Genomic DNA, 72,089 nt, shown 5'->3' with positions numbered 1-72,089 from the left:
CATATAAGCTTGGGCTTGATCCAATGATGACATCGGGCCATTACATGCCCCATCCTTCCATAATGGTTACATTTGACATTAAACATGTTAATAAAGAAAGCAGTCTCCCTGGTGCTTGTTATTGAACTTTGTTGTGCATTTTTCAGCTTCTTATTCTCTTCAAATAAAGAGGATTCAACACTTTGAAGTGTAAGATTTGGAAGATTAGTCCATCGAAGACTTAAGGCATGCTTTTGATTAAGAGAGGATTAAGACTGCTATTACATCCTTCTCGTTTTCATAGAAGGTGGCTTGATACCTACAAGCATAACTACATTCTTTTCTAAATATGGCTTCATAGGGTTGTAGAGCATGCCTCAAAGCCTCGAGGCCCAAAAGGAATTAGCGAATCTTGATTTGTTAACAATGTATTTTCCCCCAAAAAAAGAGAAAATTACATCGTCCCTTACATCATCAAGATTTTCCCATTCTTCACCTTTTACATTTCACACATCTTCCTAACCTTTGCTCCATCATTCTCCTAAGGTACATACACTCCCCATACATGAAAACATGGTTGGCACCACATTTTCAACAAAAAATGAGGCCATATAGACTTTTTATAGGCACTTAACTTATAGGAAAATTTTAAAAAAGTAGGTTTTAATAGTGAAACCAAAAAAGTATAGTGTCTATTATAAATTAATGTTCTTTCACCCAACATGCCAAATAGCATGGTATGTTCGCCCACTACTTTGGTGGTTCATATCTCTTTAATTTTTATGTTTTTTTGCATTTATCTTTTTTTAGCAAGGGTTACCTATTAAAATAGTAATTTTCTAAAAATATTTATTTTAGGCTAAGTCATCACTAACCCAGGTACTATTAGGAGCAAGAGGGAGTGGTATGCGACCCTCAAACATTTATATACATTGTATAAGTCATAGACGACGGTTAAAAGGTCCAAAGGGAGCCCAAATATGTGGAATGTCTATCCCACGTGGAGGCCAAAAGTAGGCACCTAAAAGGTGGTGGAAAAAAGACAAGTGGGTGGGGAGATAGTTCTCAAATCTAGGAAAGATTAGGGAAAACTTAATCAAGATTATGGGCCATGATTAATGGCTGATGGGAGATGTACTCAAGCTTATATAAAAATACACTCTATCTAATGGATTATCATATTGAGCTTTTTGCTAAACCCCTTGCCTTATGATTATGCTCCATTTTTGTCATTAATGTTAATCTCTTTCTTGCATTTCTAACATGTCAAGATATTGATCCTAATTCATTTATACACACCCTCATCCTTTCTAGACATAAATCTCAATTCTACTTCTCCGTCTACCTACTAAAGCAAACCACATAAACATGATTACTGTGCATGAGCACCCACCGCAAGGATAAGCTTTAGTGTTCATTAAGTTATGGGTAGAACCATGTTACTCCTCAATCCATGCTACGCTAATAAATGTCGTTTGCTACATGTGCTAAGCCGATCTCCTAAGCACCACTTTCATTTGGTTTATCCACTCTCTCCATTTGCTTTATTGGTGTGTCACACCATAGTAGCTACAATGTAGACATGCACTCATTAATGGTTCATTCTCAGGGTGTTTACACACTTGGGTGGAAGCCTACAAAAAAGTTTTACCCAACCAATCAGATCACCATAATCACCCGCCCGTCTGACATTTCTTTACAGACTGTGACCACACCCATGCACCCTCCGTGAATGTGTTTGCTGACTGGAGCCAACAACCACTGTTCTAGTTCCGAGCAGAATAGCCTGCCCACAGCTCTCAGTTATTACAGGACAGCTCATAGTGTGCAAGAGTCGGAAGAAGATAAGTCGATGAAGATGCAACCATGGACCCTCCAGCACCGCGATGCTTGGTGAAATTGCATGTTTTCCATGCCAAAAGGCACAAGAAAGACCCCTCTTTTGCCATCACTTTTGGGAAAGAGGCAATGTCTAATGTGGAAGATGAGCACACAAATGACACATCATTGAACAATACACAAGGAGACAATTACAATTTTAAGGCTCAAAGTGAGGCGACGCATATGGAATAAGAAAATGAATTCTTATGTCAATGAGGGTGTTACAAATGTGCCTAAATGTTTAATTGAGCCATGAGATGCATATGTTGCAATGATGGGTCAATGATGGACAGATTTTCTAACTCTCAAAAGAATATGATGGAGAGATTCCAAGTCAATCAAAGAGATCTTTGTTTTCTTCACTTGGGGACAAGATTGAATCACTCTCATGGGAAGATTAAGGCTAGTGCAAAATCAAGGTATTTGGTGAGATTTCTTGCATAAGAGGGCTTGTGGGGTATAAACGATGATGATGATTTGAAGGTGAAAAGGATGAGGGTTTACAAAAAAATAGAGAAGTGATGAGGCAAGTGTTCTTATGTGGAGATGTTATATAGAGTTTGATCTTGACAGTGCTCGTAGTGGTGAAACACATGGACACTTCCTTATATGCCTGGGGTCATCTATATCTCAAGCTTTGAAAAGTTGTGTTCCCAGGCTTTCTAACAAGCCATCAGCAACCCGATTTTTATATTTTTTTGGTGGTCAAATTGCCAAAATTTAGTCGTACGAGGGTGACAAGTAAAAAGTAAAAGGTATGGACAGATTCTGAATTGATTATACCATTGTGCTCCCCATTCCATTTCCTCTCCAACAAGCTAAAGACTTCTCAAATTAGAGTTTTGGCTACGGGTTTACGACCAATTTTGTTTCACGAGAGGGTGGGTAGAAAAAAATAAAGAGTAATCTATGGATCTTTTTGAAACTTTTCTCAAGAGCTTCATGAGGAGCTATTGGACACTACAATCAAAGGCCATTTTCTTGGTGAAATTGCATGTTTTCCATGCCAAAAGGCACAAGAAAACCCCTTCTTTTGCCATCACTTGGGAAGATGGCAATGAAAAATGTGGAACATGAGCACACAAATGATACAGCATTTGACAATACACAAGGAGACAATGACAATTTTAAGGCTCGAAGTCAGGCGACACATATGAAATAAGCAAATGAATGCTCCTGTCGATGAGGGTGTTACAAATGTGCCTAAATGTTTAATTGAGCAATGAGATGCACATGTTGCAATGTTACGGTCAATGATGGTCAAATTTTCTAACTCTCAAAAGAATCATCATCATCATTTATACCCCACAAGCCCTCTTATGCATGAAATCTCACCAAATACCTTGATTTCTCACTAGCCTTAATCAGTCCCTAATAAACTAGAGAAAGGGAAAATTTGTTTATTAACACTTCGCAAATCAAAGTGTGTATGTGCAAGCGATCAATACTCCTAAATTTGTAACCATTTTTCTATAATTAGATCACTCTTATCACACTTAATATCTATTTAATCTAAGGTTATTAATTATAAATCATAGATTAGTAATGCATAGGTTCTAGCCAATTATTGTACATGTAAAATCACCAACGATTAATCATTGATTAGTAGTGCATAGATTTTAGCTAGATATTATGATCACAAACACATGTTAAATCCATCTTTTATTACATAACTCATCACATCTACGTGCCATTCTAACCCACTCTTGTTAATGACTTAGCACAAAAATTTTCAACAACACATGTTTCTACACAACCACTCCCAAGATGTGGGAAAATTCCAACACTAACTAAGTCTAAATATAAGAAGGAGAGATAAGTAGATAGTGACGAGATTGGGGTAGCAAGTCCCATCATTGCATCCAAGGAGTAAAAGAATGGAGAGTTTGAATCCTTCCTCGGGAATTGAAAGGCTCACACCTCAAGTCCACTAAAGGTAGATCATTCCTTAGTGGCCATCACTCTATAGATCATTTTGAAGTTTTATCAAGAGACTGGGATGAGATCATGGCCAAGTTCTCAAGTGGTTAGGATAGTATGGCTAAGATTAGCATGAGACCAATTAGCAAAGCTTGTCATGGGTCATGGACATTTAAAGAGTATTCTAGTATGTGTCTACATACATTCCAAAGGAAAAAACAAAGTCATAGTAAAGGATGATCAAGGGAAGGGCATGGAGATCAAGTTAAATCTGGAAATAATGAGTGCATATTATGTGGTCAGTGTGATAAATTTAAAGAAGTGGAGATTAAGTGGGAAAATAAAAATGAGTGCATTTACATGGTCAGTGACAAATTATAGGAAGTGGAAGCTAGCCAACAAAGATAGAATGGTCTTGTGTCATGCCAAAGGTACCAACAAAAAATTATTTTGAGTGTAATAATCTGAAGATCGACTACCAAGTGTTGGCCTAAATGACCACAATGAAGTTAGTTAACATATACACAATAGGTGCAATTTGAACAAGGTGCACAAGATCAACTAGTACTTCTATAAAGATTTAAAAGGGCTTGCGAGACCCATTAAAAAAAGATCTAGAACCCCCAAGTATTAACAAAGGTGATCTACCATGCCCTCAAGAATGAGATGCTTCCACTAAAGAGGGCATTAACCCACACTAAAGTGCCTTCAAATTGGCAAACCCATAAAGCAAAGATCTAGAACCCCCAAGTAACTCAACCCACACTAAAGCCATCAAATTGGTACACAAGACAATAGACCAAGATCTAGAACCCCCAAGTAACCAGTAGAGAGAGACTCAACCCACACTAAAGCCATCAAATTAGTACCCAAGACAATAGACCAAGCAAACCAAAGCTATAACAGAAAGCTACATAAGAAATTGGTTGTAAGGGACATTTTTATACTAAAGTCTCTAAAGACATAGAAGTGGAGAAAGCAATGGAAACACAAGGAGAAACCCCAAGTGCCAAACACTACTTGTTATGAAGAGTCTCCAAACATTTTTAAAATGCATGTACAACAACTAGAGTAACCACTACAACAACATCAATGCATCCACAACCATATGTTTTTGAAAACGTATGTACGATAGAAACTAGAGTAACCACTACAACAACACCAATGCATCCAACCACAACCATAAGTTTTTGATGTTTACTAGTATAGCCTCTTTACCAAAGATTTATTACATTAAACCTTAATACATAGCTTCTACATGAGAGCAAGGAGAATCTAGTTCTATAAGGACCACAACCACATAGCTTATGGAGGTAGCATATATGAAGGAGAAAAGGACATGTAGATGTGATGGGATATCATGCTAGAATATGTCTATGCTAGGATGATGAAGGAGAAAAGGAAATGTAGATGTTATGGGGACATGCGGATGCCGCTATGGGATATCATGCTCAAAAGTTAGAAGATCACCACAAGGGCAATGAAAAAGGTCTAATTGTAGACAATCAAAAGAAAGCTAAGACACATGAAGAATCACTCCAAGAGAAACACATGCATCATATCAAAAGCGAGACATAGCTTGTTGATCTATGGGGACAAAGGTTCAGAAAGAGGCAGAAGTAGAAGGAGACATAGAAAGCTAAAAAAGACCTGGCATTGAAGGATGAAGGCAATCAGTGGGCTCTTATAGAGTCCTACAACAAAGGGGATCTTGTAAATTCCTTATAAAGGAGGATATAGAGTCTCTTTTGTAGATTCATACAACAAAACCAACATGTCAGCACACATACATGCATAAGGTAGTGGTGCACTCACTATGCACCACTATGAAGAGCTTATCTAGTATAAAGGGATGAAACTCCATCAAGAACTAGCAAGAATTAAGGTTTCTCCAAACCACCAAAATAACTTCAATAAGGATAAAAGAGTTAACATCACGATTTAATAATACCCCACATAGGAGAGATAGGTGAGTACTCATACTCTCGAAGGTCTCGATCTCAGTTTTAGAAATTTTTAAGTTCAACACTAACCCTTTCTTTTCTTCAACAATACAATAACTCGACTAAACCACCTCCACCACATCACTTTAATTGTTGATGAGCACATAGCTTAACACACATATCCATTGGTATCCATGGCATTCTTCAAAGGCACACCATCATAGAAGACACCCCAAGGGACATATTTAAGCTACCCCTTCATTTAGTGGCACTCAACTTTAGCTTCTGATGCTAAATATTGTAAGATGCCACAATTTTAGATGACGATGAAGAAACCATATTTAGAGCTTGATTGCAACAACAAACCAAATAATCCTCGACCTTAACAGGGCCATGCTTCCAAGAAATTCCCACACATAATACTAACACATAAGCTCCTGCACAACAATACACAACTTTCTTCTCTTCTCTTTTTGTTTCCCCATTAACCCTTGTATATAAACCTTGGAAACTTATTGAACTTGCCCAAAAAAAAGTGAGATTGAAGAAGGTAAATGTATAGATATGTTTAGGGCGACAACTATTTTATAAATCAAGACCAAGGGTAACTGACAACAACTACAAAGCCCACCACATAGGCTTTTCAAGGGCAATACCTGCATTGAAAAGGGGGGCATATATTAACATCATTTTAATCCCATTCCACTGTAATCTCTTTGGTGATACATTTTGATGTATATCAGGCTTTAGCAAAGTGTGAGTTCATGTAAAAATACGAATGTTATAAAGCCTTAGTCTTTAATTTGATGCTCAACCAAGTGTGAGTGGCCATGAATATAAGTGACTTTCACTATTGTAATGAATAATATTCTTTTGCATAATAGAGTGGCCTTGGTTAACTCATGTGTGTGTGTGTGTGTGCGCGCGCGCGCGCACGGGCATGTCCACGCATGCGTCTATAGTGCTTAAAAAAAGCAGTGAATGCTAGTGCAAATGTAAACATGTTGCCATACTACTAAAAATCATCAATGTGTTGTAGTGCTATAAAAATGTAGTCTACAAGCACTTACTCTTTTAATGTAGTCTGCAAGCACTTACTCTTAAAAGTAGTCTACAAGCACTAAGTAGTTTGTACAAGCACTTACTCTTAAAAGTAGATAAAATTCACTTACTCTTAAAAGGCATTGTACTAAGCTATTTGAAAATATATGGAGAATAAAAATATAAATTACATCCTAAAATAAATAAATGTAAATGTAAGTATTATGTCAACACATTAATGCAAATGTAAGTATTATACAAACATATTGATGCAAATGTAAGTATTATGCAAACACATTAACATAAATATTATGCAAACACATTAATGTAAATGTAAGTATTATGCAAACACATTAATGCAAATACTATGAAAACACATTAATGCGCAAATGTAAGTACTATGAAAACACATGCAAATGTAAGTATTATGCAAACACATTAATGTAAATGTAAGCACTATACAAACACATTAATGCAAATGTAAGTACTATGAAAACACATTAATGTACGTATTAATTCAAAAGTAAATACTATGCGAACACATTAATGTAAGTATTATGCAAACACACTAATGCAAATGTAAGTACTATGCAAACACATTAGTGCAAATGTAAATACATGCAAATTAAAATATAATTTTTAACTATATGCAAATATGTGCAATTTGAATACTTGTAAGTATATGCAATTTAAATATATGTAAATATGTGCAATTTGAATACTTGTAAGTATATGCAATTTAAATATATGTAAATATGTGCAATATCCTATAAGCACATGCAATTTAAATATACTATACAAACTCTCTCTCGCGCGCGCACACGTGCGGGGTGGATTACTCTTTACAGCTCTCTAATCATGCTCCTATATGGTTAAGTTTATACTTTAACATGTCAGTTGCATGATCTATAATTATCAGGTAAGAGATTTCTATATAAGAATATAGCACAACGAAAAGATATTTAAGCAAAACAAAGTACGATAGCCAATGGAAAGAATTTTAAAATTTTTAGATAGGTAGAATGTGATGGTGTTGTCCACCCATGCGCTTTTAAGTAGAGCTTAGATGACAATCTAGATTGACTCTAGATGGAGGATGTACTAAGTGTAGAGAGTGTGAATACTCACAAGCATTAGATACCTTAGGTTGTGATAACTATGTCCATATATAGTGTTGTAAGTGGTGTGGTAGGTGTATATACACCACCTTCGAGCACTTAAGAAACATAGACACATCGCCCTCAAAACAAGACCAACCGACCACCAACCACCATCCACTAATAATGAACCCATACCATCAGGCCGGGGTCTCCCACCCCCGGTCATGCTCTTATATGGCTAAGTTTGGACTTTGACATGTCACTAGATGATTTACACTTATCAGCTAAGAGATTGCTATAAAAGAATATAGTACACTAGAAAGATAAATAGCAAAACAAAGTATAACAGACAATGTAATAGATAGACAATGGAAGAATTTAAAATTCTTAGATAGGTGCAATGTGATGGTGGTGTCCACGCGTGCAATTAGATGGCAATCTAAACATACTCTAGATGGAGAATGTACTAAGTGTAGAGAGTGTGAATACTCACAAGAATTGGATATACGCTTATCTTTTGATAACTATGTCCATATATAGTACTGTAGGTGGTGTGGTAGACTTGCATATACACTGCCCCCATGGGCAGTCACGCGATATAGACACAATTACACCGTCCTCACAATGCGGTGAACCGACCACTTCCCACTATTAATGAGCCCATATTGTTCGGCCAGGGCTCCCACCCCCCGGAACCCCCAAATCATGCTCCTATATGGCTGAGATTGTACTTTGACGTGTCACTAGATGATTTACATTTATATATCAGCTAAGAGATTACTCTATAAGAATATAGCATAGCAAAAAGATAAATAGTAAAACAAAGTAGAATAAACAATGCAATAGATAGACAATGGAGAGAATTTAAAATTCTGAGATAGGTATAATGTGATGGATGTGATGGTACTGTCCTCCCGTGCACTCTCGAAATAAAGTTTAGATGGCAATCTAGACAGACTCTAAATGGAGGATGTTGTACATCCACATCGCCTTCAAAACGTGGCCAACCGACCACCAGTAGCCCTCTGGGATGCCCCCCAATTGGGGCATTGCCTTGGGCCCTAGCCTAATGTCTCTTGAACCCATGACCATCTCCGAACCATCAATGGTCACAATAGCAACCCCATCGGTTGTGTCTAAGCTGGGGTTCCCAGCAAAGATATGTGCGTCAGTGGCTTCTCCTCATAATGGGGGTCGTTACAAATGTGCACTAAACATAGATTTGAACATGCTGAGAGGCGGGCATTGAGAGTATACTAACACCCCTCTCAAAGCTTGCCCGCAATGTTTGCTCGAAGATAGGTTATATTATTGGCCCAACGCCAAGTCAATGAAGATGCCAAGTGAGCTGATCCTTACCAAGAGAACGATATTCACAGAGCTCTAGTCTATAGAATAGTACTCCAGCTCCACTATCTCATCCTCAATCAGCTCTCGCACATAATGATATTGAATCTCAATGTGATTTATTCAAGCATGAAACACATGGTTCTTAGTAATAGCCATGCAACTCTGGTTGTCACATTGCAAGGTTGTAGCCCCACTAACTTGAATTCCCATGTCCACTAAAATCCCCCTTAGTCATACTACTTCACAAGCAGCAAAATAAGTTGCCTTGTACTTAGCTTCTATAGAAGAAATGCTTCTTGCTAGTCCAAGAAAAAGCACCAAAACCAAGCAAAAAATAATATCCAGAAATTAATTTCCTAGAATCACAATCCCCTGGCCAATCTGAATCACAGTAACCCATAAGAGTATCACTTGCATTGTAACTGATGATGTACTCAAGAGAACCTCTGATGTACCTAAGTACTCGCATCCCTTACTTTCAATGACTCTCTCGTGTCTTGTTGGAAAACTTGCTTGAAACACCAACTACAAAGCTGATATAAGGTCTAGTGTTAGTGAGAAAAATTCAACTCCCCACCAACTTCCTATACTTCCTCATGTCTACTAATGGTGAAGAATCTTCTGTAGAAAGCTTCACATTCACCTCCATAGGGGTCAACATAGGTTTGCAATTGGTCATTCCAAATGCTATGACAATCTGATTTGCAACCCTTGCAGGTCTCCAATTGGGGAAGCTGCAAGATTGTTCATTGATTTCTGCAAATCCAAATTACTACCACTTACAACATTGGATTGGTACAATTTATTATGGCGTGGACATATTTTTCCACCAACACATTGTTAGACATTTGGGTTACCGTGGAATGTATCTATTTGTGATGCCATCATAGACTAGGTCTTTCAAAAGATGGAAGCCAAATTGGATTGTTAGCAATTGCCTACCTGGCCTTCACTATGCGACTAAGGATAGTACAATCCATGTTGATAGTATATCCCTATCATATATCGTATTGAATGCTCCTAACACGCAATTTTTCTTGCCTCTATTGGCATTGACAAAGAAACATATTACTACTTTCATGTCTCACACCGTGGAAGTACTATGGAAAACCAAACATCAGAAGAAAGCTATTCGACTCTCGAGATATAAATGCATTTTTTCACCAAAGATGCATGGAGGGCTGAATATTGTGAATATTGATTATATTTTGGCAAGAAAAGCAACTCTATTGTTTACCTTTTTGCCCAAGAGAAATCGTGGACAACCATGATTGCAACTACTTTCATGTCTCACACCGTGGAAGTACTATGGAAAACCAAACATCAGAAGAAAGCTATTCGACTCTCGAGATATAAATGCATTTTTTCACCAAAGATGCATGGAGGGCTGAATATTGTGAATATTGATTATATTTTGGCAAGAAAAGCAACTCTATTGTTTACCTTTTTGCCCAAGAGAAACCGTGGACAACCATGATTGCAACTATGTGTACTGCACTTAAAACATATTCTTTTGCTAGATGGCAATGTAAGCATTGGGATTTGCTTATTGGTAAGTTGCAAGGGAAGATATCGGGTTGTCCTTTCACTACTAGGTTGATTACTGATTGGAAAAAAGTCCTCTAGTATTTGCATTGGTCTAGAAGACCTTCCGAGGCAAGTGACTCGCTAAGATGGAACAAAGGTTTTCTGGAACCTCTAGCAATTCAAGAGCCAAGGAAAGCCTGTTTTCTTTTTGTAATGCTTGGTTGGGTGCTACCTCTTGGTGAAACTCTAGCCAAAAGAAGGATAACTTGTACTTCTTGTGTTAGATGCTCAAATCACAATGAAATTGTCTCATTTACTTTGGTCTTGCTTGGATACCAAAGATTTCTTGCTCAAATTATCTGTTGAGGGATGATAATTATTTCTCCAAGCATTATGGATCCTTGGAAGACATCACCAAAGACTGGCTCATTATGCAAGTTTCCTTGCTTGGACACATTCTTGGACACTCTAAACACTCTGGATTAACCGCAATCATCTAATTTTTCACTCTACACGATTTGATAAGTACTCATACTTTTGCCAATCTTTGCTCCAATCTTTATATGATTGCCATAGACTACAAGAGCTAGACTTGTTTGCTCAATGTTTGAAGTTTCCCTCGCTATGGAGAGCTTCTTTCTTTGTACTAGTGAAGTAATAGACCAAAGCCTATACAAAAAAAATGTGTGTGCACGCGTGGGGGGGGGGGGGGGGGGGGTTAAGTGCTTGGTGTGAACACCAAAAAAAGACTTGCTATTATAACAACAGTTCTCAATTTGATAAAGTGTAACCACTAGTTTAGCTCTTAATTTTTCAAACCTTTAGTCAACAAAACAAGGCAGTCCTCGAAAATTTTCTGATTGATTTATGCTAACACTCAGTCCCTACCACCACTCTTAAATGTGTCATGCAAGGACATAGCTAGGCTCGGGCTTAGCAATAAGTCTACAAAATTTTATGATAAAGCTATGAACACATGCTGCTAGATATGCTAAATCAATAGGAATAGAAGGCAGACAAGCGCGCGAGTATTTGTACATACATACATACGCGTGTGTGCGCGCGCGCGTTTGGTGTGAACATAAAAAATAGACTTCCTAGGTTAGCTCTTAATTTTTCAACGTTAAATCAACAAACCAACGCATGACCACCCTTGACAGTTTTCTGATTGATTTGTACTAACACCGCATCCATCAGTCCCTACCACCACTCTGAAATGTGTCATGCGAAGGACATAGCTAGGCTCGGGGTGATCAGGCATCTAACTCTTATCTCACCTGTAGACATAGCTACAGGCTGTCAGGACATTACCACCACACAATTACTAGTAATTTATAGTGAAGGCAAGAGAGGGGAGGTTGATGGCTAGTGAATTCTCTTCATGCCCAAGTTACCTCAATAATGGTGTGTCTCCTCCACGCACCTACATAGTGGCGGGAGCCAGCTATGACCAGGCCAATGCTGCATCTGTTTGCTTACCATTGTTTGCTGTTGTGATAAAAAAAGAGCTGGTGAACGTGCTTGCATTTCCAAACTTGGAGCCAAACCCTTCCACCATATTCTGTGAGAACTCGTTAGCAAAACCTCTACTCACTGGAAATGCAAAAGAAGACCTTTTTTTCGCTTCACAAGGTAAGACAGTGTGACCTCGGGCAAATTCACTAAATGTTTGGTAACTACTCGCTGGGCATCATTTTGAAATGCTCTAGTATACATGCACAAATTGGTACATCTATAGGTGGTTTGGAAGAGGCTGCCTGTAAACGATTTGGTAGCTACCTACAAGTGATTTTACGAAGGAAGGAGGAAACTTCGCTGTTAATCAAGTCGACCCACATCATCTTCATCTTGTGTGTGTCCACCAGGGTGGCCATTGGGACAACCCATTTTTGTGAGGCTTGTTGACCAACTACCACTGTCACTGTGAGACCATTCTACGAGCCAGGGCCAGCCTATCCCTGGAGGAAAGGGGCAAGCAATCGCACTCCTTTCCTCCAGGGATAGGCCTCTCCTTTCTCCAAGAGCCTCCCCACAGCCTTTCCCTACACTATCAGATGCATTCTCTATTTTACTTCTCCCATTCTCTGGTCTTGGAGTGAAATTGACACTCAAGCACTCAGCCTCTCCGTAACCTCTTGTTACCAAGCCCTCTGTTGCAAATGCTTACAGTAGTGAATTCTTACACACAAGCATTCTGTTGCAGACAAGTGGAAAAGATCAGCCATGGCAGAATTTGAATTAGACAATGACAAGGAAATTCAAGAGATGCCCATTCATGAAAACAAGCAGGTCGATTGTACAGCCCTCCATTGACCCACAACTATGACAGTAGGATGAGAACATCAGCTTTTACCTACATATGTTTTAAAATCCCCTTTTGGCAAAAAGAGTCCAGTAACATTACCAGTTTTTTTAAATTAATTGTGGAATGATTGCCCCTAAAATCAAAATTAAACAACACTCTTCCGGTCAACTTAATTGACCACAGGGGTTCTCACAATGGTGATTTTTTACAATATCGGTTTGTGTACAGAACTTGACCAAAAAATCACTTCCACCAAAAAGAATCTCTTTACACTCTGATTGTTGTGATGGTCTGATAACCCGTGCAACTTTCTTTAAACAAAAGCTTGTGTCAGACCAATATCACCGGCAGCTTTGTTTTGGCACCAGTATAAATAATGGAGGATTTAGTCAAACTAAATTCCTTGCATCCCTGACTTAAGATCCCCCTCCCTCCTCTTTGTCATGTAAAGAAGATATATATGATCCATCAAAGCTGGTTTGAGGACTCACTGACTTAGGCGACCAGCCATAATGATGCTCCGAAGCTTCAGTTTGAGCATCCACAGCACCAGCCTTACCCTGTTTGATGAATTATTCCATTAGCCAATTCTTTCACTAAATACATGGTGGAATCGATGCACTTAAATGATTAATAGGCTCATGAGCATGTGCAGAGAAGGAGCTGCAGCCATCATTTGAACCCTTAAATCACCTTAACCAATGGTATGTATAAAATGAGAGATGGCACCTTCTTCACCATTTCCCACCAGGCAAGTGAGAAACTTCGTGACAACAAACCCTGGCTTTGTGGAGGATCAGTATGCTGTGGCTCACTTCTTATGTCCAACCTTTCATTAGTAAGATCTTTAGCATCTAATTTTGATGATGATGAGTATGATCCAGAGACTCCAGCTACTGAACAATCAGAATCGATGGACCTGGTATAATGGATGGTTAAAATCATACTTGCAACCCATTACTAACACAAAAAATGTAGGGCTGCAGGATTGGATTGCAAAGAAAAAGGCACACTTCAGAGAGAAAAATACTTTGATGTATTCCACGACCATGACCATCGAGATGGTTCTTCTCTCTGTGTTGAAACAGAAGGCCGCTTAGAGGGAGCAATCTGGCCATTGTTAAGAGCCTGATATTGCAAAGTAGCTTCCAGTGTGCTTTCAGCCATTGCAGTCCGTTTCTCCAGCTCCTTGAGTGACGTGACTACACCCTCATACTTCGCCTGAAAGGAAAATTTCCACAACCCTTTCAGTTACTTCTGTGAATCACAGCATGAAGTCTACTTGATTGTCGGACAAGATTTTTAAAATATAATTGTTTGTTGAGGGCCAGCAAGCATGTATATATTTATGTATGTGAGCACACCCACACTTCATAGCCTCAAAAGACTTTATTTTGCGAGGAAAAGGGGAAAATGGGGGGCGGGGGGGGGGAGGGAACGTTTAAATGATGCTTCTGTACTGATATTACCTGTAATGCATTCACAGCACCTCGCTGTGTTGCAGCATCCTCTTCTGCAAATCGCAGGGCATCCTCTGTTAGTCTTTGCTCATGCTCCATTCGCACCATCACCTAAATCACATTAAAGACAAAATCATGTTGCTGATATCATGACAACATAAACATAAACATAAATATAAACATGCACAAAACCCATTCCAACAGATTGAAAAGAGGATGACAATGTGATAACGACACCTTTTAAAGTGAACACTCACAATGAAATGGATAGATAACAGGCAATACGCATGGCTTTGCCATTATAAGCTGGACCCTTGGACAAGGAAAAGTTCACACGCGGATAGTAGGCCAAAGGCTGATTTGAGGGAGATCCTTGGAAGTCTAAGCTGGCAAAAGGGGCTAAAAAATCTGACAAACTTTCATACATGAGGTGTTATCAAATGGGAAGTATGATGACATTTCGTGAAGCTACTAAACAGCCCATTGCAAGTAAATGTTACATGAGCAAAAATGAATCCAGAATTATAAACCCTAGAAACACACCAGACACAAACTTTACTTAGATATAAAGGCTTTTCAGTTACCCAGCTAAAATAGAGCAGACTACTGTGCAAGATGAGAAAGAGAGGTCTGAGGAGAACGATTGCTGGAAGAGCCTGAACACCCACTTCAGCAACACCCAAATCCCCCCCCCCCCCTGTCAGAATACGCAGTGGAGATGATGACCAAATCTAGAAACACGAGCAAAAACGCAGGCAGAAAAACAACACAAGAGAGAGAGAGATGTAGGCGTGTAACTCTGCTCTATATACACAAGAAGATCCCGAGAAATGATACAAGTGTAGTATGGGGGCTGGGGGCCTATTTATATGCCCCCACATGTGCAGTCGGCTGCCTACAGCAGGCCGACTGGCCCTGAGAACTCCACGACCAGACACATCTCCAGTCGGCCAGATCAACGGCAGTCGGCCACCTCCCAGATGCAGTCGTGGACCAGTTCAGCAGTCGGCCAGCACATGGGCTGCCTCCCAAGCCACAGAAAAATGGGAAAAAATAGGGGAAAAATGCGGGGAGTGAGGAAAAATGATAAAACACCTGATAAGGGCGGGCACACCCACAACAAAGGCCCTGGTGTATAAATCTAGACAGGAGATGACTTCTAACACCCCCTCTCAGCTCCTGGCTGTGAAACCAACCACAGGGAGCTGGGGTGCCGTCTGAGCAAATCCTGAGAGAGCGACTTCGTGAAGAGGTCCACCGTACTGTCCTCGAACAGAACTCCAGCAAGATGTCATCAGCAACGATCTGTTCACGAACAAAGTGCCTCTGGATGATCATGGGTTCCTCCAGTGGAAGCCCAAACCTGCAATGTAACCTCCTGCTGCTCCGTGAAACTGCTCATGGGCCATAAGTAGATCTCCTCGTGTCCGGATCTCCTCCCCAAACTGAGTCACTCCAACCGTGGAGTCGGACTCCATCCAACAATCCCCCTCCTGTGTAGTACAAGAGTCCCTGATCCTTCGCATGCCGCAGAAACCACAAGAAACGCAATCCTGCCTCCCAAAGAGACATCCGCAACCATGAGCTCAACTGCCTCATCAGGAAGCTCCCGTCCAATCTGGTATCCATCAACCAGATCAATGAACCATTCTGCATCTGAGTCAAAGAGACATCACACTGCTCACAGGGATCAACACCTGTTACGGTGCAAAAACAAGTCCTGGAAACCTGATGAAACCTATCAACCACCCCCTCTGAATCCAAAACCACTAAGCCTGGAGAAACCACCTCCTTCTGCAAGTAAGCACCTACCACCTGCCTGGCTTTCCGAAAGGTCCCCGTGGAAAGAACATCCTCATCTACTGGAGGTTCTTTGTCCCGAACACGACGAGACATCAGAGCATAAGTGACCTGTTCAGTTTCCTCTGACTCACGAACACAAGAACTACCAACATCACTACTAGAAAGTTCCTGCCAACTGTTGCCATCTACTGGTAAGCTATCCACCATCTGGTCCCGGAAAGCCTGTACCTGCAGCGTATCCACACTTGAGTGGCCATTACCAGACTGCCACTCATCACAAACCTGAGGACCTGGGAGAGAGAGTGCTGAAAGCTTGTAAACTCCATTCTCCACTCCGCCTTCCCAAACCACTTGGCATGTTGCTTTGTCCCGGAGAGCAACAAAATGCTCATCAAACTCCACCCGTACGCCAGTCTTGCAAACCTGATACACTGACAACATATGAAAACCAAGTGCCGGAACATACAACACCTGGGAGAAATGCTTCCTCCCTCTGCCATCGGGAACTATCTCCATCCTGCCCTCACTGTGAACTGGGATAGTGGACGTATCCCCAGTAAGAATATGACCAGAAAGCCTGCAGAGATCCTGTAAACCGGAACGGGAAGGAGTCATGTGCCTGGAAGCACCACTATCGAGAATCCACTCCCGAGTATCCGCTGCGGAGAGTCCTCCAATCTCCTCCCTGCCTGAAGAAAATGAAACATCGTTGTCCATCACCTCCAGGTGCACAAAAGCCGGAGTCTTCATGATTGCTACTGAGGAATCTTCACCCTTCTCGGTCTTCCGCTTGGGACACTGCCTCCAATAGTGGCCTTTCTCGCCACAATCATTACAGGTCCTCTCTGCCTTCAAATTCTCGCGGTCTGCATCGGACTTCTTCTCAGAAGACTTCTCCGATGAAGCCTTCCCTTTGCCCGAGTTACGGCCTTTCGACCGTTGGCCAGTTAAGGCCTCCGAACCTCCACTCTCAGGAGGGTTCGTGAATCGTTCCTCCTGGTCCAGGACCATGGACACAAGCTCCTCCCACGTGATGGTGCTGAGCCTGCCACCACTGGTAATCAAAGAGGAGTAAAATGCTCAATACGAAGAGGGCAAATGTGACAGCAACGTGATGGCCATGTCCTCTGACGATATCTCCTTCCCAGCCTGAAGAACTTCCTGCTGAAGAGCCTGCAGCTTGTTAATATGCTCCCGCATCGTCGACGACTTTGCAGGGCTCATAACCCACATCTGTACTTCCAAGGAAATCCTCTTCATGGGCGATACCCTGTTGTAAAGTGAGGCCAAATGCTGCCATATACCTCTGGCCAGCGTCATGTGCTTTACATGATTGATTACCTGTGGTGTGCAGTTGAGGAAAATAAACGAATGGACCCTGGCGTTGACACGATCCCACATCTGTGTCTGGGCCTCCCGGTCCTTCCGGATCGACGGTAACTCCCCTTCCTCTACTTCCGGCCGTGGAATACCAACAACGACGAAATCGGCGAGGTCGTAAGACTCCAGAACGGATTCCATCATCACCTTCCATATGCCGTAGTTGCTCCCGTCCAACTGACGGTCCACCGGGAACGTGGGGAGTGTCGGGATCTTCACATGTCTCTCGGCCATCTCTCACAGATCTGCCATTGCGGGGATGTACTCTAAAAAGGGTGGGTGGGTGGGAACAAAGAAGAACTAATACCTGCAAGTGGCTGTCCAGTAAATCAGCCCGCCTTCCTCTTGCACCTCCTCTTCCCGTACAGTCCAAAACAGTCCACCAATCAGCCACAAAACAGCCCCCTCTTGCTCACACAAATCCCAAGACCTATCTAGAGCCTAGGGCTCTGATACCATGTCAGAATACGCAGCGGAGATGATGACCAAATCTGGGAACACAAGAGCAAAAACGCAGGCAGAAAAACAACACAAGAGAGAGAGAGAGATGTAGGCGTGTAACTCTGCTCTATATACACAAGAAGATCCCGAGAAATGATACAAGTGTCGTATGGGGGCTGGGGGCCTATTTATATGCCCCCACATGTGCAGTCGGCTACCTACAGCAGGCCGACTGGCCCTGAGAACTCCACGACCAGACACATCTCCAGTCGGCCAGATCAACAGCAGTCGGCCACCTCCCAGATGCAGTCGTGGACCAGTTCAGCAGTCGGCCAGCACATGGGCTGTCTCCCGAGCCACAAAAAAATGGAAAAAAATAGGGAAAAAATGCGGGGAGTGAGGAAAAATGATAAAACACCTGATAAGGGCGGGCACACCCACAACAAAGGCCCTGGTGTATAAATCTAGACAGGACACCCCCCCCCCCCCCCCCCCCCGACGCTACCATGCACCCCCAATCTGTTACATCCCAAGGCTCTAGTAGGGTTAACAAGTCTAACCTCGGGTTAGGTTAACCAAAGACTAGGATAAGACATCTTATGGAGAGGTTACTAGTATTTATGGACTACTTAGTGCTTACATCCGAGGAGTGTGTCTTGGTGATATGGGACACTACGGCTTTGCACGTGGAGCTATGTCTCGAATGCTACTAACCTCCATGCTTGGGGGTGAGCTTGAATGGATCTATGGTTGGGCAATGAACTAGATGCCAATGTTTTTAGGTTCCCGTGTTATGCTTAATCATAGGTGTTTATTAGACACAGGGGTCTTACAAAGGAACATGAACTTTTTGGATCAAATTTTACATGAATATTGTGATGTGTTTCCTAGTGAGTTGCCGATGGCATTCCTCTTGTTGCGAGGACAGTAGACAATGGGATTGAGTTATTCCCTAGTAGCCATCCCATCTCCCAGCAACCATGTCAATTTTAGGAGAGGGAAGAGGACGAGATTACTCTACAATCACAAGAGTCTCAGTAAGGGAGTTGTTCAATTGAGTAAGTACCCATGGGGCACACCTATGCTTCTATCAAACGAGGACGATGGTACTCTGCATTTCTGTGTAGATTACAAGGGGTTTAACAAACTCACCGTCAAGAACAAGCATCTGGGCACACTTCTCGTGCAAAAGGCTAAAGAGTTTAAGTCTGGGGATAAGTATAGTTTGAGAATTACAATGGAAAATTTGATACATCACATGCACTTGCTTTCGTACGTCAATTTAAAATTGCTCTTGTGAATGAGGATTTCTTTGAGAAGTCCAAGTTGAGACATGTGGGAATGCATCTTAAAGATACGGCGAGTGACTAGTGGATGGCCAACATTCTTGATTATTCGGCTGTCATGACCTGGGCTAAATTTAAAGAGCATATTTATGTTCAATTCTTGCCTCCTAAGAATGACTCAAGGAAGACGCCAGGGGGTCAAAAGAATGATTATGGGCTGTCCAAACAACAAAAAGAAACTTGTGTGTGATGGAAAGTGCTTCAAATGTGGGGATAAGGGACACAAATGCTAAATGCCCACAAAATCCCAAGAACATGCAAGCACAAGAAGAGAAGCCTAGTTTGAATGTCATCCCGGATGTGCAAGGAAATACAGGTCAATCACCAAATGGCAGAACATTATGCAAAGCATGGGGCGAATTGTGTGATCAAACTACCTTATTTCTTTTTGATGATGAATCTACAAATAATTTCATTTCAGTGCACATGGCTGCATGTATCAGATTTTGGTCTGTAGATGAATCAAATGCAGCTTTTGAGGGAAGAGGAGTTGATGTAATGCCAATCATAGACAAACCCCGCATTCATAATATAGGGATATTTGGATGATGAGAACTTCTTAGTTGCTCCCATCTCTGGATGTGATGTTTTGTTGGGAATGCCTTGGCACACTCGTATAGAGTCCAAGAAAGATTAAAAAACAAAGAGGCTTAGTTTTATCCATAGAGGTCAACAACATGTATTGGATGTAGGAACTCTTGGAAGCACCATTCCACTTGTTAGCCATGTACAAATTTCCAAATTAATATAAAAAATATACTTGTTTGTACTTGGTTTTTGTTAGAGATCAAGCTGAACATGAAAGTCCGAATGTTAATGTGGATCATTTGACTCAAGATAAGCTGAATTTCTTACATAGTTATAGTGATTGTTTCTGAGAGTCTTTGCCAGATGAATTACCACCCCAACAGCTTGAGGATCATCGTATTGATCTCATTTTAGGGAGATCTCTACCAAATAGGCCGCTATAGAGAGTGAGTGCCAGTCACAACAAGAGGAGATTATGGCACAAGTTCATGACTTGCTTGACAAAGGATTGGTACAACCCATGGAAGGAGCTACACGTTTCAACTGTATTGACTTTAAGAGTTGCTACCATTAGATTAGAATGGCTGCGCAAGATGTTCGTAAGACGGATTGTATGAGTTTTTGGTGGTACCATTTGGTCTCACCAACTCTCCTCCCACTTCTGATTGATGCATAAAGAATCGCATTTTTGGAAAACACCAAAAGGAGGGATCGCATTTTTAAACACTAAAGGGTATACAGGGACTTTCTTCAATGACGTGTTTTCCAAGAATGAGACCAAGCATAGAGAACATTTGGCTGCAGTGTTCGAAGAGCTTCGACTTCATAAGCTCTATATAAATGACAAAAAAGAGTGAATTCTTTTTGTCTGAGATCCATTATCTTGGTCATATAGTATCCTAGGAAGGGGTACGGATGGATCCCGCTAAGATAAAGGCCATACAGGATTGGCCCGAGTTGCAATCAGTCCATCAAGTACAAAGTTTTCTTGGGTTATGCTCATATTACATTCATATGGAACTTTGCTGAAATTGCTTCGCCATTACATGATCTTACAAAGAAAAAGGCCACTTTTCAATGGACATCAAAGCAAAAAGAAGCTATTCAAAAGCTTAAAGAAGCGATCATCACAGGACTGGTCTTAATCATTCTGGATTTGAATAAACCCATGTGGAGAAAGCATTGGTGCTGTTTTGAATCAAGAAGGTCATGCCGTTGCTTATGAGAGCAGGGGTCTTCAAAATGCAAAGTTGCACTTACAAGTTTATCATTCACACTCTTACAGATTGGAAGCATATCATCTTTTGGAAGCTGAATACAGATCTTTAGAGTTTGCGGTATTTTCTTACGCAAACAAAACTTTTTGAGAAGCATATGCGATGGACAAACTAAACTTTCTTTCTATGTTTCATTTTCAGATTTTAAACTCCTGAAAAAAGAATGTAGGGGCAAATGGCCTCTCCCAAATGAAGACCTCAAATACATGCTATTACAATAGCGTATCATCAAGATCTATCAAATATGCATGATATGTATCAAATAGATGATGATTTTCAACATGTATGGACTGATTTACAGCAGGCTATAACAGCCCCAATTATGTTATTCAAGACGGTTATCTCATGATGCAGAACTGTATGTGTGTGTGCAAAGATTTAAGGCAAAAAGTAATGGATGAATATTATTCACCTCCTTATGCAGGACATCGAGAAATTCTTCCTACTACACAAGCCATTCAGAGATATTTCTTTTGGCCAGAGATGCGTAAGGACATTGATGCATATGTGAGGCAGTGTCTTGTGTGTCAAAAGGTAAAGTTAGATCTTATAAGACATCAAAATTGCTTCCACCCTTGCCCATACCGAATCAGCCCTCGGAGTCTATTACCATGGATTTTATTATGGATTTGCCTAAAACACAAGGGAATGATGCAACATGGACTATTGTTGACAGGTTCAACAAGCAAGCGCACTTTATCCCAGTGCGTAAGAATAACAAGCCAGAGCATATGGCGAAGATATTCATGGCTCAAATATTAAGCATCATGGTTTGCCACAGGTAATTTTGGGTGAAAGGGATCCTCTGCCATGTGCATGGCATCATGGACATGCTGAACCTCTCATTTGGCAACATGTTTTAGGCATAAGAAGGTGTTGCACAGCAATCAGCAATCTTCTACATGTATGGACAGCAGTCGGCAGAAGGCCCTAGTCACGCCAGTAGGTCGGACAGCCTGTGGGTAGCCACACGTGTGAAAGCGATGATGTTCATAATGATTTATTGGAGGACAAAGCTAGACGACAGCAGGTTACATGACCGACTTCTAGTCATCAGCACAATATAAACACAAGTTGTGTTTTAGCATTAGTCATCTAGTTCCCACTGGAGGAATAGGTCATAGATTAGGACTTCTAGTCAGACAACCTTTTGGGTGTGCTTCAGACCACCGTATTTGTATAAACACTTATACTCTTTTAACAATATGAAGATACAGTAGATTAGGTGACACCTCTGCGTTTTTCTCTCTCTTCTCTCCATCTATCTTCCGCATGACTGCATCAGTGTTCCTGAAAAGCATTTAGGGCTGAAAGATCAGCTGAAAGATCAGACCCATCAGTCCACCCACTCACCCTTACTACAACGCGCATGGATGAAACCATCATCCCTGCCTTGATCTTTTCATGGTGTGGTGACCATGCAACATTGTATCAGCATCAGGTTCAACAATGCTAAGTGCTGAAGTGTCCCAAATGAAGATGCACAGGTCCAAGGTACAAGAAAGTGCACACGAACAAGGCCCAATGGAAGTAACAACAACATAGAAGAAAACCATGGGGTTGTACAACATAACTTGCAGGAATGGCAGACTTGACACTTGATGCCACTTGGGGCATATCAAGAAAGGCTTTCAAAGTAACGGTTCCAATCCACAGGGAGGGGTGCAAGTAAAACCAAGGATAAGTCTCAAGAAAGAAGATCATGGAAGTGTTCGGGGACAAGGCATGAAGGACAAGGGACATAGTGGAACCGCTGCACACATCTACACCAGACTGTGGAGTGGCATCAGAGGATTGCAAGGTTTTCAGCAGTAGGAAGGTTGCCACGCTTAGAAGAATGACAATGGGATCCATGAGGAGACAAAGGGATGATGGCTGGCAAACATCCATAATTAGAAGTTGGAAGCACGTCATCAAGTTTAGCAAGAGGGGATGTCATGTGCATGGCATCATGGACATGCTGAACCTCTGAGTTGGCAACATGTCTTAGGCATAAGAAGGTGTTGGACAGCAATCGGCAGTCTTCTACAAAAATGAACAGCAGTCGGCAGTCTTCTACAGGTATGAAGAGCAGTCGACAGAATGCCCCAGTCACATTAGCAAGCCGGACAACGTGTGGGCAGTCACACGTGTGAAAGCGATGATGTTCATAATGATTTATTGGAGGACAAAGCTAGCCGACAACAAGTTACATGACCGACTTGTTGTCATGAGCATTATATAAACACAAGTTGTGTTTAGCATTAGTCGTCTAGTCAGGGACAGGGCATGAAGAACAGGGGACAGAGTGGAGCCGATGCACAGATCTACACCAGACTGTGGAGTGGAATCAAAGGATTGCAAGGTTTTCAATACAAAGGTTGCCAGGCTCAGAAGGATGACAATGGAAACCCATGAGGAGACAAAGGGATGATGATAGTCATCCATGGTCAAAAGTTGGAAGCGTATCATCAAGTTTAGCAGGAGGGGATGTCATGTGCATGGCATCATGGACATGCTGAACCTATGAGTTGGCAACATGTTTTAGGCATAAGAGGGTGTTGGGCGATAGTCGGCAGTTTTCTACAAGTATGGACAGCAGTGGGCAGAAGGCACGGGTATCATCAGCAGGTCGGACAGCGTGTGGGCAGTCACACATGTGAAAGCCATGGTGTTCATAATGATTTATTGGAGGACAAAGTTGGTCGACAGCAAGTTACATGACCGACTTGTGGTCATGAGCACTATATAAACACAAGTTGTGTTTTAGCATTAGTAATCTAGTTTCCAATTCGGGAATAGATCATAGATTAGGACTTGAGTCAGACAACCTTTGGGTGTGCTTCAGGCCACCGGACTTGTATAAACACTTATACTTTTGTGATAATATGAAGATATAGTAGACTAGGTGAAAACTCTGCGTTTTTCTCTCTCCTCTCCATCTATCTTCCGCATGACTGCATGAGTGTCCTTGAAAAGCATTTAGGGCTAAAAGATCAGACGCACACCTTCATCCGTTGTCACGTAGACATAATCCTTGCAACCGCCTAAAAGGCAAGTTAAAGGCCGTATTAAGGCAGTTTTGGAGACGTTTTGACAGTCCTATAGGCGCCCAGAGGTTCCCCAAGACATGCACCAATGGTTGGAACAATATTGGGCATAATATGAACACATTTTATTATATTTTTTATGACTTTTTATGGCCTAAAAAGAGCTTGCTGACCTGAATACGGCCTACTATCAAAATCCCTATATAAAGGCAGGTCAAAGGGTCATTCATAAGCATTCAAAGACAGAGGTTGCAGAGCCAAGACCAAGGGCTTGCAGGCACAACATCTGGATCAGCCAAGTATACCTCCATATCAGCGTTTTCCATTATGTACAAAGGAGGACAATACATTTCAGTTCATGCATAGCATTTAGGGCTTAGATCTCATTTGGATCTTTGCTAAACTATTGTAATTACCCATTCATTTACTTATGTACAGTAGGAGTAGGTTAGGTAAAAAGTCTCTCTTCTCCTTCTCTGTTTACTGTCCAAACTTTTCATTGCCTAGTTGGTGCTTTCTGAAACAACCTCTACCCTAGCCCCTCTCCCGCCGGTCAAGGTGGTGGTGCTTTTTTGTTTTCAGCCCCCAGAGAAGCATCCCCCCTCCTCTTCCCAACATGCCTCCCTCCAAGAGCAGCCAGCTTCTTTTTCCATTTTATCTTGAGGATTGTAGTCTGCTTCATGCAGAATTTTCTTCTACTAATAGAAGGATTTATTCTTGGGAGGGAAAAAAAGAATGCAGAGCTACTATAATGGCCTAAGTTACATTCTTAGAGGGCCAAGAGTTAACTCAAATGCTTTGTAAGATAAATGTCATTGCATTTCAATTGTTATGAAAGAAATGATGAAATAATAAGTCTGGTGTACTATTTGAAACCACAACAAAAAATAATTCACGAAGGCTACCACTAAAAGCAGAGCTAAGGTCAACGCACATAAGACAATCCAGCATACAATAGGCAATAACTCTATTTGAAACGAACAAATGTACCTTGACAAAATGCCGGCATGAAATTCATACATATGCCCATGGACTAGGACAACACACGTACCTGACCCATAGCTTGCTCCTGCTCTACCTTGTCTGCAAGTGCTTGTTTCAAATAAACTACTTCAGCTTCTAGTGTTTCCACCTATAACAAAAGAGAAAATTAGGACTCATTTCAGATGAAATAGTAACAGTCTTCTGTTGCATACACAAATATAATCGTGATCACATTAAAAGTGATGGTGACCTTTCTAATCTGAAATTTGCATGCTTGAAATGAATAAAAGTGAAAACAGCTCAAGAATGTTTTTCATGTGCACAAGCTCGATCAAACACAGAAATCTCCTAGGTGCATGTTGAATTTCCAATATAGAGATGCAAGCCTCTTAGAAGAAGAGCTGATGTGGAAGATTTGCAAGCGCTAGCAAATGTTGGTGAGCATGGCAGATATTTGACCGGCTGCCCCGTTGATGATGATTGCCATGGACAAAAGGTGACACGAGATATGATGTGACACACCACACTAATAGCAGTGCCACCTAGCAGAATGTGAGCATGCCGACCAGCAGGGAAGCATACACAGGACAGGCTGTGAGAGGTCAGCCAACAGAAATGCGTGCTCAAGCAAGGCAGGCAGCAGGATAGGAAGCCAACGGGTTGGGCCTGGGCCAGGCGAACTGTATTAAAACACGTGTGAACGTCTTTAATGGCAGTCGTGTGCACCTTGGGAAATTTTGAAATAAAAGTCGTGCTCTTTGCGAAGTCGTGAATGGACCCACATGAAGGAAATTACCGATTAGCAATAAGATGCATATATATTCATGCCCAACGAAATCATCAAAATCATTTGCTTCTCCTCAAAAGTGTTTCTCTACACGTGGGTTGGCCAAGGATAGCTTCTGTCGGTGTTGGGCTGTGAATAGCTGTTTGCATTCTAAGCCACACTCTTCTTTCTATCTCTGAAAACCCTAGCACATAGGCGCAAGCGTTCTACACATTATATATGAAAGAGCGAGTATGCACAGAATGGCCACTGCCGGCTGCCTCCCCTCATAGCACATCCAATCCCTCAACCCACTCACCCATAAAGGGTTGTGGAGGGATGAGGGAGGCCTAAGGGTCTTTTTGACCCTTATACTAAGGTTTCACAACCCTTTTTTCAACATATGGGATAATACCGAGTCCATATGGCAGCTAAGGAGACGGCTCTTCCAACACCATCCAACTCAGCTCCACGGTGAGCAGGATAGAGGCTGCGACGTATGATGTCTTGGCTCAGGGGCTTGACAATAGCTTAGGCTACGAGGCAACATTGGCTTGGCCATGGCAACAATAGCTTGATCAGGGGCCACGGCGAGCTTGGGCATAGAGGCTTTTACAAACAGCTTGGCTTGGCTTGGCTTGGCTCGACCCAGCAGTGTGTAGACACAAGGAGGGAGCAGACGATGAGCAGAGCAAGGTGAGGAGAGAGACCTGCTTTGATAGTATGTACAGAATGGCCACTTCCGACCGCCTCCCCTCAGAGCCCATCCAATCCCTTAAACCACTCAACCGTAAAGAGTTGTGGAGGGATGAGGGAGGCCTAAGGGTTTTTTTTATCTTTATACTAAGGGTTCACAACCCTTTTTTCAACATATGGGATAAATTGAGTCCATGTGGCAACCGAGGAGACGGTTCTTACAACAACCTCAAGTGTGCTAATGGATATACTAATCCCGAAGTGCAAATAGATGCATCACTAATGCACACTATCCTCTAAAATGTCACCACGATCAACTAGAGTATCCACATGATCTGTAGGAAAGAAGATAGTCGTATAAGTGTCCATGCTTGGTGTGCTCATTGCCATGTCTATCCTCGAGATCATGCCTGACTCACACACATCATATCATATACATCATCATCATGTGCATATAATTGAGTGGCATCTTGTGCACTTATATCACTATGATCATGTGCATGTGTGTGCAATACATCAATGTCATCGTGTGTATGTGTGTCCAATACATCATCATGTGTATGAGTGTACAATACATCATCATCATCATAAATATCTGTGTCGGTGTAGTCTACATCCTCTCGAACATAATCATGGTGGCTCAAGAGTGTGGGGCACTCATGTAAGTAGTCGAAAGAAGACTCATCCCATGCGAACAAAGCCGAACCTCCGTATTAAGATAGCCAAGCAAAGAAGCGACAAAGTCACCGTTTGTGGACCATCTGGGCCATGTGGCTCTAGACCATCTAGCACAAACCTCCCTTTCATCAAACAAATGCCGCAAGTGACTAAGCATCAAATCCGTAAGCTCGAACATCCAACCATGGCACGAGTACACCGCTCATCATAGAGAGAAGTCAATGTGTGCGGATGTAGAGGTCTAAACCTCGATGTGCCGAAGGTATGTGTGAACACAACAAGTGATATATGATCCACAACACCAAGTGGAAACTCGTGATAATAAGCATAGAGCCATGACAATAGTGCATGGGGGAAGCCCTATGATCAAGATCCGATAGGGAAATTATGTGACATCGATGACAAAGTTGATGTATATTGTGTCGATCATTAGATGGGTACAAACAGTAAGAGTAACCCATAGCTGCGTGTGAACACAACCAATAAACCAAAGCATGCGCACCAAGGCTAGAAAATCTGTGTGTGTGTAAAACAAGCCCACAATGTGCTAGTGCACGTGATCAAGGTTATAAAAGCACAAATAGTGTGAACAAATGCTAGCAATGCCAAAATGCACGTGAATCAAGGCTAACAAAGGAAAAAACACACATCGCCCAAATAATGCATCAACGTGTACGTGTGACACACCTCGCATGTGTGAAAATAACCAAAGACACTCACAGCGTGTGAACACACCTCATCAAACACCACGGGTGTGAGTAATACCAAAATTTATGAAGGTACGTGAAACATGATGTATAAACAAGCCAATAATCACTCACATCCTCTCCCAACATACATATGCACAAGCTGCATGAAAACAACCTTCTTCAAGGTTAGTGTAGGGAATGTGTGGAAACAAGAGAGGAATGGAATGGGTTAATGGTGAAGAGTGTGGCAAGGAGATAATGGGTTGGAAAAAAAAATGCGAAAGGAAAGGAAGATTATGCCTAGTGTGAATAGCACCCTAGTGTGAATGGATGATGGACTAATCCTAGACTTAGGCTAAATGGTATTCGTGCTTCAATCTTCATCTTCCTCCACCTCCAACTCATGGATCAACTCCCTCTTCTCTGCATGTATCGTCATAAGGCCAGATGAATCTGAACTTACGAATCACCAAAGAAAGAAAGAAGAGGGAGTTGATCTGAATTTTAAAAGAAAGAAAAGAATCACCAAAAACAAACAAAATTTTAAAATAATAATAATAATAAATTAAATTAAATTAGAAACACCCGAGAAAAAATAATAATAATAATAGTAATAATAACTTGCAAAAATAGACAAATACATAACTAAATCACACACGCCCACATACACACAAACAAATTCTTTATTGAACCACAACAAAAGAATTTCTAACAATTTAATAACTAATTAGCCAAAACAAACTTTAAATGACTAATTCACTAAAATAAAACAAGTAAAGACAAGAATACAAAAAGTGCGAACTTTACCTCAAAGATTGTCCAATCATGAAGTATAAGATCATCAACTTCATCATGCATAGCATGGACTAGGTGCTACGATATCCCTACTCACGTCATCAACGCCCCAGACTAGGTGCAGGTTTCATATAAAAATTTTGTCCCAACCAAAAGACGACACAATTTTTACACAGAGACCAACGAGCTGAGTTTCTATCACTTCTCCGAAGGTGAAGGGCAAACTCAGCCATGATGAAGGCTATCACTTACAACTAGATTAGCAAAAACAAATCACTTTCCTACTAAAGCAATGATTAAGCAAGACTAGAAGCAATGATAAATAACAACTAAGAGCTAAATGATCTAAACAAAAAATGGGCTTTTAAGCTTCCCATTCTCTACATGTTGATGACAATGGCCCAGCTACACTTGATTAACTTCTCCTCTCTGTGCTATCCACAGCCAGAGATGGCTGAATCTGGATGCCTAGCTTCTAACAAAGCTATGATGGCCAGACATAGTTGTCTGCGGAACGCGTACCGCACCACAGGGACGTAAAGACTCGTACGAAACGAAACGGAAGAACGGTACGAGGTCCAAGACGTTTTTTTTTCCATGACAGTTTCGCTGCTGCATTTCGTACCTGACCGGTACGATACAACCAAAAAAGACGTTTTTTGCCGTTTTTTCCCTCTTTTTTTGGCACCCGCTCTTTGCGGGCCATTTTTTTGATGTTGTACCCCAGCTGCCCTGTCTGCACCCACCCGCCATTTTTTCGTTGTTGCACCCCAACTGCCCTGTGTGCACCAACCCACCCTTGGCTCAGGCCCCCAAGGCAACAAGGCAACCCGCTTGGACCCCATCTCTCTCTTTCCTCTCTCTCTCTCTCTCTCAAGCTCTCTAGGGCCTACTACCTAGACTCTTCCCCCTTATCGCCTGACATCAGCTTTTTTATTATTGAGCATATCGCGTCGTTTACCTTGAGGGGTATATCCGGCAACGTTATAATGACCTTGTCCTGGATCGCCCTCATCTAAAAGCGGTTTGTCAACCGAAGAACATCCAACGCACAGGACGCTTCCCCTATTATAAGCTCCAATAGTTGCACCATCATTGATTTACCTGTAGCGCCCGGGCCCTAGAGATACAGGCAAAATTGCTCACTATTATCCTGAGTGAACAGCAAGCGCAGGTAAGCTCTTATAATGCTGAGCTTCAACTGATCTCCGGCAGTTAAGCCAAGTAAAAACTCCTACACCTTGGTGAGTTGTGTACACTGATTCAATGCTATACCACATTGATTAAAGGACCAAAGGCCCGGCCACGATGACAACTCCTTATCGTCCCCTCGTACTTCCAGAATCCCATTTGTAACCCATCTATTGTTTTCATCAATCACGAGGTTTCTTTTGGTTGAAGGATCAATGCCACAAGACAAAGGTTCAGAGCCAAGTAAACGTGTAGATAGGAATAACAACAAGAAAGCGGTTGGGGCGTCTGGTACAACCGCTGCCTCCCCATTCTCTTTCTTAGTGGGGGTGTATATTTGCTCCTTATTTTAGCTATTTCAGCTTCGATCACATTCATTATCTCATAGCAGGATCCATCATGGGTCAACCAGTACCCGTTCTCATACTTGTACCATTCCCTTTCGGGTAGCCTGAATATCCATTTGTCCTCAAATAGCTTAGCCACACCCTTACTAGCGCTCTCCTCCAAAGACTCTTCATAGCTTAGCTCTCGCCCCTCTCCTAGCTCTAGCTGCTGCTTCAATATGTCCCGTAGATCGCTCTCTTTATCGGCCTCTAACGGCGGCACACAAAGCAAGCGGGCTTGGAACTGGACGGTCTCTTCATCTAGGCATTTATTGCCTTTTACCTGCTCATATAGAGTGTTCCACCTCCTCCCAAAGGGATTAGCTCACATATCTCCGGGGGGTCGTCCCCTCACGCGGGGAGCAGATACGTTGGAAACCCCCTAAGCTGCGTGAGGGTGGTCCAGCTGAGGATTACCCTTTCTGGCCCTATTATAGTTATTCTCCCTCTGGTGAAGAACTCCAGGTGAACCCCCGCGACGCATAGCCCGCCTTTGGGCGCATCTTTAATCCCCTTTCCCCACAAATGCAAGCCTCCCGACGGGGTTTTCTCTATGCTAAGGCTTGAGCAGCTGCCGAGGCCGACTAGGACCGCCAGCCCGAACACCGCGTTGTCCAAGTCGATTAGTCCTACCTCCATGGGTAATGTCCCCACGTCTAGCCCGATAGAATCGCTAGGGCATGGGGCCTTAAGCGCTTGGTTACCATGCAATATATTCAGGGGGGATACTGCCAGGTCTCCATAAATGCGCTCTTTCCCTCTCTGATAGTAGAGTTTGCACCCGCTAATAAGGAGGTCGTTTATAGATCTTGCTTCAAGATCTGACAACGATATATAATAGGGCGGTTGGCCCGGCCTTGTCGTGTTTTTATTCATATGTTTGTATCCTAATCCTTCTGGATGACGCTTTTATCGGCCCTTTTAATGGAACCCTATGCAGAACATTGTGGTAAACTGGATCAGTACAACTTTTCCTTTTTGGCCCGGCTCCCACGCAAGACCCTTTTTCTTAGCCTCAAGTATCCGCACGTAACGAAAAACGCCCTCTTCCCGAGCGGGGACACTTGGATCGTGCTCTCCCATAAAGAAACTAATAGATGAGACAAGTGCTTTGTCCAATAAGCGCAGGTGTTCTACCATTTGTGGGTTCTGGTTATCAGGACGATCGAATTTTTCGTAAGCGTCCGCCAACGTCTTGGTACATTTAGCGATGTTGCTGGGTATAAGGCTGACCTCAAAGAGCCTATCGAACACCTACGCCCCTTCGTGGTGGCCGTATTTTCCTATGAACGGGACTAGGTAATACTGTTCGGGACCCACTAGCCTAACACTCATCTTGTGCCACTTCATCTCGGACGACTGTAAAGGTAGAGTAGGATCTCGTCCAGCCAGACTGTTGTAAAGGTGTCGGCGAGACCCCTTAAGTGAGCTGACGCCGGCCACTTTTGCACCTCAAAATCCACCCGGAGCAGGTACTTAACGCTTTTCACTCAAGATCGAGGGCCGTAATAACAGGTTATTGTAATAATATCCCCTCGGTGAGCTTTGAGGGGGACTTCATCAAAACGGTCAACAGGCATAGCTAGCTTACCTCCGCAACCTAGGTTTTATTATTGTTGGTGGATATTGATAGTGAATTTGGGGGGGTTCTCGCTAGGTCGTCGCCTTAGACACAAGCCCCTCGTCCGAGGGGGGGGGGGGGGGGGGGGTTGGTTGCCTCCATCTGGCGGCTCATTCGCTGGCTCTGGTCGATAAGGTATTTCTTTTTAGGGATGTATGACACCACCAAGCCGCGGTCAAGATCAGCCTTGCTAGCTCCCATAATAACCTTCGTTGCTCAAGCCAGGAGTAAACAAGAAAGGCGCCGATTAGTCCAGGCCTTCAAAAAAAGGTCTAGGATAGGCCTTCAAATTTCAGGCCTGCTTGCTACTCTCTAGTCTTGGTGCTCCCATCGCAGTCCTCCAAACCCTCAATCATGTTGAAGTCTTCCCCCATGCACCGGTGATCTGCCCGAGGAAGGCCAATCGTACCTGCTGTATCCAAAAGTCAGCCCTGTCGCATGCCCCATTGGGGGCGTAGATGTTGAGGAGACCCACACAGTCCTCCCCAAGAAAAAGAACAACCCATTGTGCTCCACCAAGGGCGATGGTTCCAATCAATCACCTGGGTCAGAAGCTGGTTGCTGATGGAGATGCATATCCCTCCCTAGTTCCTTTAGGGACCAAAAAGTGTGACTGCGGCCTAGGAGAAGCTTCCTACAATACGTAAATCTACCTGTGGTCGAGATTCTCCTGGATCATGAGGGTGTTCAACTCCTCCCCTACGAGGACTCCCTAGAGTTCCTCCCACTACCATCTTGTGCCGAATGCAAACAGTGCCACCGAGATCACAGACATTTGAAGAGACAATCCGCATCGCTATGGTAAGAGGTTGCGAGCTCTCCTCAGTGTGCAAGGCTTTTGGGGTTGGTTTGAACAGGGAGTAGTCGCACTTCATCCTAGGGCACAACCGCTCCAAGTGAGCACAAATGCGAGTGGACAAGAAGGTCCACTCACGCTCACAGTGGCACGGGCCTCGCCTAGGTGGATCACATCGATGTGAATGTATTTAAATACCCCCCTTTTTGCGGAGACGCCGAGGTGGAAGAAGATGAATGAGTGTACCTTGCGGGCCAACGCTGCTAAGGGTTCAAGCTCCAACCGGGATGTCGACCAAGCCATCTCAATAGCCTTCGGGACCCTGAGATCTCACAAAAGAGAGAAATTAATGGCCTGGCTCACGACGGAGGGCTCCAACAAGTCATAGTCCTATACTCCCACTCCCACTTGGGAACCACATTTAAACAGTAAAAAACGGCCACATCAAAATCTGTGAGCGGGGTGAGAGTGGTGGAAACCACAGACTCAGAGGCGGGCCACCACCTCTGCTAATGAACTGGTGTCTAGCAGAATGTATACTACAATGGGGTATTGCACTACGATGGTCAGTAAAGTCTTGAGCTGAGGTGATAGCTTCATGGAGAGTAGAAGATTTCCATTCAAGATCCTACAATTGTTTCAATGACCTGACACCTGTTGATCCACCACTCTTGTTTGAAGATAAAAGGCATCATTCCTCCAGTGTGACATGTGAGAGGTTAAGACCGTAGTAATCACAACCTTAGTCTAACTAAACTGCACTTAATGATGTTTAAGAGACAGACAAATAGGTGTCAATGCAACGCAGCTATATTATATGACGAATGCGGTTACAATGAGATCCAAATGGATTTGTACTGCTGAATATGCTGCTATATGCTGAATATGCTGAATGAACTGAATGAACTGCTGTCCACTATCTTTCCCTTGTCTCCTGGGAAGGAAACGCTGAAGGGATGCTTTGGAACAGATGCTGAATGCTAACCTGATGATGAAACGCAAAACTGATGGGCTGAACTGAGCTGAATGTTGCTGCGTTTGCTGAAGATGAATGCTGATGATGATGCGTTACTGATATGCTGATGCGTTGGCTGGTTCTGCTGCTCCCCCAATGCTTCCTGGAGGAGATGCGTTGGAGAACACACTGCTGAATGCTTGAATGATGAGCTTGCTATGCTGAATGGAGAGGCGCCTGAATATATATGGGTGAGAGGGCTGGTCGGCCAGATGGGCTGCAGTCGGCCAGTGCTGTAAGGCTCATATCTCCCATAAAATACCAATAATGCTAGTCGGCTGCCTCATAAATGCCTATAAAATTGCATAAATGCCTGAATAATGCCTGATAAAATCTTGATGATGCTAATGATGCCAAAATGATGCCATGTCACTGTACACCTGACTGGTGTGCACGTGACATTCCCCGCTGCTAAATTGTTGCTGGGTGGATACCTGGCAACCTTCGACTCCTCTGTGATCCTTCTCCTCCGAACCACTGCCCCCTTCTGTCTTCTGCTGGGACTGAGGCCGTCTGCAGGAGTGAAATCCTTTGAGCCAAGACTCCATGTACTGCGGGAACTCAATGGCAAATACCTGAGTCACCCCTGACCTGCCTCTGGAAACCTTTCACCTACCATCTCCGTCGTACCTGAAGCTCTGAACCTCCTGAGGCGATGTTGGAGCAAACTTCCGTCTTCTGTGGAAGAGAAACCCCCTGCTCTGCTGCCAGTTGAAGCCAAAACTTATGTCCTCCTTTGATGATGGATGTCATTCTTCCCTGAGAGTTCATGGGTAACATGTATGCAAGACTGACTGCTAAGATGACTGCTAGGATAACTGCTATGATGTCTGTTATGCAAGCCATGTGCAACCCTATATGCTGTGCAAGAATGCAGATGGATGGATTACTGATGCATACCTAAAGGAAAATCCCTAAGGGTGGCTTGCAAAATTTTGAGAACTGGGTTTAACTGTGCGGAAGCGATAAAAATGAAGACTGACTGAATGACTGATGAACTGAACATGCTCTAAGGCTGGTTACCCTCTAACGCTCTGATACCAATGTGACATGTGAGAGGTTAAGACCGTAGTAATCACAACCTTAGTCTAACTAAACTGCACTTAATGATGTTTAAGAGACAGACAAATAGGTGTCAATGCAATGCAGCTATATTATATGAAGAATGCGGTTACAATGAGATCCAAATGGATCTGTACTGCTGAATATGCTGCCTATATGCTGAATATGCTGAATATGCTGCCTATATGCTGAATATGCTGAATGAACTGAATGAACTGCTGTCCACTATCTTTCCCTTGTCTCCTGGGAAAGAAACGCTGAAGGGATGCTTTGGAACAGATGCTGAATGCTGACCTGATGATGAAACGCAGAACTGATGGGCTGAACTGAGCTGAATGTTGCTGCGTTTGCTGAAGATGAATGCTGATGATGATGCGTTACTGATATGCTGATGCGTTGGCTGGTTCTGCTGCTCCCCAATGCTTCCTGGAGGAGATGCGTTGGAGAACACACTGCTGAATGCTTGAATGATGAGCTTGCTATGCTGAATGGAGAGGCGCCTGAATATATATGGGTGAGAGGGCTGGTCGGCCAGATGGGCTGCAGTCGGCCAGTGCTGTAAGGCTCATATCTCCCATAAAATACCAATAATGCTAGTCGGCTGCCTCATAAATGCCTATAAAATTGCATAAATGCCTGAATAATGCCTGATAAAATCCTGATGATGCTAATGATGCCAAAATGATGCCATGTCACTGTACACCTGACTGGTGTGCACGTGACATCCAGATGCATGTGGACATGAGTAAGGGCTAGGGCTAGATGGGCTGAAATCAATAGGCCCTCATGTAATCCCCAGTCAAGGAAGGAAAGATCAGGACTTCCAAAGAAAAGAAAAGTATCATGGCCTTGGGGTAGTTTCACGTAGGGGCTTTCCCGTTAAGATATTTGGTTAAATGAACCAGTTTGAATCATATTTCAACATGGTCACAACAGAAGACAACACCACGGTACTGCAAGCCTTTCATGAATGGGCACCCTGCTTTGAAAATACATCTAACCTTTGCCGAAAGCAGTCGCCTGTTGTCCTCTTTCACCAGTTCCATGAAAGCAGTTTCCAGCTCCTCTGCCCTGGTCATGATAAAACAAGCCCTCAAATACCACTGAAAAACAAGTCTTACTGGATCTACCTATGGCAGAGTACCTGCCAGATTCACTATCATGTCAAGCTTCTGAAAGGATTGAAACCTGAGATTTGCTGCCCTTCTATCTTCAAGAGCTCTAGAGAGCTCCAATTTCAAACCATTGACCTGCACAAAGCCACCAGCAAACCCAGACATCAAAATGTTTGCATATGTCCTCAAACAAGTTTTGAAAAAAAATTAATGTGGTCTGCTTGCTATTTATATCATGCATATCAAAACATCGTGGAAAAAGGCCTTAACCTAAGCGTACCTCCTACAACTCTAGCATCTCAATGTATCAAGTAGTCTCTCTCGCATTTCCACCTACTCTTGTAAAAGACCCTCAAATCCTACTATACCCAAGACTACAGGAAAATGCCAGGCCTAAAGAAAGAAATACCTGATTTACTAGGTCTGCAAGCATGGTCCCCCTATCGAGCACTCCATCTTGAGCACCATCACTTGATAGAGAAGCTCCCTCTTTTCTTGTGGAGCTAACATAGATTTCAGCATTCTCCAAGAAGGCACTGACATGATCAGAATCACCCACTGGTGGAGTGGACAAAGCCTCCACTGGTTTACTTGCAAAATGTTGATCCATAGGTGCAGTTTTTGTCTTGTTATAATTATACACTTTGGATGAGAATGAAATTGGGCCATAAGCCTTGTGCCATATAGACCGATCAATCGAGCGCTCAGAAAACATGGCCAGCACTTGAGGGCGGTGTTTCAGCCGTAGCTCCTGCAGCTGTGACTCATTCACAAACTGGTAGCCTACGCAAGCAGTCAAGACTAATTGACTGCTGTCAAAGGTTGCACTAACTAAGGATTGCAGCATTGCAACAGCATCTCCTGCGTCTTTCGTGGCCATGATTGCTGATCCTGTACAAAAATAACACTTTCAACACAAATAGGTATTCTAAAGAAGACCTGTTAGGGAGGTAATTTGCAAGATTCTAAAAGAAAGCAATTGATAGTACCATAGAGTTCCATTAGAGCAAGCGTTGTCTTGAAGAGCATGCTACGATTCCCCTCGTACAGGAGGACATCCCACACTCGTAATACTACAAAACGGTCCATACACATGTGAGAAGGCAAGAATGCATAAACCATAAATCTTTGAAATATGCAATAAGACCTTTGCCATGTTCTGAAAACCTGTGAACCAATTTGTCACATGCAGCTCCTGTTGTACTAGGGTGCCAGAAAGAAATAATTGTACAAGATGAATTACATTTTGGACGAGCACTAAACACAAGTCGTCAATTGCCATAGGTCTAGGTCATAGGAGGTGTCGAGTCATGCCTTCTCACGCATAGCAGATACAACCTACTTGGATTGTTCTTGTACAAAGTTCAGGCAGCTTATTAGGTCAAAAGCCCGGAGTAGGACATAATCAAGTTGAGGTCTACAGCCAATAGGGAAGTTGCCGGGCTGGATATCCAAATTCCAGGCATCACAATTACCCAAGGCATCTGCATTTTAAAGCACGATACAATCGGTCATTCCATGAAGCCAACTTGAGAGCCGGTGATTCGAAGGCAACTTTCTTCATTGCATGGAATGCCTCGAGTGCTTTGCCCATAAACGCAGACACTTTCTGCCGATGCATCTTCACGCCCTTGAGGAAGTCTGTAAGAGATGTTGCAAGGTCTAAAAATTTGTCCATGTGGAAACTATATGCTTGACAGAGACCTACAAAAGAGAGGATCTCCTAAGCATTCTTGGGAACATCCCATTCGAGAATTGCCCTTACCTTTTAAGGACCAAGGCTAATCGCGTCTGCACTAATCACATACCCCAAATAGTGGATTTCCACTACTATAAATTCACACTGAGCTCCACAAAAACCCTAGACATCATCTTGTTAAAAGTCGTCGGTGCACTGGTGAGTCCGAATGGCATCACCACAAACTCATAGTGAATGCGTCAAGTCCTAAAGGTTATTTTTGGAATATCAACTATAAAGATCCGAACCTCATGATAACCACTTTTGAGATCTATCCTCGAATACAACTTAGCACCATTGAGTCGCTCAAGAATATACTCAATCCTCGGCATCCATGTTACTCCCAAGACTAATTCACATCGACGTCGGTCCCACAGCTGCGCCTCTGCGGCACCAACAACCAACCACTCCTCGTTGCAGGGCCTTGCCTTGTCCCCCTTCCTTCCTGCACGCTGCTGCTGTCTCAGCTCTCTGCCATCAAGGCCTTGGCTTTCATTGCTCCCAAGCAATACTTAGCTCTCTCCCAATGCACTACCTTGGCTTTAAACAACTGGATATTCTAGGTTAAATCCCTGGCAAGGTCACCAATTGTAAACAGCAAGACGTTATGCTCAACTAACCGGCCTTAATGACAACCTCAACCATTGACTTCCCATGATCTTCCCACTCTCTCATATCATCAAGCAAGAACCTAGCGAAAAGGGCATCCTTGCAACTACCGGCTTCCTTCTCTACAGGAGGATTTGACTTGTAGGCTTAAAGGTACAATCAGTACGCAAATGTGTCGGCCTAGGTCTCCCAGTATCCCACAACATGCATAGACGATTTCGGTTTCTAGATGTCATTCGAGGCACTCATAAAAGCCTCTCGGACCATCATAAATCTCCTCAAGTGCCTCAAGCGACACCAAGCGGCCCAATCATGCTCTAAGACGAGGCAACAACGGAATACGCCTAGTAAAGAAGAAGATAGCAGCACGATCATGAAAATCTGCTAGCTATTGTAGCAACAAAGGAGTCTCCATGAATACATCAGCCACACCACCATTATCTATTGCAGCCATTTGCACGCTATTTGCCTTCACATATTCTTGCAGAAGCTCACCAGTGATCTGCAGCAGACGTGCAAACTCCGGAGAAGGTACCTGAGAACTTTCCTCTGCATTCTCTCCAACATTCACCGGAGTGTAGCTTGCATCAAAATCAAGCCTTTGACGTTTTTGTTCTCCGAGGCATCTGAAGCATAACCCACATCCTTCTCGATCATCTCCTCAATAAGATCCATGTTAAGGCTATTGGCAGCCATGCCACCAACAGCAGCAGCCGGGTCATCCAAATCCATGTACAAAAGCAAAGAAAACCCGGTCTCTCTCTCTCTCTCTCTCTCTCTCTCTCTCTCTCTCTCTCTGTGCTGCAAGGAAAACCCTAAAACAGTAGCTTTGCTGTAGGCGAAACCCTAAAACAGCAACTGTAAACCCCAGACAGCAACAAAACCTCTGTTCGAAACCCTTAAAAAGCTGTTTTGCTGCAGGAAAACCCCTAAAACAGCACGTTTAAACCCTAAAACAGCAGCAAAATTTCTGATTGAAACCCTAAAATAGCATCCTTGTTGCAGACGAAAACCTAAAACAGCAGCTATGTTGCAGACGAAACCCTAAACAGCAGCTCTGTTTTAAGACGAAACCCTAAAACAGCAGTTCTGTTGCAGACGAAACCCTAAAACAGCAGCTCTGTTGCAGACGAAACCCTAAAACATGTACAAGAAACCAAGATTCTCCCTTGGCTTTGCCCTATGCACCTATGTCTATCCCTAGCTGTTTGTACCGACGTGCAAAACTCTCTCTCTCTCCACCACCCTCTGCGTGCTCCACTTCATTTCTCTCTCTCTCTCTCAATATGGCTGGGCTGCAACCTTTAATGTATGAATTGAGGTGGGATACATTTGTTGGCCACTGTTTCAAATGTGGTGAGATGGGCCACTTTGTCTCCGAATGTCCTAAGAAAGAACAAGTTGTTGCTACCAAGGATATCGTTGATGGGCAATTTCCCGTGGAAGATGAGCATGATGCTCCTTTACATGATGCCCAGCACATGAATGTACGTGTGGATGTTCAGAATGAGGTTGAGCAACCATGGGTGGAAGTACGTGGTAAAAAGACACGATTTGTTGCCCCGCGGGGGGATTTCTTAGATGCTGTTTGGCGGGGGCCTTTGCGTACTCATCAGGGGCCCTTACATACATATGCTCGTCGCCCTTTGGATTCAGGTGCCCAGCAACAGACCAGGATTGAGAGGCCGGGAGGCCAACTTTCTTAGGGTACAGGGGCTCTTGGGGTGGATAGAGTAGAACGCTATCCTATTAGAAGTCGCCTAACAAAAGAAGCACAACAACAATTGCCTCTTGTGTTTGGTTCGAAGGGTGAGATCATCTCGCCATGGGATGGTCATTACCCTTCGGCACGTGCTCGGGAACTCCAAGGGCAGTCTGAGATCACAAATACCATGTCTAAAAATGCAATGCTTCAAAAGGTTCGTGATTTGGCAGATTGTCCTGGGCCTAGTACACGGCCTTATTGATTCCTTTTCTGGGAAGGCTTATGAAAATTGTACAATGGAATGTAAAGGGTATTTCTTCGCGCCAAAAGCAGTTCAGGCTTTAGCGTACAACTATTTGTCATGGTTGGGATGTTTTGTGTGCAGTTGAACATAAGCAGCATAAGTTGGCTGGCAAAGCCTATGTATATAAGGGGTTTCATGTTTTCTACAGCGGACATCCTGCTTAGCAGTCAGGTGTTATGTTTGCTGTTCGTTCGCAGTTTCAGCCTTCTCTTTGATTCAAGATGTTCATGGAAGATTTCTAGTGATACAGATTGTTTGGGATGATACGCCTTTATGGTTGTTAGGGGTGTATGCTCCAAATAATGCTCGTGCACGCCGTTTGTTGTGGAATGACTTGTGTGCTCTTTCAATCTCTCATCCTGGCTTTGTGATGGGAGACTTTAATATGTATCTCTCCAGGGAGCAAGCCACATCGCCTCATTCTGTAATGGATGGCCCGGAGAGAATGGCGTGGGAAGCTTCTGCAACAAGGTCGCTAAAACAAGACATGTGGTCTTGGTTGCATCCAGATGAAAGGGGTTACACTTATGCCTCACAACAGTTTCGGGGAACTTATGCTAGATTGGATAGGATGTATATTTTACATCAAGATCACTTTTTGCTAGAGGTTCTTACTATGATGGTTGATCAGCAACAGGTTTTCTCGGATCATTGGCCGCTTGTGTTTGAAATGGTCTATCATCCTGTGGATGCATATAAAGGCTTGTTGGGACGCTTGCCTTTGCGCTTAAATCACACTTTTTTGGAGCATGAAGTTTTTGATGTTTATATGCGTCAGTTGATACGACATTTCTCCACAAGAGTGTCCATGGCTGATTATCATGCTTGGCCAGTGTTCCTTACCAACACTCGAAAATTTAGCGCGGCATTATGGTCTTGCTAATGCCTCTATACAAAAACAGCATGTGGCTCTTCTTGAGTCGCTTTTAAAGGGCTTGCAGGCGTTCATGTTTACTGACTCTATGGATGCTGGATGCCATAGAATGGCTGAAAAAGGAGCTATCTAGGGTGCAGAAAGCACAATATGTTCGCTTTAAACTACTTGCACGTCTTGATGCTTTGCAGAATGCTAACTGTCAATCTCATCGCTTCTATGATAAGTTGCATCAAAAACATATGCGTGAGAATATTGTTAGGCTGATGGATGCCCAAGGCAACCTTGTTACTCAACCTTCTGAGGTTATTCAACATTGCATCAGGTTTTATGAAGATTTGCTTGCCCCTCGAGAGGATGTCTCGCCGGCTGTCCTGGCTGCAAGGGAGTCATTGTTTGCTGAAGTACGATATCAAGTTGACCCTGATGTGGCGGTTCAGCTTGATGCTCCTGTTACTCAAGGGGAAGTGGAAGCTATTCTCTCCAAACTTCCCATGGGAAAGAGCCCTGGTTGGGATGGTTTGACAAATGAGTTTTTCCGAAAATATGCTGATCAGCTTGCAGAGCCTTTGACGCTTATTTGTCAAAGGGTTTGGGATGAGGGATATATGCCTGCCGATTGGAAGTTGGGCATACTTCGTTTGTTGCCCAAAGTCCCTTCGCCTACTTCTTTGGCTCAATGGCACCCGATCTCACTTATGGGTATTATGTATAAAATCTTTACAAAGATTTTTGCCAATCGCTTGCAGAAGGTGCTTCCTACTCTTATTCATCCATATCAATATGGATTTGTGCATGGCAGGAATATTTTGCATAATATTCTTAATGTTCAAATTGGAGTGAATTATGCCAAGGCAAAGAAGCAAGAGATTGTGATGGTGTAGCTGGATCTTGAAAAAGCTTTTAATCATGTCAGCTGGTCTTTCCTTTCTCAGTTAATGACAACCATGGGCTTTGGTCCCAAAATGGCTAATTTGGTGCATTTACTTGGCTCTGGCTCTATCACGCGGATTATGCTCAATGGAGGACTTTCGGATGGTATTTCTCTCACCCGTTCTCTCCGACAGGGCTGTCCTCTTAGCCCTCTTTTCTTTGCCATTGCCACTCATCCTATGTGATCTCGCCTAGATGCTATGGCATCGCAGGGTGAAGTGGTTGGTTTGCATCTCCCTCATGGCAAGCAATTGGTTGCTCAAGCCCTTGCGGATGACACTTTTATGTTTCTCAGGGCCGAAAAAGCCAATATAGATCGAGCAATGGAAGCTTGGAATAATTTTGCATTGGCTTCTGGGCTGAAAATAAATTCAACAAAATCAGCCCTCATTGTATGCACGGAATTTGATCACGAGGCATTAGGGTGGCAAGGCCGTGTGGTGCATACAAGAGACATTGTTCGTCATCTTGGGTATCCGATGGGTGTGGATGTAGACCCCCAAGCGCTTCTTGCTTGGATTTCTACTCGGATCTCGAATAAATTTGTGTATTGGAAAGCTCAAGGGTGACCTATGCACGTGAGGGTTGAGATAGCTCAGGTTATTATGCTTGGCATGATTTCCTATTTTTTGCCTTTGCTACCTTGGACGCACAAATCTCTTCTCCGTTTGGTTGCTCCCATTCGGTCTATGATGTGGAAGAGGCAAGGAAATATTATGGGTCAAACATGGATAGCTTGGAATCACATTACGACGCCCAAAAGAATGGGTGGGACTGCTTTACTGGATGTCCGCTTGCATATGGTGGCGCGTAGGTGGGCGCTTTTTCAGGATATGTGTTTGCAGGAGCAGCCTTGGGTATTCATGGCTCGTGACTTGATTGAGTTGGAGGGATTGTCACATGGACGGACACGTGTGCAGGCTTCATGGTGGGACATTGTGAATGCGGCTCATCCTATCCGTATTCGCTCATCTCACATTTTATCGCATATTCTCCTTTCTTGGCATGAAGTTCTACTATTGGCTCGGTGGGATCCTGGTCATGAAAGACTACTTTTGAACTCTTTGCAGTTCGAAACATTCGTGGAGTCGCGTGTCATTGTTTGGCCAGACAGAGATGCTTCACGCATACGACTCAACCGCATGGCCAGGTTAGGCTTGGTTAGAATCCGAGATGCTGTGATACCTGGTCGTGACAAGCCATATTCGTTTCGTCGTATTCGGCAGCACTTTAGGGTTCCTCGGACATTTCAGCCACTATGGGTTGACATCATGCATGCAGTTGAGCCTTTTACTCCATTGCCTCGGCCATCTGCAGATCAGCCTTGGCTTGATTGGGCACTATGTAAATCTGGTGACTTGATATCACTTTCAGCTAACCAGGTCTATCATAAGCTCGTATCAGAGAAAGATTGGGTTTCAGCCAAGGCCAATAAGGTGTGGGAATTGCAAAAGTCTAAATCATGGTGGCAGAAAACTCTTATGCGTGGTTGGCAGTCTAAACTCCCTTACCAAGATAAGGTTTTCATTTGGAGGATGTTGCTGGGAGGGTTACCTACATGGAATCAGCTCAGCCGTCGTAAAATTTCATTGGCCTCTTGCTTCTTCTGCACGACATGCACTGAAACAGTTATGCATCTGTTCATGAGTTGTCCAGTGGCCCGTCACATTTGGTCTTTTGTCTCTCGCGTTTGGGAGGCAATAGAGAGGTCTACTGTTTCGGCTCATCAGTGGATATTTGGGATTTGTCCTCAAGTCATTACTTCGGACAGTCACCTTGTGATATTCCATTTCCTTAGATGGACAGGACTTTGGCATATTTGGACTACACGGAATGGGTTCATCCTTGATTCCTTGTCTGGAATACATGGGCACATTCTACGTATCCGCGGTTTGCTGCTTTGGTAGTTTTCTTCTCTTCTCTCAGCTCAGCTACTGGATGCAAATGTTATTTCGTTATGGTCTACGGTGGCTCGGCTGGCTCATCTTTGATGCTTTTTATCTAGGATGCTTATTTGGCTAGGAGGCTTTCTTATTAGTGTACAGGTTTGCATGGTCATGATCCTTTAGAGGATCTTTTGTGGGGGTTTTTTTGGGCCATAGGTTCTGTGTAAGCCATGTGGCTGATGTACATTTTTACATATAATATAAAACACCATTTCATGAAAAAAAAAGGGTACAATCAGTACAACATGACTAAAGCAAGATTATTTTACCGGTTAGTAATTCTTATTGCTTACTACTACCATTGCTAGCTGTCAAAAATCAAAATTACACTGCCCAGAAACACAATTAACCACACCTCACACTTAGGAATTATCTTACAACAGACTACAAAATAGAAACATGAACATATCTCAACTATTTGATGGCTCAATTTCTCCTGACCGCTCTAATCACTTTTCTGGCATATTCTTTTTCTACACATCCCGTTTTTTGTTCACTTTTCCTTGCGCTCTCCCTTCTTGTTCAAGAGTTAGCATCATGATTGCTAGGGTCATCTTAATCTGCTCTTCATTTCGTCGCCGACCTGATGTCCTATTCCTTATTATTCTTTTCTTCTTCCTTTTTCTTCTCTTCCTTGTCATGTGCATCATAGATGCCATGGACATTCTCAGGGCTAGATCCAGAGGGGGCAAACAGATAAATAGTATGAACAAGATAGAATAAGACTGTGGAGCACAAGATACAGAAGAGGCCAGTTTGGACTTGGAGAAGGACCAGGGTGCAGTCGGCTGAGTACAGGAGCTGTCGGCTGTACCAGAAAGCAAGGCGGCTGAAGGCGCATGATGGCAAGGCAAGAAAACCAGTCGGCTGAATATAAATGGCATTTAACTCATTTATGACTGGCCGACCAGCAGTCGGCCAGTTTACCAGCAGTCCAAGAAGTCCAAGAGGGGGTATAAAAGGCAAAGGGTGCTCCTCATTGTATTCATTCTCTCCCACTAGGGGTTTGGATCATTAGAGGTCCCATAGGGGACAAATTTAGGTGTCATCACCTTTTATGTAAGGCAGCCCATGGCTGCAGATCCAGATACCTTTTGTATCATAGAAATATACTGAATTTCCAGCACATCTCTCTCTCTCTGCTCTCTCTCTATATCTGCGTTTTTGCATCAAATGATGTGTCTTGCATCAGAAGGGTTTCCACGAGTGTTTAGGGCTGAAAGAAGTTACCCAGAGCTTCCGCGCGTTACATTGGTATCAGAGCTTCAGGCTCAGCAAAGCTAAACACTGATTCAGTCCCAGATGATGGTGTTCAGGTCCAAGGTACAGGAAAGTACACGGATTCGAAGCCCAAGGCAGGAACACAAATCGGGAAGAACTCCCAGGAGGTTTGTTGGTGGTGTTCCACAGTGCCAGATGGGGATGGCAGTGCCGTGAGCCAGATAGGTTCTCAGGTAATGGTCCCAAGGGAGGTTTATCCTCCAAGGGTGATGTGAGAGTGCCAGACTCAGTTCCAGGAAAGAAGACCAAGACGGTGTTCAGAGTCAGGGCAGGGATGGATTGTGGACTAGAGGAAGACCAAATGCATAGATCTTCATCAGAGACAGAGTGGTTTGGAGAACAAACCGGATTTTCAGAGAAAAGGGTTTGCCAGGAATGGATGGATGACAGAGGGACTTCGGGACAGGATTGGGATGATGGCAGTCATCCAAGAGCAAGTTGGAATCCCGTCATCAAGTTTAGCAGAGGGGAATGTCATGTGCATCATAGATGCCATGGACATTCTCAGGGCTAGATCCAAAGGGGGCAAACAGATAAATAGTATGAACAAGATAGAGTCAGACTGTGGAGCACAAGATACAGAAGAGGCCAGTTTGGACTTGGAGAAGGACCAGGGTGCAGTCGGCTGAGTACAGGAGCTGTCGGCTGTACCAGAAAGCAAGGCGGCTGAAGGCGCATGATGGCAAGGCAAGAAAACCAATCGGCTGAATAGGCATTTAACTCATTTATGACTGGCCGACCAGCAGTCGGCCAGTTTACCAGCAGTCCAAGAAGTCCAAGAGGGGGTATAAAAGGCAAAGGGTGCTCCTCATTGTATTCATTCTCTCCCACTAGGGGTTTGGATCATTAGAGGTCCCATAGGGGACAGATTTAGGTGTCATCACCTTTTATGTAAGGCAGCCCATGGCTGCAGATCCAGATACCTTTTGTATCATAGAAATATACTGAATTTCCAGCACATCTCTCTCTCTCTCTACTCTCTCTCTATATCTGCGTTTTTTGCATCAGATGGTGCGTCTTGCATCAGAAGGGTTTCCACGAGTGTTTAGGGCTGAAAGAAGTTACCCAGAGCTTCCGCGCGTTACATTCCTAGTCTTCATCTTGCTTTTCTTTTTCCTGGGCCTTCTTGAAAGTTTTTTCTTGATCAATCTCCTTATCAGAGTCTTCTATTGGCCATCTCTTGTTTCTCTCCAAACCCTACATAGATTTCCTTGTACTTCTCTATTGGTGACCTGATTGTGTGCTCCTTCTAGCCTATACCACAAACTTGTGCAATGTCCTTCTAACCGGCAAAATATTTCTTCATTTAAGAAAATCATTTTTGGATTATCAATTGCAATATTCCTGATAGTTATAGGAGACCACCTCCTAGACACTTTACTTTGCACAAGCCTGTGTTTTCCCACCAGTGCATCCAATTTGTCTCTTGTCCTGTGTCCTTAATGTACTTTTATTTGTCTCGCTAATGTACTTCTATTTGGAGCACCTTTTTAGCTTCTTGATATTTGTTTCTTACCTATTTTGCTTTTTTCTTCAACTACTACGAAATTCTTCGTTTTCCTGGTTGGCCCTTTTGCTCTTTCTTTAGGTTCCTTTGCTTGATACTCAAGCTCCAGTCTTTGGATTTAGCAATCATGATATCCTCAGGTGTTGACTGAGCAAAGTTTCTTGCCAAAGTATTTCAAGCAATAATATTACTTTTGGTGCTAGCTTGCTCCAGCGCAAGATCTTCTGTTTTTTGTTGGTAGGTGGCATGCGCGTGCAACGCTTGGGGATCAGGTACTACTCCCGCTGGGGCCGTCATAGGGCTTTTACTTTGAAATGATGTATCATATATTCTTTGCTAGATTGAGCTTCATTGTCCTTTTTCTCTCTCCTCTTGCTCAAATTTTATTTTCTACTTCTCCTTGTACCAAAGGCTCTTCCTATATAACTCGTTTTCCTACTTCTTGTACTCCTCCCTTTTTTGCTTCTCATATTTTTGGCTTTTTCACAGATACTGAGGTTGCACTACAAGCAGTGAGGTCTCTTCCTTTTGCTACTTCTTTTTCTCTTGGCAAACCTCAATGTTTACCTCCTCTTACTGCCTTTTCTTCTCTTTCAAGTTATCCTCCTTGTCATTTTTACTCCTCTCAAGAGTTTCTTTTGTTTTTGCCTCTTTTCAACTTCGTTACCACTCTTTTCCTTCTTTTTCTTTTCCCGTTGTTTTGCATCCAATTTTGTCGCTTCCTTTGTCTGCTCATCTTTTCAACTTCCTCCTTAGCTTTTTCTTCCTACTCTTGATTCAAATTTTATTCCTACTCTACCGAGCTTTCTCTTGCTCCACTTTCTTTCCTCTACCTTCTTTGCTTTCATTTGTCAATTCGCGTCCCTAGCCTCTTCAAAATCTCTATAGATTCTTGTAGCCACTCTTGTACTTCTTCTTTTTTCCTTGGCCAATTTCTTGGCAATTTCCTCTACTTCATGCACCTTTTCCTCTGCGGTGCGAAGTTGCTCCTGCACACTCTCTAGCTAGGACAAGCTTTGTACTTTACTCTTTATCTTCTTACTGGGCCTTTCCTGTCATTTTATCAAACCCTCGATGTACCTTGGACTCATGGTTGCTCCCTACACTTTCTTCATGGCTGCTGTGTTGGAATGATCATCCGTTTGATCCCTTTTATGCCCCTTTTATTTTGGATATTTTTGGGTATTTGTCCTCAATTAGGGGTTTTTATGCTGGCCGACCAACCCCTTCATAATGTATATAAGAACAGGCTTTTTGCCATATAATTCATTCATCATTTTTGCTCAAGTGTTGGATCATTGCTGATTGCTCCAAGTCTCTCCTCTGCTTCCGTTTGTTGCCTTCAATCATTCTCTCATGGTATTAGAGCGCTTGTCATGTGCAAGACATGCACCAGCTAATCCTAGGCTAATCTTGAAGAGGCAACAAGATAAAGACAGATCAGAACCAGATTTTTGAGCATGTGTTGCTGCTTTTGGCAAAGGAATGATTGATGGTGGACAAGGGGGTGCTGACGGCCAGCACATGAGGGAGCAGAATGACTGGTCAGCTGCAGCGCAAATTGTGGATTTTGTCCAGGACCTGGCCGACTGCTGTCCAATTGGTTATTCCCAAGCCTATAAAAGGTAACTAGGCTCATCATTTTGGAGCATTCAGTCCAGCATTGGGCTGGATCACTAGACTAGGCTTTAGATTAGGTTTTATACCTTTTCAAGAAGGCAGCCTATGGCTACAAGATCAGATGTACCTTTTTGTACTTAATGAATATATTGAATACTCAGCTCTCTCTCTATCTTCTACTTGTGTTTTGCATCAACATGTTCCCGGATGGTGTTTAGGGCTGAAAGAAGACACCCAAGCTTCTGCATGTAACATTAGGATCAGAGCATCAAGCTTAGCAAGGCTAAACACTGATTTAGTCCCAGATGAAGGTGCGCAAGTCCAAGGTACAAGAAAGTGCATAGGTGCGAGGCCCAAGGCAAGGAACACAAGACATGGAAGAATTCCCACGAGGTTGGTTGGTGGAGCTCCACTAAACCTAAGGGAATGGCAGTCCTGTGAGTCGGGGCACACCAAAAAAGGCTTTCAGGCAACAGTTCCAAGGGAGGTTGATCCTCCAAGGCGTGGAGTGAGAGTGCCACACTCAATACCCAGGAAAGACGACCAGAGACAGTGTCCAAGAACAGGGCAGGAATGGAAAGGGGACTGGATGGAACACATACATAGATTGTCATCAGAGTTAAGAGTAGATTTGGAGACCGGGCCGGGTGTTCAATGAAAAGGTTGCCAAAGAGGGAAGGATAACGCGCGGGGGGGGGGGGTGCGCGCGCTCTGGGAATAGAGAATGGGATGATGACAATCATCCAAGACACAGATTGGAATCTCATCATCAAGTTTAGCAGAGGGGGATGTCATGTGCAAGACATGCAATAGCTAATCCCAAGCTAATCCTGAAGAGGCAACAAGATAAAGACAGATCAGAACCAGATTTTTGAGCATGTGTTGCTGCTTTTGGCAAAGGAATGATTGATGGTGGACAAGGGGTTGTTGTCGGCCAGCACATGAGGGAGCAGAGTGACTTGTTGGCTGCAGCACAAATTGTGGATTTTGTCCAGGACCTGGCCAACCAGCAGTCGGCCAGTCCAATTGGTTATTCCCAAGCCTATAAAATGCAACTAGGCTCATCATTTTGGGGCATTCAGTCCAGCATTGGGCTGGATCACTAGACTACGCTTTAGATTAGGTTTTATAAAAGGCTGCAAGATCAGATGTACCTTTTTGTACTTTATGAATATATTGAATACTCAGCTATCTCTCTCTCTCTCTCCTCTATCTTCTGCTTGCATTTTGCATCAGCATGTTTCAGATGGTGTTTAGGGCTGAAAGAAGACTCCCAGAGCTTCCGCATGTAACAACGCTAAGGTTCCGAGGCTCGACAAGAAGACTATCAACCTCATGGTATCATAGCGCTGAGGTTCTCAGGCTCGACAGGAAGACTATAAGCCAGCGTTTTTTTCCCAGCCATCCCTCACAGTCTTAACGCTTTTTTTTCAGCATTTCCCTTCAACACCTGGGCTAGTGGCAGCACCATACACTTGCTCCAGTAGCCTCTCCCTCCCTTACTTCATCACGCATCGGGTCGGCTCCTCCCGTCTTCACCTGTGTGCCTTGATCTCCAAAAAGGAATACAGTTTTACATCTTTCTTTCACCTCACCTGGCGCCTAGGGAGGAGTGCGCAGCCCCCAGGTACCTACTTGCAAACTTTCCGCTGTAAATTCAAGAGGAGGATTCCATGGCTTCTACACCGACTGTCATCTCTTCATCTATTCCCCAAATTCCCAAGGAATCCATCCTAGATGGGACCAATTACCTTGATTGGTCTTTGCAGATGACGACTTTACTCCGGTATCATCGATGATCAGCTATGGGGTATTGTTACCAAGGCCGACGCCCAACCAACTGCAACTTCTCCTTGAGCTGAGATTGATGCCTGGCTTGATAAGGATGCTCGGGCACACGTGTTCGTCATCTTCAACATTAAACCATATGTTGCTCGTCAATTTGATGACAATGATGATGAGACTGAAGAAGAATTGTGGGATGCCATTCAAAGGAGGTATCATAGAGGGAACTCTACTCAAACGATAGCCTTGAAGAATCAGCTTGCCAACCTGAACATCTCCAATACTACTAACACCATGGATTTTATCACAAAGTTTGTTAACATTCAAAAGCAGTTGGTCTCTTTGGGAAGCAAGGCTACTCATGAAGACCTTGTTTATCGCCTCCTCGCCAAATTGCCCGAAACTTTCTCATCTTTCTATGATACTATTTTCCTTCTTCCCTCTACTCTCGATTTGCGTACTATTGTTGGCATGCTTCAAGATAGAGCTACAAGGAAGAAAACAAGCCAGGGTGCTTCCGAGACCCTTCTTGAGGTCAAGGGCAAAGGTAAATGGCAATCTAAGGGTTCCACCAGCACCAAAGCTGACTCTAAACCTACTAGCAATCCTACTCATAAGAATCTTACTTGCCATTATTGTGGTCACAAAGGTCACATTCAGCCTGACTATCGCGGGAAGAAGAGAGAAGGTGGTTCTGCAAAGAAGCCCACCAATCAAACCTCTCTATCTACCAACCAATCCCAGAGTTCCTCTTCCACCAAGGAGAGTGTCTTCATCGGCATTGAGGACCTTCCCACGAACTCACCTATTCCTGCCACCTCACGTCTTACGGATTGGGTGGTTGATAGTGGATACACTAATCACATGACTCATGACAGGTCCTTTCAACATGATATTTGGCCTAGCTCTTCGAAGGTGTCCATTAGCAATGCTTCCAACCTTGAGTACTCTTGTGTGGATAACGTGCGACTTAACTCTTCTTATGGCTAGCCTTCTACCATCCGGGATGTGCTTTATGTTCCCAAGCTCTCTAGCAATCTACTCTCACTATTTCGGATTGAAGAGAAAGGTTACGGTGTCTACTTTGACAGTTCAATTCTTGAGATCATTGACATTAGCACCTTGCAGATTGTTGCCAAAGGTGTACAAGAAGCGGTCTTTACACATTGAAGGACTTTGGTGGCTCTTTGAATGAGTCACAGTCTCATTTGCTACTCCTTCAAAACTATCATGCCTTGGTAGCTCAAGAGGATACAGCGTTCTGGCATGCTCGCTACGCGCACTTGAACTATGCTTCTCTTCAGCAGTTGTCTAGTCAACAAATGGTCAAGGGTCTTACGTAGCTGAAACCCTCCCACTCTTGTGTGGCTTGTTTGCATGGCAAGCAACACAGAGCCTTTCCCTCATGAGGCTACTCATCAAGCTTCTCACATCCTACAACTTATCCATATGGACTTGTGCGGTCCCACACGGACTACTACTTCATGCTTATTATTGATGATTTCTCACGTAAAGTTTGGGTGCATCTCTAGGCAAAAAAATCTCAGGCTTTCTCCCGCTTTCAAGAGTGGATGGCTATTGTCGAGAATGTGACCACACAGAAGGTTCGATAGGTCCGTTCAAGCAATGAAGGAGAATTTATCTCCAAAGCCTTCCACAACTTTTGTTCACAGAAAGGTGTTGGCCGTCAGTTCTCCATACTTGGGAGTGGTTGAACACAAAAACATGGTTGTTCAGGAGATGCCCCATACCATGCTTTCTTCTTCTGATCTTCCTCCCTCATTTTGGGGAGAAGCTGTGTGTCATGTGCACAGTGTGTATCTACCGTGTGCTACACACACACAAGACTAGCTTTCGAGGTTTGGGGAAGCTTGGAGCTAGGCAAGCTGATTGGCGAGCTGAGTTAGGGATAGACTAACGGGCGGGCACCCAAGTATGGACGGGCGAGCGCCTAAGTGTGGACGCCTGGTGACCGGCCAAGAGCCTATGAAAGGGTGGCCAAGGTTAGTCAATAGTTCATAGAGTCTCGCGTGTCTTTGTGAGAGCTCTATGGTGAGAAGCCTGGATCTAGTGAAGACGTGCACCTGCTTTATGCAGCCAAGGCCAACAGCAATCTCAAGGCCCGCGAGGGTAGCTTCGTGGCGGTATGGGACGTCACGAGGTAGAGATTGGTCGGTACGTCCATCTAGTTGGCTCAGCTCGTGGCCGGTGGGGACAGCCAAGACTTGTGGGCTTGCCCACGGCTGTCAAGGTTGGAAGGTGAGTCACGCCTGCACGTTTGTTTGGTTTGTTTGCAGGTTTCGAGTCTTGTACTAGGAGCGTTCTACGAGGAGATCCTATGGGGATTTGACATTGTGACCACTACTGTCTACATCATCAACCGTTCTCCCACATAGACGGTTGCTAATATGACACCGGAGGAGGCTTTTACACGACATAAACCTTCAGTTTCACATAACATGGTTTTCGGCTACGGTGGCTATGATCATATCCCTGATTCTTCCATGTCCAAATTTGATCCCAAATCCTTGGTTATAGTTGTCAATCCAAAGCTTACAGATTATGGGATCCAGAGACGAAGTCCTTAGTGATTTCTCACGTGTTCACTTTGTTGAACCCTCGTCCAATGATTCCCAAATCCTTGGTTATAGCTCTCAATCCAAAACTTACAGATTATGGGATCCAGAGACAAAGTCCATAGTGATTTCCCAAGATGTTCACTTTGTTGAGCCCTCGTCCAATGATTCCCGATCTCACCCCGAGCTTACCATAGAGGTTCCTCATCCTCCTGCTTCTTCCACGACACTCCCACCCCCCTCAGCTTCTCCACCCCCAGCTTCTCCATCCAAAGTTTCTCTGCTCTCAGCTTCTCCTACTCCTGCATCTATGCAACGGAGGATTCCCATTCCCCCACGCTTCCCCAATGGCTAGAAGCTACTGTTCGTGACTCTCATCTCTCAGATGTTGATCTTCATTAGCTTGCTGACTCCTCAGCAGCACCTTTGACACGGGTACAGAGATTACAATAGCTTCGTCATTCCTGTAACCTCACCTTGATGAGTAAAGTGGTGCAGTCATATGAGCCTACTATAGCTAAAGAGGCTTTTGCTCTTCTTGAGTGGCGGGCAGCCATGGAAGCTGAGATTCATTTCATTCAAAGGAATGGTACATGGGAGCTTGTGAACCGGACTTTGCATAGACAAGTCATTGGGGTCAAGTGGGTCATTGTCGAACCCTCGTCCAATGATTCCCGATCTCACCCCGAGCTTACCATAGAGGTTCCTCATCCTCCTGCTTCTTCCACGACACTCCCATCCCCCTCAGCTTCTCCACCCCCAGCTTCTCCATCCAAAATTTCTCTGCTCTTAGCTTCTCCTACTACTCCTGCATCTATGCAACGGAGGATTCCCATTCCCCCACGCTTCCCCGATGGCTAGAAGCTACTGTTCGTGACTCTCATCCCTCATATGTTGATCTTCATTAGCTTGCTGACTCCTCAGCAGCACCTTTGACACGAGTGCAGAGATTACAATAGCTTCGTCATTCCTGTAACATCACCTTGATGAGTAAAGTGGTGCAGTCATATGAGCCTACTATAGCTAAAGAGGCTTTTGCTCTTCTTGAGTAGCGGAGAGCTGGTACATGGGAGCTTGTGAACCAGACTTTGCATAGACAGGTCATTGGGGTCAAGTGGGTCTTTAAATCCAAGTTTCCTACCAATGGTTCTCTAGACAAACACAAAGCCAGATTGGTTGCAAAGGGGTATTCTCAAATTGAGGGAATTGACTATGAGGAAACTTTTGCCCCTACAGCCAGATACACCACTATCCGGACCGTTCTCGCTCTCTCCGCTCATCCTCACAGGCTCGACATTTCTTACAGTGTCACTATTCTCAGTCAGTTCTTGTCCACTACTAGACATTCTCATTGGCAAGCCGCTCTCAGGGTTCTTCGATACTACATCAAATGGGCATTTCATTCACTATTGACAGAAGGTCCAAGCATGGAGCTCCATTGATTTAGACCAGAATTCAAGGATCATTCCACCTGTTAGGGTGGAAGATAGATAGTACCTTTTTCGAACCGGTTGTTCCGAAAGGATCTAGCCTGTGTGCCAGGTTGTGTTGAGATTAGGGAAGAGATCTCATACGATTGTTGCAACACTCCTTCAGCACGTCATCCGGAGATTTGACGAACTTATGTTTTTTTTATCATCCTCAATCTGATGGGCAGAAGGAGAGGGGGGCATCAAGTTTTCGAGGTTATGCTTTGTGCATACAGTCCAACTATCCAAGCAACCATTTTACTAGGACCTATTGTGTAGGAGAAACAGGAATTAGGGTTAGGTTAATTCATGTGTGGGAGACATACACAGAGAGAACAAGGGAGAGAGAGAGAGAGAGAGTTGTGGGGATAAGTCAACTCACCCAGTGAGTGTGTGACTCCCCTATCACACATGTATATTGCACTAGTACACATAGTGCACTTAGTACATTAAAAGTACTAAGTGTACTATGTACTATAACTTATGGGCTTGTACACACTATAAGGGTGGGCATAACGCCTTTACCCCAACAACCTCCCACTTAAAGGTAAAGTGCCCTTAAGTAAAGGAAAAGAAAAAAAATTAGCATGTACATGATAATATACAAGGCCATATCAAGGCTGAAACTGGCCTCATCCAATGCCCATCAAGTGTCTGCAATGAGCAAACTGCTCCGGAGGCAAACTCTTTGTCAACAGATCAGCCGGGTTGTCATCCGTGTGAATCTTAACAAGCTAAATTTGCTTGTTCTCTATCACCTCTCTGATGAAGTGATACTTCACATCCACATGCTTCGTCTTTGCATGAAAGACAGGGTTCTTTGCCAACTGGATGGCACTCTGACTGTCACAATGCAACAATGGAATATCCCCTGTATAACCCAAATCAACCACTAACCGAGATAGCCATAATGCCTCCTTGCAAGCCTCTGTGGCTGCAATATACTCGGCCTCTGTAGTAGATAAGGCTGTGCACTTCTGCATCCTGGATATCCATGACACAGCACCTCCTGTGAATGTAAACACATAACCGGTAGTAGACTTCCGGTTATCTGGATGACCGGCATAATCCGAATCCGTGTAACCATGCACTAATGCATCCTGTTTGCCAAAGCAAATGCACATATCCTGTGTGCCCTTCAGGTATCTCATGACACCTTTCACTGCTTCCCAATGCTTCTTGCCAGGGTTGGCCATGTATCTAGAAACCACTCCCACTGCAAATGCAATGTCCGGCCTAGTAGCAACCATGGCATACATGAGACTGCCACAAGCTGAAGCATACGGAATCTTGGCCATATCAGCCCCGTCTCTATCCGACTATGGGCTGTCCATAGCACTGAGTTTCACATATGGAGGCAAAGGAGTAATATTAGTGCAGATGAAGGACTCCTTTGCAGCAGCCCGTGCAAATCTCTACAGTTCTCTGATGAGACCCTTTTCTGTGCCAAAGTGTGCTCAAGCGTTGAAGCCACCTGTAGAAGTGATTAGCGGCGAGTGTGGTGGGCCTTGCCCAACCGAAATCCTATCGCAGCTCTGTGAGGGAAAGCGGGCCTGCGCTTACTCTTGTTGGCGTGGCAGTAGAAAAAGGCCACCAGAATGCAGGGACGCCACGCAGAAACGCCCACTGCCTACGTGTCCGCTCCACGCTCGACGCCTAGTATTCGATGGACGCCCGCCTGTGCGCTTGACTCATAGACCCATTCGCACGTAGACGCCGCCGCTGGCACAAGCCTCATGGTGGCCCTTCAGACGAAATGCCCGACTGTTGTGCCTTACGCTACGTTGGAGTTGGATACGTGGAACGGCGGAATTGCTTCGACGCCAAGAGGCAGGTGCAGCCATCGCTATCGATGGTTCGCTAACGGACGCCCAACGCTTCTTTGCTCGCCTGCCTTCGCCTAGCTGCCGCCGACTCAAGTAGCCAGCCGACGACTTCGCCTTGTGTGGGCTGACCTGATTTCGCCCAACCACGTAGGCGAAGGTGACTTCGCCTACTTACGCGGAGTAGCCAGTTGAACGCCCAACGGAGCTCTTACGCCTTGGCTTCCTTGCGCAGCAGCTTAGCCCCTGCGGTTGACGCCCGCCTGCCTAGGACTCGCCTGTTGGAGCTGTCGCTATGAGATATTGCTGCTCAGCTGTTGGTCTGCGTTGTAGAAGCACAAGAGAGAACTCAGCGCCTGCACCTTCTTCTCCTCTACAGCAAATTCGACACCACCAGTTGGAAGTTCAGGCTCTGATACCAGTTGTGTAGGAGAAACAGGAATTAGGGTTAGGTTAATTCATGTGTGGGAGACATACACAGAGAGAACAAGGGAGAGAGAGAGAGAGAGTTGTGGGGATAAGTCAACTCACCCAGTGAGAGTGTGTGACTCCCCTATCACACATGTATATTGCACTAGTACACATAGTGCACTTAGTACATTAAAAGTACTAAGTGTACTATGTACTATAACTTATGGGCTTGTACACACTATAAGGGTGGGCATAACGCCTTTACCCCAACACCTATGATTATACTAAGCATATAGTTCTGACAAAAGCTAGATTATATTTGGTAGGAGTTGGGTTAAAACCAAATTCCATGAGACTTTGATGGCTTGAAGCAGACACAGTTGTGGTGCCTGATAGTTTCAGGAGTCTATGAGAGGGTGGTACGATATCCCCTAGATACGAGGATTTACTATATCCTGAAAAGGATGGGTATTGTTGCAGCTAGCATACAGTTGTCTCAACAATTTCAGGTTTCCAATTCCATGAGGAATTGGAGAATTCAAGGATGGCTATGTTCTTCAGGAACCTGAGAAGGTTCTGTTTTTTCTGTCTTGTTCCCACCGTCGTATGCTAGAGGAACAACAACTTCAATTGGATATTTCCTTAATACATGGCTATGTGGATTTGATAGACACGTATAAACCTGATTTCGGAGATTGTTGATACATGTAGCTAGATTCTTCTTCATTTATTTCCAAGAGTGGAAATGTCCTAAGTGGGGAGGAATGTTACGTACCTAGCACTAACCCTTGTGGTTAGGAACAAATCCAGCACGATGGCTAAGGTTCAAATTTAATAAATCCAAGGTTATTGGCTATTTATGACACGATTGTCATTTATAGCAGCAATAAGCACTTTATAAGTGAGTCTTGGGTTACTATTGATTCATTGCGGTCTCGACCTCGAGACGCCACGGCTAACTGGCATGGAATCGTGGGAGTAAAACCTTGGCCCCTGGCTCAAGGGAGGTTTGCGGAAGCGAACCTATAGATGGGTGGTGAGCTTGCCTGCACCCTTCTTTGTTTGTACTAATCTTGTTTATGCATGTGTATTAGGTGATTCGAGGCAGGCACTGGCAGTATGGGACACGAGGGCTGACTAGCATGGGTTCGTGGGAGTGGAACCTTAGTCCCTCACTCGGGAGAGGTTTGTGGGTGCAAACCTGCGGTTGGGTGGTGAGCTTGCCTAAACCCTTCTTTGTTTGTACTGATCTTGTTTATGCATGTGTATTGGGAAGAGTCCCTTACATTTGCACATTCAAGTGCAGACAGAAGAGGACATTTTCCTCACTAAAACCAAGGTGGACCCTAGTTGCTCCAAATGGAGAAGGATGGTACAGATGATGCAAAATAATGTTGTTTCGCCTTCAGCATATATCCAACATGTTGGCATGCAGTACTTTCCCAAGAGTGTCCAAAGTTGTTGGTGGTGCTTGGAAGGTGGACTCCAGCAACAAGCTAGGTAGGAGGGGATATCATGCACATCCTACACTTTGGTGCCACATGGACATACTTAACCTAATTATGTGCCAATTTTGTGATGAGCATTGTGCTCCTACGTCACTCCTAGTCCCGACAGAAGAGGACATTTTCCTCACTAAAACCAAGGTGGACCCTAGTTGCTCCAAATGGAGAAGGATGGTACAGATGATGCAAAATAATGTTGTTTCGCCTTCAACATATATCCAACATGTTGGCATGCAGTACTTTCCCAAGAGTGTCCAAAGTTGTTGGTGGTGCTTGGAAGAAGGTGGACTCCAGCAACAAGCTAGGTAGGAGGGGATATCATGCACATCCTACACTTTGGACCTTGGTGCCACATGGACATACTTAACCTAATTATGTGCCAGTTTTGTGATAAGCATTGTGCTCCTGTGTCACTCCTAGTCCCGAAACATGTAAGGCTAGTCACCGTTAAGGTAGGCTTAGGTGGGTTCACACAATCTTCTGTTTGTGAAACCTGCCCAGTTTTGTACCCATTTGGAGGTGATGTATTACAAATGACTGGCAGCTTATTAGGCCGTGTGCATGGCACCAGACATCAGGTCAAATCGATAGAGGAGCTGTTCCATGAAATCGATAGAGGAGCTGTTCCATGAAATTTGGGCCGGTTTAGGCAGGCTGGGCAGGTCGAGAAGGTGACCAAGCCTGTTGGTTTTAAAAAAGGGCACGTCAAGCAACCAAAAACCAAATCGAGCAACAAACATTGCTAGTCGTGGGTTGTTCACGCAGGCGGATAGCAAATAGGGGTGTGTGTCTTATTATGACCTCCCCACCATAGTTGTTTCGAAACTCGTGTCAAACGCGGTGAGATGCTTAGTACAACCTGTATCATTTCTTGTTGGGTATCAATGCTCCACCCTCATCTATGTGATGACAGGAGAACCATGGCCAACTCTATGTTGTAAGACCCCTTTATGAGGAGAAGCCATTTTGTGTAAGAGTACTATGAACGCCCAGTAGACCCAGTTTGGACACCAGGATGGCCATAGCTGGCCGAATGGTCAGGAAGACGCCTTCATCATGCCAAATTAGGCTACATGCAAGTGCGGGCTGATATGATTGATTTGACCACACTATGGGTTTGGGAGGCAATCCCGGGACACTGCCCTAGGGATGTGGGGCCCATTTAGGGACAAGCCTAGAAGCTTCTAGTAGGATCTAGAAATTCTAGACCTAGGTGAGCCTAGGCTACATGCAAGCTAGGCCAAAAGTGGAGCAATGACCATATTCTTCTCCTCCGAGATACATTGCTGCCACGTCATGAAAGATTGTAGACCTAGCGGTTCCAGCAATAGACAAGTTCTGACATACAAGATCAAAGTTTCTCTGTCCAACATCTTCATGATAGATCCTACTCTGACTACCAACACATCTGAATCTTGGTTTCTAATAAATGAGAAGGCTCAAACTTCATATTAGATCCCATTCTGACCAGTGAGTACCAACACATCTGGCCCTTGGTTTCTTGAAATAAGAATGCTCACAGCATCAATTTTTTGGCACAGCCTCTCCAAAACTAGGCGATCATAAAACTTCATAAAAGATCTACTCTATTTTTACAATGAGGAGGCATATATATCTAAATAGGCAGACTATTTAAAGCATAAGTACATACCAGTTTCCCAGGGTAGAATATTGACAAATATAGATAAGAACCAGGGTCCACTGACCCACGACACCTGAACTCCAAGAGTGTCCAGATGAGTCACTGGCAAGAAACCATAAAACAAAATTATCAGCTTCCCTGATCGATTGCACAGCTTTCCAAAAGGTAGAAGGAACCTCAAATAAGCTCACCTAGCCTTGGAAAATGCTGGCGCACCAGGTCCTCTAAAACCAATTGGTCAACCTAAGACCAGCACTTTGCAAATCAAGCTTGGCAAGAATTTGGTCTAAAAAAACATTGCACAATCACAAAGTTGGGACCCTTTGAATTCAGGGTACAATCAAATATCTAAAGACAAGCATTGGCTAGACAAACAGAAACCTTCATGCACTTGCAAACCTGTGACTCCAACATCTTCTCTGAGTAGTATCCTTCGAAACAATCATCTAATATACCCGTCAATGTCCTGTGATTTGAACCACATGGTTAATTCTGCGTGCTGGAAAGATAACAAGCTCAGAAGCTCATGATCATCTCAACAAAGGCTGACAAAGTATTCATACCAGAATGCATTTTCTTCTGGCATCATCAATAGAAGAAGCCCTGCAAAGAAGTTCATTGCCTGCATACAAAGCACTTCAAATCAGTCACTGCATGTCTCAGTATTTGAGCGTGTTTGGTGCAACTAGGTTAAAGAATCGAGGCACGTCCTCTTCTTATACCTGGCAGTATCCCACGTTGGGATTATGGCGGGCATATGCAGTTAGGAGATGGCGGAGTGCATTTCTACCATCCTCACCCAGAGCTGGATGACCTGGAAAAGTCCTGGGTAGGTCCTACACAATGCAAGACCAAATATAGCTTACCCCATGAACTTGCATAAATGGGATCGAACGGCCATGTGGAAGATTATCACCCAATTACCTTCTCAATTTGGTTCGTCCATTTCTCAAGAATCCCAGTATCTGAAAGCTTGTAGTCTGGGGAGGTATGGTTACAAAGACCTCCTGAGCCATTACCATCCCCTCCACCATCTGCCAGCAATGTCAAAAGAGCTTGGTAATGGCCGTGCACCCTACGTGAGCTTGATCCCACAAACACTTGCCAAAGCTGTTCAAAAATCCAGCTTGAAGCAATCAGAAGACAGCCTATGGGATTGATTTTAATTCCAGGAGATTTAAGGTAACCCTACCTCGCCCCTCAAGGCCATAGGAACACCACCTCCGACCAGTGCATCCAGCTCTTCTTTCCATGGGCATGGCTCCTCCTCGTGATCGCTGGCGTAATTAGATTCTTCATTAGAAACCTCCAGTGAAATATGCGTACCATCCTGAACCACATCCGATCGCTCTACGTCATAAAACTCCTCATCTGAATCATCCTCGGACCCTTCTGAGGTATACCTGGTGGGGCTGGAAGCTCTATAAGGCTCCACTGCAGTAGCTAAACTAACAACTATTGCTCGAGTCCCATCGTTGTTCTGTGCAGGGCTCTTCTTCTTAAAGCGATGTTGCAAAGCTCTTTCCACAGAACGAAGACAGGGGCGTATGTGGCCCCATGTCTCGAACTTTCTAGAGCCTTCCTTCTCTCTCTTGTGACCATCTGTTTTTCTTGCAATTCCAGGTACAACACGGTCAGCATTGCCTTCTACAGACCTTGCAAGGTCAGCAGAGTCACCATAGGTAATCAAAAACTGTTCCCACCTTGCTGACCTTTCCACTTCTTCTTCCTACAAGAAAGACACATATCAACTCCGTGAATATGCATGCAAAGCATCGGCTTCATCAGGTGTAACATAGCTACATTGTTGAAACAAAATGAAGGAGAGCTACCTCATAAATAACAGCATACTCTTTGTAAAGCTTCAGATGATGAGGCCGCACAGTGAATCCATATACATCCCTGTATTGTTTCAAAAGCCTCTTAGCAAAAACAGATAGACCGCAAGAGACAGCAAAAAACCATGGTGCAATCACTGTAGAAAACGAAGACAGGTTTCACCTGCTGAGTTCAGTATGCGTGGCAGCCGATGGGACCTTGGGGGCACGGTTTGCCATTTCTCATTAAGAACAAAGCATCTTCACAATCTGCAAATCACCATAGCTCATGGATCTGTGTTTCTTCTCTGTGCAACACCTAATCTCACCAATTTCCGGCATCATCTAAAGTCGATCATCTCTCTGTCAAAGGTGCTGGGCAAGGCCAAAGTTACTGCTTTTGCTTGCCATCTGGCACTGCAGTAAACCATATGGTTGCGATGCAAACAGCTACCCTAGACATGGCAACTGACCCTACAGTGGAGAATCGGAGCAACAGAAAACCCTAGAAATGCCTTAGAAGATAAACCTTGGAAAACCCCAAGCTATAGCTAAGAATATCAGGCCATCGCAAACCCTAGTAAACCCTAGAAATAGCTACACTAGGAACGAATCGGACAGAAAACCCTAATAATGGATCAGAGGGTAAAACCCTAAGAGAAGGCTCACACACAGATAGCACTCACAAGCTTGCATTTGTGTGTCATTGTTTCGCACGCTGTCACGCAGAGCGCACATTTAGGCGTAACGTTAAAACCCGAGTTTTTGCGCCCCGCAGCGCCGACAACGCAGGTGCAGAACGAGCAGCCTAAAGAACACACACACCGTCGTCGCCTTCAAAGTTGGCTTTTGCACAAAATCATGTCTCATCGAAAAGATGATTAGAATTTAGAATTAGTGTCTATCATATTATATTAATATATATTATCTACTATTATCTATTATCTATTAGTATAATAATAATAATAATAATAATATAGAGCCTTCTTACTTTACGATAAGGGCACCACAAATTTTACCCTTCAAAAGAAAGGTTTCATTTTTAAATTTTATTAAGGTTGCCTTTCCAAATTATAAAGAAAATATCCTAGTCTTAACTTCTCCCATCTCTATCGAAGATACAGAAAGAAAAAATGCCAGTCCGGATTTTGCCCGTCTCTATTGAAGAAAGAAAAAATGCTAGTCCAAATTTTGCCAATCTCCATCGAATATGGGTGCCAAATTTCAAATCACATTAATTAATTAGATGTGGGGAAGATAAAAGTGGAAGGACCTTAGTTAAAATGGGGGCAAGATTAAAGTGGGAGGACCTTAATTAAAATTTTATGGCCCTTTCTCAAATATTCTACCGACAATTAAAAGGACGACGACATGGTTGATCGGTGCTACTGCTGCTGCAGGGGGGAGAGGGAGAAGAGGGATAGAGCGATGGAGGAGGGAGAGGGAGAGGGAGAGAGAGAGAGAGAGAGGACCCAATCCATGGGGGAGAGGGAAGCGCGGTTGATACAGGGGGGAGAGGCAGAGAGCGCTGGGCTAGCGATTGGAGAGAGAGAGAGAGAGAGAGAGAGAGAGAGAGAGAGAGAGAGAGAGAGAGAGGACATGATGCAGGGGGGAGAGGGAGAGAGCAGTGGAGAGGACGCGATGTAGCGGGGACAGGGAGAGAGCGGTGGAGAGGACGCAATGCAGGGGGGAGAGGGAGAGAGGGGTGGAGAGGATGCGATGCAGGGGGGAGAGAGACAAGGAGCCAGAGACAGAGAGAGAGAGAGAGAGAGAGAGAGAGAGAGAGAGAGAGAGAAAGAACACCTTAGGCTTACCTAAGGTCTTAATTAATTAACCAGACCCGTTAGGGCCTAATTAATTAATTAATAGTGAATACCTGAATATGTATGCACATATTAAAAACATGAGGTTTAATATGAGCCCTTCAAATGAAATTTTGGGGTAGCCCTTCAAATTCAAGGGCTTCCTAAGCCTCCATCTACATATGAGTGCGTACATTCCCCTCCTCATTTTCATGAGATGCCAAATTCACCTACCTTCTACTTTTTGCTCTCTCATTTGCTTTGCAATCATAAAGCAATCTAACTTGAACTAGTTTCAAGGTACAATAATTGTTGAATCCTTGTGCAAAAGGAGCCTAATGAAGGGGACTAGACGTTTGTATCCATGTTATAAGAAAATGACAACTCATTTTCTCCCAAAGTTTGAGCATTCATTCCTTCAAATGGAGGTGTTATCTACTCTCGTCCAGGGGCATGAGGGTGTGTGTCAGCACCCTTTCCCTTATAGGCCCATGTTCTCTTTTTGAATGCTAACCAAAATCCTTTTTAGGTGTGGTTTAACTCCAACCCGCTCCAAAAATAAGCTGATACCCCTTTCTTGAGCATTGCTCAAATAACAGGTGACAAAAAAGACAATTGAATTGGCTTGCATATGTGGGGCCTTTCTGAAAGCATTGTTTGTATGGTAGGTCACAAAAAAGGCTTATTACTAGGCAATGAAGGCAATGGCAAGTAAGCCAATGGATCCCAAACCTAACGTCTTAGTTAGAAACAATGCTTGATTAATAACAAATCCACCATTGTGAATACATCATTGGATGCAGTAGAAAATAGGTCTGTGAATTTAATTTTAAATTTTATTAGTTTGTTTCATGATATGTACTCATTAGAACTGCATTGCAAATCCATGAATTGGTTAAAATTTGTGTGAATAGATGGACTTAGCTTAGCATGTGAACTCCCTCTTGTGCGTGGGCTATAGGGCCCTTCCAAATTAAATTCTTCATTATTGTTTACAAGAGGGAGGAATATTAATTAAATAAAAAATGATTATTAAGTCAATTTCTCCCTTCTTTGGCGATTCACTATAGCAAATCATTTGTAGTTCTTTTATATAAAAATTTTAATAAAATGAAAACTCCCTCTCCAAACCCAACATGATTTCACTATAGCAAATCATTTGTAGTTCTTTTATATATAATGAAAACTCCCTCTCCAAACCCAACATGATTTCACTATAGCAAATTATTTGTAGTTCTTTTATATATACAATTTGCATCTTTGCCATTCCCAGATCATCTTGTTGAAGTAATTCTACCTCAACCAAGCAAGCCAAAAGTTGTACTCTCAACCAAGGGCTAGTGGGAAAGCAAAATGCACCGTAGCGAGAGGCGCTAGACGTCGTCTATCAACAAGGAGTCTTCAACGTATTAACCCATAATAGGAGGCTTTTGTGTACAAAATGTAGCAAATACGGGCTCTCTAGTCAGGGCAACAAGCGAGGGGCAACTACATGGTAGTAAGTGCACCATATAGAGCAGCCTAAATCAAGTTCAAATCTGGTCCAAAACAGTCCCAAGTACATTCCCAAATCTCTTGACACTTAACGGCCAGCTCTACACCTTTGCATTGTGCCTTCACTAGTGTAGCCATGCTCATTCTCTCTATGATCAGAACCCGCATCTCTCCTGCTCCAATATAGCTCTCATTAGTGCTCCTATCATATCAATATCTTTTTGAAATAAAATATCGTGGCCATGCTCACACGATCCTTTGAGTTCTCTGCCTTAGCTATTATAATTATAATTGTGAGTATTGTAAGCATAATCACAACATCTTTGTTCTTTGCAAGTACAATTCTCACACTTGACAATCAAGCATAATCACAACATATTTGTTCTTTGCACAACAACAAGTACATCTCTCACACTTGACAATCAAGCGTCGGAATCTTGGAAACATTGACATAAGAACATCATCGTGACATTCTTGCCATAGGGGAGTTGTTAAAACTTCCAAACATTTATCTATTTCCCTTTATTAGTCATGGGTTCTTTGCCAAAAGTTTCCCAAAATTTTGAATATTTTTTAGTCACGAGTTTTTTGCCTCGGAAGTCCCCCAAAAATTGAATATTTTGTAGTCGTGTTTTTTGCCCAGAAGGACCCCAAAAACTGATATATTTTTTTCATTCTTATTACAATGCTTCATTACCTTTTAACCCTTGCTTTGAGTGAGGGGGTGTGTCTTGATGAACCGTTGTAGGCTGTCTCTTGGGGAAGGACATGACCTTTTGAGTCTTTCACCCTAAGCCATGCTACATGGGCCTCTGAGTCATGCTTTTATGCTTCATGAGCCTATGAGCCAGTTGCGTGGACCATGTCTTATTTCTTTGCTAGTGTTGGAGCATATAGATTATTGAAGTTTTGTCAAGCATTATCTCCATCACTCCGAATGGGTGGTTTGTCGGGTATTGCAGAGATAGTTTTGTTTATGAAGATATGAACATCCCTTATTAAGGTCTAGGTCAACCAATGAGGCTTGATGCCTATAAAAGCACATACTAGGGTGGTTCTTATAATCATATGAGTATTATTTAAGTTGTGTAATATATCTTTCGTGTGGTCTATCACATCTCTCTCTCTCTCTCTCTCTCTCTCTCTCTCTCTCTCTCTCTCCTCACCATTGTCATGGCTTGAACTTTATCTCTCTCCTTGAATCCTCATCTCTCTTTTCACACACTTACATCATGGAAATCTTCCACCCTCCATATCTTGCTCTCTTATCCTCATCCTATGGATACCAACACTAACCACATTACAAAGCTACCTAAATTCATCTCTCTCCTTGAATCCTTGTCTCTCTTTTCACACTTACATCATGGAAATCTTCCACCCTCCATATCTTGCTCTGTAATCTTGATCTTGTGGATATACACAAACACTAACCACATTGCAAAGTTACCTAATCATAGAGTGAGAAATTTTCAGGGGAGAAGCATGGTTGTGCTCTTGAACATATTAAATCTTGGTTACATGAGAGAAATACATAATCTTATGCAAGATTCCTAATGACACGCTGCTCAAAAATCATTCTAAAATGTTTTATGGGTAAAGATTTAAGTTGATGGCATGGTCTAAACCAACTTCTGTGACATGGGACAATGTTCTCAACAAGCTTTTTGCTCAAAGGTTCTTTTATAAGATGACGAGCTCCATTGTCATTATGATTGGGTTGACCTACTCATGATGGCAAGTGGTGGATTGGATCACTATATTTGATAGTTTAAGGAATTATCACACAAAATCTTAAGAGATGGAGCCTTTAATAGTTTATCATTTCATGTGTGGACTACTAAAGGATTATCAACACAATATTATTTATGCACCCAAAGTAGATTTAGAAGAAGCCATAAAACTAGTAAAGGGCTTTGTTTGACCATGGCTTCATAGTGTATAGGGATTTCCACTTCTTATAGGGATTCCACTTAAAATCAAAGGAGAGGAAATTAAACACTTGCTCCTATGGGGGTGGACAAGAGTATGGAACCGCATGTTGAAAGTAATTGTCAAAGGAAGGAACATAGAGATTTGTTTTGCCCACATTAAAACCAAATCAATACTAGAATCCAAATACTATGAAGGGAATATTAAACCTTGCACCAAGCATAAACAAAAAACATAAGATAATAATTAAGCGACATAATATTGGGTGCAATCTCCCCCCAACGTGTGTGGCTCCTTCTCCCACACAAGATATTTAAATCGTATTAATAAAAATAGCCCTTAGACCCATTAATAGAGTGCTTTTCCAAAATTGGGCTTTTCTTTTACAAAAGTAACCTTTGTCCAATGTCTAAGGTATTAAAAATAACCAACAACTATGTACAATGGGCCTACCCATAATAAATTAAAATGGTGCACACATGCACACTTAGAAAATAGACACCTAGGTATGTGTTCACGTCTAATGTCCTCATCTTCATCCTTGTACTTATTGCCTATACTAACCTAAATCCATGCAAGAATATATTTAACATCAAGTTTTAAATAGAATCACCCACGATATTGAGCTAAATACAATGAAACACTAGGTGGTCCCAATACATGTTACATGTAACATTTGCTCTTGCTTGGATTGCAACTGACCTTAGTTGCGTGTTTGTTAATATGCGTGGATGAGATATTGATGGAAAAATCATTCGTGCATCCACCTAACATCTTCAATTGGATGGTTCTTAATAGTCATCTTCAATTGGATGGTTCTTAATAGTCATACTACCAAGTATCATTTGTAGAGTATGGATGGAGAGCTTTTAAATAGTACTAAATGGTAAATATCTAAATTGTGTTGGTGAATTAAATGCATGATGGAGAGCTTTTAAATAGTACTAACTCTAAATGGTAAATTTTGAAATAGTGTTGGTGAAATGAAGTGATGAGAACTCAAGTGTCGAGTTGGTCTGTATGAATATCATGATTGTTATTGTCAAATTCCTTAATATATATACTATCTTGTACCAATATGAAATTAAGAAAAAAGACGACAACAAATATTGTAAAAGTTTCTTTCAATGTGAAAGGACAATAAGTAACATATACTCATCGGTGGGGGGCTAGCCATGTGAGACATTGTCTAATCACACTTCAAAATTCGGATGTCTTGAGTCTTAATAGCAAATGATGCTCGGACATGTATAGTATCTAGAAGATACACACTAGACATCAGACTACCATGATTGTTTTAAGTTTGTGTTTATCGTAAGTATCTAAGTTAGGCTTTTCAACACTTTGGGAAATCATGATATTTGAACAAATATTTTATCTAGAATAAAAGTCGTTACTATTGTCATTTCTAAGTTTGTACTTGAGGTAACTCATGAAATTTCTAAAGTGTTTCTAGTTTTTTATCTATGGTCCCTATGGTCCCTATGGTTCCTCCTTCTTTCTTGATTAGAACAAATCAGCTCTTACGTGTATGGTACAAGTACAAACACATCAACATAAATCCACGCAAGCATATACTTAGCATCCAGTATTAAATAGAATCACCCATAGTACTTAGCTAATGCATCGTAGAGAGAGGGAGTACACGTCACATGTAGAAATAATCATCATCGTCAAAAAGCTTATTGAGACGTGTTGTATACACTTGGCAATAGCTGAGACGTTACGCTAAGATATTTCCTTGTAAACATTAAAAAAACATGAAGCAAGTCACTTTAAAGAGGTCACACATATATAACCTTTACCATCTATATCTATGTTATTGAATTTTATTTTAATCATAGCTTAAACCTATATCTTACAGTATTAAGATGAGGAGTAGTCTGGTTGGTAGACTCATGGTCATTCTATTTGACATTGTTTTGTTAAAATCATTTTGATCCCATTAGATTTTAATCTCTTTTGTGTTACAATCTATTTGACATTGGTTTGTTAGCATCATTTTGAACCCATTAGATTTTAATCTCTTTTGTGATACAATCTATTTGACATTGGTTAGTTAACATCATTTTGAGCCCATTATATTGTAATCTCTTTTGTGATACATTTTGATGTATGTAACCAACCCTTAATGTGATAAACTTGCCCATAGATCTTTGATCATGGTGTTACAGGTACATGCTCCGAGGAGGGTGTGAGGAAAAAAAGGTATTGTTGTGTTGAAAAGATATGTTTTATATTGTTTTCTTTTTCATGGAAACTTTAACGAAGCCTTCTCAATGGGTGTTTATGCATAGTTTAGGTTTTAATTTTGATGACCAAACTTTCATTTTTTCATATTTTCCCAAAAGAAAACTCAAAGTCTTTAAAATTTGACCTTAATACTTCCAATTTGAGATTGGGTGCATTCATGCTTGATCTATTATTTAAATCCCCAAAAGCCATCTCAAAAACTTAAAATTTGTATAAAAATCTTAAAATTTTAAAAACATACAGTTGTTCAAGCACATCCCAAAAAAGTACGTGCACATAATCATTTTATATGTCATACGATTCATATTGTACGAGATAAAAACAATGATAAGTTTATCTACCATGGACAAATATAAAATTTGACATGGCACAAGAGATATTTCATCACTGGCTAACATGTGTTAACCTTATTCATATAATTTATTTAATATGTTTTACATTTAGAAAATACACAAGATAATTTGATTTATACATGAACAAAATCATCTGGCATATTATTTTATAAGTATTATATAAGTCAAAAAATACGCGCATATTTTCCTCATATTTTCATATTGTACGTCATACACAACATCAATCATAAGTCATTGAATATAGGCCAAAATCATTTCGTACATGTTAGTGATAATTTGGCAAGGATCAAGAGGAGGCCAGTAATTTGATGCTTTAAGCAAACATCAATGGATCAAGGCCAAGAGATAGAACATTATGCTTGAGGACGAGAAGTCCAAAGGAAAGTAATGTGCGAGGATGGGAAGTTTAAAGGAGAGTAACAACACCCATGGCAATAAGAGATATTGCGTACTATCACTTGCGTCACATGTGAATTCTAGATCTAGGCCAAGCAAGCAAGAGAGGGTAGGCAAGACATGACCTATTGGTACTTATGCATGGAGGACCAATTAGCAAGGAAAAATAAAGGGTGTGGGCTTGTTTGTTCACATCTAGGGTGTATGGAAGTTGATTTAATGGCTTGTTTGTTCACATCTAGGGTGTGGGCTTGTTTGTTCACATCTAGGGTGTATGGAATTTGATTTAATGGCTGGGTAGTTATTTAGTATGTTTCATACATGCATAATGCGATTTGGCTTTGGGAGATTATTGCTATTTTGAGGTCTTCTTTCTCACAATTCATGGTTGAAGTTATGAAGTTCTTTGCATGAGATTATATGAAGATCTTTAGAGCTTAGAGAGGATTCTATCAATTGGTATTAAAGAAAATAAAAGAGGAAAATCTCCAAGCCTGTTTGTTATGCAATTTTGTGCAAGTCAAGAACTCTAAGCATAGAGGAAGACTTTGGGTACTTGGTGTTTTTTATATCTGAGTGATTTCTTAAGGATAGAGACCCAACAATAAGAGGGAGTGATAACCAAGATGGTGTTATATGCACATTATATACTAGGAGGCTAACCCGCATTAGGCTTTTGAGCATGGGAGCATGGGAACAAGCTCTAGTGGAGCATGGGTTAGGGCTAACCTTAGGGGTTGAGTTTAGGGTCAGGCATCTAAGGGTCACACATGGGAAATGGAGAGTCAAGAGTCACTTGAGGGCATTCCTATATAATAGGGGCATGTGGCACACTCAAGGGATGTTCTATTGTGTAGATGATTGTATCTACTCACCTACCATTTCACAAACGAACTATATGCTGCTGGAATGAAGTCATATCTCGTGATGGTATGGGACATCAAGGTTAAGGTATGAGGTACTTCATTGTAATTCATGTGTGCAACCCTTGGGCTCGGGGGTGGTTAGGTGGATGAGTTTATGCCTGGTTTATGCATGTTGGTTATTAACTAGAGAGATCTTAGGTTTTTAACAGATGGCTAGTTGTGGAAGCACACTTTTGACCAAAGGTAAGGCTAAGATTCGAAATTGTTATTGAAAATCGGTCTTATGTCAAGTAAACACTTGATATGAATTTGTTTATATATCAAACAGGCATGGTTGAGGGCTAGGAGCTCTTTGGATTATGTATAACTTTTGTTAAAAGGAACTCAATTTTTAGTTTGAAATGTTGCCAAGGATCAAGTTGGTCATGGCTAAGGTGTGGTTCAAGGAACCAAAAGTGAGAAAGCAATGTTTTTGAGGACATGAAGTTTGAAAGAGAGAAATAACACCCATGACGGCATGAGATAGTGCATACCATCACTTATGTCATATGCAAATGCATGTGTGAATGCTAGTCTAAGTTTGGAGCCGAAAGGAATATTGGGTTCATGGGCTAGGCCGCCAAGGAGGCAAGAGAGGGCCTATTTGGCAGAAGATAGGGTGTGGGCTTGGCTGTTCACCTCTATCTGGAGGTTATATAATGGTTAGGTGGCTAATGTGTTTCATGTCATACTATTTGGTTTGAGAGCTTTTTGCTATTTTGAGGTCTCCTTCCTCACATGTCGTGCATGATAGCATGAAGTGTTTTGTATGAGATTGTATGGAGGTCTCTTCAAAACCAAAAATAGCCATGTCCATTTCATATTATATGTCAAAATTTTTCACTTATATGCATATAAAAAGATACCTCAGATATTTACAATTAATGTCAAACATTAAATATTTACAATTGAACGTCAAGCATCAGGTATTTATATTTTGTATGAATATAATTGTAGAAAAATTGTTAACTTATAAATTTTAGTGAACATTTGGGATTTAGGTTCATTCTAAGGGCTCTAGAGGATTGTGAATTTATTTATTTATGTTTTGGAACATGCTATATATAGGGAAAAAACAAACTAGGTACATATAATTCCTGAGATAAGGCTAGTCTTGCAAACCATAGTACAACAAATTACCATGGTCCTCCCAAGAGCACTCAAACCCTAAAAAGGACTAGACCATACCATATCCAAAGAGGAGAAGGCCACATGCTTCTCTGTTGAAATGAGTGATGCCAGAGTGTCAAGTCACCTAGTCAAGTTATCCCATAGCTTTGGTGTACTCTCCTCATATAAAAGGAGGCC

The 72,089-nt window shown here is 42.9% G+C and overlaps 1 protein-coding gene across 1 annotated transcript; it reads right to left on the bottom strand.

Annotated features, from left to right (window-relative positions):
- Positions 1-13,230: 13,230 nt before the first annotated feature.
- On the bottom strand, positions 13,231-62,537 carry LOC147640954 (uncharacterized). Its single transcript, XM_086816805.1, has 18 exons — positions 61,834-62,537; positions 61,665-61,734; positions 61,025-61,561; positions 60,757-60,942; positions 60,555-60,668; positions 60,396-60,454; positions 60,232-60,298; positions 60,024-60,075; positions 59,842-59,934; positions 37,094-37,177; positions 36,514-36,995; positions 36,178-36,239; positions 35,991-36,060; positions 25,362-25,442; positions 14,516-14,617; positions 14,077-14,267; positions 13,776-13,965; positions 13,231-13,606 (listed from the first exon to the last, which is right to left on the bottom strand). The coding sequence occupies exons 1-18, from the start codon at positions 61,887-61,889 to the stop codon at positions 13,463-13,465; spliced, it is 2,640 nt and encodes an 879-aa protein (XP_086672931.1). The 5' UTR covers positions 61,890-62,537; the 3' UTR covers positions 13,231-13,462.
- Between the last annotated feature and the right edge of the window lie 9,552 nt (positions 62,538-72,089).

The sequence above is a fragment of the Cibotium barometz genome, chromosome 2 (assembly GCF_041138505.1).
Source record: "Cibotium barometz isolate CiBa-2024 chromosome 2, ASM4113850v1, whole genome shotgun sequence".
Classification (NCBI taxonomy): Eukaryota; Viridiplantae; Streptophyta; class Polypodiopsida; order Cyatheales; family Cibotiaceae; genus Cibotium; species Cibotium barometz.
Note: the sequence above shows the minus strand (reverse complement) of the source record. Positions and strands in the feature narration are given on the sequence as shown.

Excerpts from the sequence above, each read along its gene's own strand:
- LOC147640954 (XM_086816805.1), bottom strand. The coding sequence starts at position 61,889 with ATGGCAAACCGTGCCCCCAAGGTCCCATCGGCTGCCACGCATACTGAA. Across the intron at positions 14,268-14,515 it reads GTGCTGTGAATGCATTACAG|GCGAAGTATGAGGGTGTAGT; the intron begins GTAATATCAGTA and ends TTTTCCTTTCAG. Across the intron at positions 13,966-14,076 it reads TGGTCGTGGAATACATCAAA|GTCCATCGATTCTGATTGTT; the intron begins GTATTTTTCTCT and ends CCATTATACCAG.